The sequence below is a fragment of the Sylvia atricapilla genome, unplaced genomic scaffold (assembly GCF_009819655.1).
Source record: "Sylvia atricapilla isolate bSylAtr1 unplaced genomic scaffold, bSylAtr1.pri scaffold_124_arrow_ctg1, whole genome shotgun sequence".
NCBI lineage: Eukaryota > Metazoa > Chordata > Aves > Passeriformes > Sylviidae > Sylvia > Sylvia atricapilla.
In genome coordinates, this window is record NW_027077052.1 from 1 (window position 1) to 53,019 (window position 53,019).

At 52.8% G+C, this 53,019-nt stretch overlaps 4 protein-coding genes across 4 annotated transcripts; 3 read left to right on the forward strand and 1 right to left on the reverse strand.

Annotated features, from left to right (window-relative positions):
• The first annotated feature begins 17,931 nt into the window (after positions 1 to 17,931).
• On the forward strand, positions 17,932 to 19,386 carry LOC136374762 (zinc finger protein 436-like). The gene has a single exon (XM_066340152.1). It carries the CDS (start codon positions 17,932 to 17,934, stop codon positions 18,853 to 18,855), a length of 924 nt encoding a protein of 307 aa, XP_066196249.1. The 3' UTR covers positions 18,856 to 19,386.
• Positions 19,387 to 31,861: 12,475 nt separating this feature from the next.
• On the reverse strand, positions 31,862 to 33,704 carry LOC136374763 (zinc finger protein 16-like). Its single transcript, XM_066340153.1, is given in 3 exon segments — positions 31,862 to 32,788; positions 32,791 to 32,869; positions 32,871 to 33,704. Coding segments are annotated over 3 exon segments (996 nt in total). The 3' UTR covers positions 31,862 to 32,705.
• A 4,927-nt stretch (positions 33,705 to 38,631) lies between these two features.
• LOC136374764 (uncharacterized) lies at positions 38,632 to 41,273 on the forward strand. The gene is made up of 2 exons (XM_066340154.1): positions 38,632 to 38,966; positions 39,339 to 41,273. The coding sequence occupies exons 1-2, from the start codon at positions 38,952 to 38,954 to the stop codon at positions 41,271 to 41,273; spliced, it is 1,950 nt and encodes a 649-aa protein (XP_066196251.1). The 5' UTR covers positions 38,632 to 38,951.
• Positions 41,274 to 41,933: 660 nt separating this feature from the next.
• Positions 41,934 to 43,158, forward strand: LOC136374765 (uncharacterized). Its single transcript, XM_066340155.1, has 2 exons — positions 41,934 to 42,113; positions 42,415 to 43,158. Exons 1-2 carry the CDS (start codon positions 42,099 to 42,101, stop codon positions 43,027 to 43,029), a joined length of 630 nt encoding a protein of 209 aa, XP_066196252.1. The 5' UTR covers positions 41,934 to 42,098; the 3' UTR covers positions 43,030 to 43,158.
• Positions 43,159 to 53,019: the final 9,861 nt, after the last annotated feature.

The window sequence follows — 53,019 nt, forward strand, 5'->3', positions numbered from 1 at the left end:
TGCTTGGGGAAACGTTTTCCAAGGTGGCAAATCCCTCTTCTTTATAGGGACTGCATCCCCTCTTTTCGGTGGGTTAGAGTTACCTACTAGGTCCTTCACACTCTCCCTGGCTACCGCCACCATAATCCTGGTCTTTGACCTTGTCTTTTCTTCCTCCCTCCTGAGATACACTCTCACAGCCTCTCTCAATAACTCATTCATCCCCCTCTCCTGCCAATCTTCCATTTTTTCGATCTTTCTCCTGATGTCCGGCCAGGCTTTGGTGACAAATTGTAATTTTAACAATACCTGGCCCTCCTGGCTGTCTGGGTCCACACTTGAGTATTGCTGGAAACTTTCTCTAAGCCGGTTTAACCAGGCTGCAGGAGTTTCATCTTTTTCTTGGGCACCATCAAAAGCCAATTTAGTGTTGGTGCTTCTGGGCACGGATTCTTTGATGCCCCTTACTACTAGACTTCTATAGTCCTCCATGTTTCGCCTTCCTTCTGCCCTATTGGGATCCCACCCTGGATCCGCTATAGGCACTTTCTGGTCACCTGGAGGGCCCATCCGATTTTCCCTTTCCCAGATTCGCATCCCTGCCGTCCTGATTAACCGGACTTCCTCCGGGTTGAACAAGATATGTAATATGGAATTTAGTTCTCCCCAGGTGTAAATGTTAGGTCCCAGGAATTGATCCAATTGATTAGCCACCTTAACTGGGTTTTCCACCAGGTTCCCCAGCTCCTTCTTAAAACTCCTAACTTCAGAGGCAGTTAGGGGAGCATTTACGAACCCGATTCCTCCGGCCGCCCCTCCCATAGGGACTTCCCTCAATGGATAGAGCTTGGTTCGTGACCTGGTGCCACAGTAGGGTCCCTCTGGGGTGTCGGTTACTTGCGGGGACTCCACATTTGTTGATGGTTGATTTTGGCCCCAATTAGATGGTGGAGCTGGAACTACGGACGAAGGAGGGGAGGAGACCTGGCCAGTATTAGTAGCCACTGAGGAACAGAAGGGGTTAGTTCCAGAGAAGGTCATCTCACTCTGGGGTGTAGTCACTTTTGATGGTTCCATTAAAGAAGTGGTCGGGGAAGGATTTATTGGAGAGGTCATAGGGTTAGTTGGAATGGGCGTGGAAGTGGGGTATACTGGGGGAGGACTTATGGGAAGGGTTAGGGAGTTAGTGAGAATAGGTGCTGGGGACGGGTCTGCAGGAAAGGTCGGAGGGTTAGTAGAAATGGGTCTGGGGGCTTCAGGATAAACTGGGGGAGGGGGTAAATGGTCTAGGGGGTCCCACCTACGGTGGGTCTCTTCCGGTGTCACTTTCTCTTTACTTTCATTTTGCTCTTTCCCTTGGAGTTTACAAATTTTTGTTGTTCCTGTTTTTGTTAACGACTTCTGCCAACATGCGGCATATAATAGTTGTTCCGCGTCCCCTTGGGTTCTCAGATACTGATCTAACTGCGAGTATATCCAAGGGTCGCTAGTGCCGCACCACGGCCATCTTTCAGGAAGGTCTAGAGTTGGCCAAACCTTCATACAATAATGGATCATCTTTATTTGATCTAAATCTTTTGTCCTCTCATCTACCTCCCACAACCCTAGCATCCGTCCTAACGGGCTGTTCGACGGGATGTTCTTTATCTTTCCCTCTCCTTCCTCACGGGGTCTCTGTTTGCTCATGCATGACCCCATACTTGGGTCAAAAATTGGTGGATTCTTCCTCAAAAATTGATTTTACTCTTAAGAATTAGTTTCTTTCTCAAAAATTGGTTGGCTCTTGCACTCACACTCTCCCTGGGTCAAAATTAAAACTATAAGGTGCTCTTACCCGAACGAAAATCTTAAAACAGAGCAACCCAAATTCAAAACACTCGACCCTTTTCCTTAAACCAAATCAACGGTGCCCCTACTCGAACTTAAATTAAAGACGGGCAACTCAAAGTCCTAACATCATTCACACTGGTACCCCGAAAGTAGCCTGGGCAACCCGCCCCTAGGGTTCCAGCCACTACTCCGGCCTGTACCCACACTCACGTGCCCCGTAGGTAGCCTGGGCAACCCGCCCCTAGGGTTCCAGCCACTACCCCAGCCAGCACCCACTCACTCACTGCACGCGGTAGGCTACCAGCCCGAATACTATCCTGCTCCGTGCAATGCAGGGGTCCCTGTACCAGACTGGATCTTACTCTCCTACCAAACAAACCTCCTGTAGGCGGCCGGTCAACCTGGGCCCAGGGTGCCAGTTACCGTCTTACTTTGCGGTCACCGCCCCAGCCAAGGTCTGCTGCGTACAGCGGCGACTCAATCACTCGCCCTATGTTCAGGCCCCTCGCCTATTGAGGCCCCCTAGAGTGCAGACTACCAGTCCAAATACTATCTAGCCACGTGCTATGCCAGAGTCTCTGTACCAGACTGGATCTTACTCTTCTGCACTCTCCACTCAAGGAAATACAGACTACCAGCCTGTTGTACTACCCTGCCACGTGCAATGCAGGGGTCCCTGTACTCACTGGATCTTACTCTTCTGTATTCCCGTGTGCAGACTACCAACCTAGAATCTCTTGCTCCGCGCAATGCACCAGGCTGGATTTACTCTTCTGCACCAGACTTTCCCACAACCCGGAAAGGAGGCTACCAGTCCTAGGTACTGGACCGGGTTTACTCTCCCCCTATCCGCGGCGTGGTGTGTGCTTCCACTCACACTCGGCCTCCCTGCACACTCGGGATGGCCTACTCTCTCACACGACGGGCCACTCCCACCTAATCCTTTTCCCTCCGCCCGTTCGGAGGGGGGCCCCCTAATGCCCCTGGAGGCGCCTCAGTCACACAGTGGCCACTCGCTTCCCCCTTTTCCCGGCCGGCCCCCTCGCGGGAGTCCGGAAACGCGGTACAATCAGGGGTCCACACTCGCTTGGGGGGTCCGAGCTGCCGGCCCCCCTCTCATTCACACCACACTCGTTCGCCTCCGCTTCCCGCCACCGGAGGATTTTACCAGTGCTCCTCCGAGGTGTCCCACGCTGCTAGGGTGCGCCGCCTTCTGGGTCCGGTTGGCCAGCGGTCCCGGAGGTCCGAGGTCGGGTGGCGCCTTCCCGTCCTGGTGTCCTCTTCTGGGCGTGGCTAATCCCGGACGAGTCCCCAGCTGATAAAAATTGGGCCAGGAGACCAACTCCCTTTAAACGCCTTTATTAAAATTCAGCTCTTTTAAATGGGATGCTCGTGGGTCGCCTGCGCCGCCGCCGCTCCCTAGCCGATGAGTCACCACTGAGGAGGAGGTCGCTCCTGCTGCCGCTCGGGCCGCAGAGGCGGGGATCCAGCCTCACGGGAAACTCCCAAGGGTCCACCTTTGGCTCGAAAAGTCCAGGGGTGTCACTCTGGTCCAGTATCTTTCAAACTACGGCAAGATAGCGAGAATTAGTCACAGTTAGCCAAATACTTTCCCTACCGGATGGCGTTGGTCCGGTGTCCAGATGTTGCTTCGGCTCGTTGTTCTAGGACTTTCTCGATCCGAATCCCACTTCCTCTTTAGTGAAGCATGCTGGGAGCCTGAGTGATTTCCATACAGGGCGGTGTTGGTGAGTGGACAGGCAGGCGGGGAGTTGCGAAGGCGAGGTTGAAACAATGTAACGAACAGGCCGGAGTGACGAGGCGAAGTAAGCGCCTTGACAGACAGGCAGGAACAACAGGGGCTTGGCTTAACAAGAGAACATGGAGGGTTTAGGGGATAGGGGTATGCCATTTAAATTACAAAACTATGGAATTTACAAACCGGGAATATAAGGCGTTGGGGTAGAACTAGGATACAAATATTCTTACATCTTTTCTAAATAACAGGTTTAACATTTTCCAATTCATCCAAAACAACCACTAAACAGGATTTCTTGGGCCTCTATTTCCCTCACCGGCTGATAACGGGGGGGAACAGGACCGAGCCCCGAGGGACCCCCCGGTGCCGGGGACCCCCCTGTGCCCCCCAGTCCCGCTCGGGCCCCCCCAGTCCCGGCGCTGTTCCCGGGGGTGAAACGGGAGGGGCTGAACCCCCGGGATGGGTGGGGGGCCCCACCTCACTTGGCTTTGCTTCGTTCTTCCCAACTCTGCGGGAAAACGACTTTGGGAGTTTTCTGCCACAAATCTCCCCCCGCCTCCGCTCGGCCCGAGGGCGTTGGGGGTTTTCCCTTTCGGGGGAAATCAAAGCCACGCGCTGATGCTCCTAATTCGGGCCAGGAGCACTGACTGCTTTCCTCGGAGCCGGTGGCGGCGAACACGCAGGGCTGGGCCAGGCGGGCCGGGAGCTGCGGAGAACTTTGTTTGTGTTTTCAGCTCAATCCCGACTCGGGCCCGGGCCCGTCCCGGGGCTGTTCCTCATCTCCGGCTTTCCCCTCACACAGCCCGGGGGCGGGGCCTGAGAGCGCGGGGCGGGGCCGGGCCGTGTGCAGAGCCCGCCCCTCGCTGGCCGCCATTGGCCGATTCTGCCGTCAGTGCCGGTGGTGGCTGCGCGCTGATTGGGCAGAGCGGGGCCAAGCCCGGCCCCGGGGCCACCCCCCGGGCGCCCGTGGCTGGTTGGAGGCGCCATTGTGGGAGCGCGTGTGCGACCCCGGGAGCGGCGGCAGCGGCCGGAGCCCGCTGAGGCGGCGGCGGAGCTCGGAGGCGGCCCCAGCGCAGGTGGGAGCCGCGCTCGCTTGTGCCGGGGCTCGGGGCCAGCTGCGGCCGGAGGGGGCGGCAGGTGGCTCTGGCGGCTTCCTTGTGCCGTGTGGGCGCCGTGTTGCCCGTGGCCTGAGGGCGCTGCGGGAGCGGCTGCCCGCGGTCTCCTTCCCGCCGCTGCCTCGGCAGGAGCCGGTGCCGGAGCAGCGCTGGCCCGTCCCGGTTCCCGTGGGTAGGACGGAGGTGGCCGCCCTGTCCCCGGGGCTGTGCGGGAACATTCCCGTCGTCAGAGGTTTGTGTCCCCAGAGGAGACCGAGGAGTCCTGTAAAAGTGACTTTATGGATGACCAAAGGGAGAGGCCGTGCGGCATTTGCCGTGGGCTCTCTCCAGTTGTTGTAGGACGCGGGCTCCTTTTTATCCTGATTTTCCCTTCTGCATCTCCCTGTCCCTTTGCCCAGTGGCGAAGGGACTTGGAAAGTTGCGACTTCCCGATCCGCCTCCGGCATGTCCTCGTTAATATGCACCCCGCTTTTGTATAACATCCGATGTTCATGGCTCTGTTCAGTCTTTGTTCTTCTTCTCCACGGTCAGGAATTTCGCGGGACCTTGGCCGAGCAGCAGTCCGTGTCAGTGCGTAACATTTTCTGGAACTGATGGTTTCTCCTGTTCCTTCCTCATCCCCAAGTCCCTGGCCCTATCTCCAAGCAGATTCACTCCCTGACTCTGTTTTTCCTTGCTGGGTGCCCTTTGGCTTTGGGCTCATAGTCAGTGAGCTCCTTCCCTGTCCTTCTGTAGCCGTGTGTGGCTCAGGAGGCCTGGCTGCCACCTGCATCCCCTTGCTCAGCTGCTGAATGAGCTGCCCTCAGCAAGGTGTCCTGCACGGTCCAAAGATGAGAGTTGCTGCAGCACAACAGAGGAGAAAGAGCATTCATTTAACCCCTGGTGTGCCAGGGAACCACGAAACCGTGTCCCTTTGCCATCCTTTCCACGTTGGGACTGGAACATGAGGTGCTTTCTCATCTCCCTTGTTACCTGTTTCACCACTTTTCTGTTGTCATCTATCTGCCAAAATCATCTTGTGTCATGTGGTTTTCCACCCTGTCCTCCTCCTTCTGGTAATCAATAATCTGATCCCATCCCATGGTGAAATAAATGTTGCATTCTTCATTTGAGTGGATTGGTGGGCCAGACTCAGGAGCTGGATCTGTCTGGTTGGTTTTTATTTCGAGGACATCTTGTAATCTAATTCTGCCATTGAAATGATCAATGAGTTCTCTGGCTCCTGATCTGAATTGGTTCGGGCTCCCAGGGGCTGGTCCCTGGTGTTGTAGGATTTGTTCTGGTGGCCGTTCATCTTTTCCTATTTTTGGGTGCTCCCTCGAGCCAAAACTGCATCAATTGGTGTCTTTTCTCTAATGTAATCATCACATACTTAAATTCCCAACTGATTTCTCTGAACTTGTGCTAGCACAAACCCTCCATTGGTCTAATGCTCCCTGTGTGACACAGACAGTGACAGCACATGTTGGAGTGGGGAGAGGGATGATTCCCCCCTCACTTATTGTAGTGAAGTTTTCACAACATTCTCCATTTGCTGTTTCCCTTTGCAGCTGAAACAATTTGTGCTGCAGAGTCAGAAATCCTCACTGTGGGCTCTGCCTTTGGCTGTGCCAATTCCATCTGTGCAAGCAGGCAGAGCTTGGGCTGAGGGCCAGAGGGAATCAGCCCAATTCCTGCCCCAGGCAAGAAGAGCCTGGTGATTGTCCACACTTTTCCCCAGCAGTGTTCATTTGCATTTCTAAAGTTCCTTTCTGATCTGCCTGGAAAGAAACTTTTCTTCCAGAGCAGCCATTGAATGACTCACATGTTGTCCCCCCACAATCTGCTTTTTTTTTCCTTTTTGTTTTGTTTTTTATGATATTCTATTAATTGCTTAAGCGTTAAAGGGTCTCCCTTAAAGCTCTTCTTGTTTTGCAAAATGCAACAATAAAAAACTCGTGCCAAAATTTTTCCATCACTTTGATCCAAACAAAATCTACACAGAAACATTTTTGACTAGATTTTCCCAAACTTTAAACAGTCTGAACCTATAGAAATCCATTGGTTTAATGTTCATTGCTTCCAGGTTCTTAGTATTTGGTTTCCTATTGGAGCCAAATTCTTTTGCCTCGGATATTAATTAGATTCACACTCCTGGATTTCCTTATCAGCCTTTTCCAGAGCAGGTGTCTCCAACTCTTCCAGGGGCAGTGTCTGGGGAAGATGTTGGTTGCTGTTTGATGCTGGTCATTGTCTTTGTGGGTGTCTTTTGGGCTATTCCCAGTCTGCTGAGATGTTAAACTCATCTCTGTTGGTGGTTTAACCTGCTCAGGGAATAAACTTCAATAAACCTTTAAAATTCCTTTCCCCAAGGCAAAGGCAAAGCAAGCCTGACTAGAGAAATAAGATTTTTTAAAATTTACACTTGGTCTATTTCCCATCAATGTGATCCCATCGAGCCCAGTGTGTGAGTGTGACTGAGAGCAAGAGTGGAATTGTCCCGGTGCCTTCCCCAGCCCCTGTGGCAGTGCAGGCACAGAAAGGCCTGAAGCTCAAGCAGTGGCAGCAAGGCTTGGCCCCCAGTGTGTGGAGATGGCCGAGGAGGTGGCCAGGCAGATGATTCCAGCAGAGGATCTGTGGGCAGGCACAGGGGCTTTCCCCGCTGTGGAGCCCTGGCTGCTGCTCCGGTGCCTTCAGTGCTGCTCAGTCGTGGCCTCTTTAACATTCACAGATAATTCCAGTTCCTTTTCTGACTCTGGGAGAGCCAAGGCTGGGGCATGAATCATTTTGGTATCCATTTTCTCCAGTTTTGTTCTCTTTCTCATGTCCCTACCACAACATTGAGGATGTGTGGGGTTACAAAATCATTCAATGTTCTGGCTGGAACAGAGGATCCTCAGTCCAGGTCCTGCAATTCCCTATTAATCCTCAGAATTGTCGCAGCTCCTTTTAAGTCCTGGGTAATGTTTCTTAAATTAATCCACAAGTGCCAGAGGTTTATGTCCAAAAAGGAGACAGAGGAGTCACTTTATTGGAATCAAGGATGTGGCCTTGGGACATTTCCTCTGGAGTCTCTCAAATTTGCTGGATGCAGCCTCCTATTTATCCTGATTTCCTGGCTGCATTTCCCTCTCTCTTTCCCCATTGGCTGAGGTACTTGAGAGTTACAGACTTCCTGGAGTGCCCAATACCTATGATCTCCCTTTAATGTATAACCCCCCTTCTAATTTTTGATTCTTATGGAATTTATGGGTTTTCCCCCTTGTTTCTGTCATCTTTCAATATCCAGTTTAATTTATCAGCAAACCTACGGTTTGTTTGTAAAGGCAAATATCTTCTTTTCCATTCATCAATCAGTGGAATCCTTCCACTTGTTTCTTTTCTCTCTCATTGCTAGTTTTATCTACCAGCAGACCCAGTGCTTGTTTGTAAGGACAAGTCTGTCATTCCTCTCAATCTCTCCTCTTTTAGTTATTATTAATTGTCTTTACAAGCTTATCTTTGACTTGATTTTCTAATCCTGGGTCTTTTTTGGTTTTGCAATTCTTTGCAGTGACATCAGTTTCTGTCCTTTTGTAGCCATCTCTGGATCAGTAGCCATGGCTACTACCTGCATCCCTGGGATCACATGTTGAATAAGTTGTACTGAGCAAGGGATCATGCATGGTCAAAAGATCAGAGTTGCTACAGCACATAAGAAAAAAGGCCTTTGTTTAACCCACAGTCCACCAGGTAAGCACGAAAACGTGTCCCATTCCCATCCTTTCCATGTTTGGACCGGTACATGAGCTTTTTTATTCCTTTTGGGATTTGTTTCACCACTTTTCCATTGTCATCTATTTGCAAACAGCACTTTGAGTCATTTAATTTCCCACATGCTCCTCCTTCTGCTGATAAATAATCTAATGCCATCCACTGCTGGAGTGTTGCATTCATGTACAACATGTGTCCTATTTTTGGAATTATTTCAGGGGCAGCATAAAAATGAGGGGTAAAAAAGCTCATCCTTCCCCACTGCTTTACAACCTTCAAAATCCTTTTGGTAATTATGGAAGGAACACATTCCCAGGGGGGTGGCAGAGGGGACAAGGAGGTGACAGAGGGACAGCTGCGCCCTCCAGGGATGGGACAAAGGGGACTCCTGGAGGGCACAAGTGCCACGATGTCCCTGCCACCACCCGTGTCCCCTCTGCAGCTGCTGGAGGCGCTGGTGGCCACGGTGGCCACGGTGACTGCGCCGTGCAGGAGCATGTGGCTGTTTGTGTACCCAGGGTCCCTGCACTCAGACCTGAGGAGATTCACCTGGTGCCTCCGGGACACCCTGGGCCAGCGCGGTGTCACCTCCCCGGGTCAGTGTGGTGTCACCTCCCTGGGCCAGGCCCTGGCCGCCCTCAGGGCCACCCCGGGGGCCACCTGGGCCAGTGTGAGAGCCGTGGCCAGCGCCTGGCATGACTCGATGTGCTCACGGAGAGCTGGTTCTGGCTGGTTGATGAGGCCACTGAGCTCTGCAATACCTGGGAGCACGAGGCCACCGCCGAGGCCACCGCCACCAGCCTGGCTGGGGTCCTGTGGGATAGGACCACTGGCCAGGGGACAGCTGGGGACAACCTGGTGGCCCCAGCCTTGGCAGTGCTGCACACGAGGCCTGGATGGTGACAGTCACCTCTTCCAAGGCCACTGAAGAGGCCATGGTGGCCACCAGCCAGGCGGGAGCAGCCACCAGGAGGGGACAACAGGTGGAGGTGGCCCTGGGGCTGCTGGGCCGCTTGGTGGCTGAGTGTGACAGAGGCAGGGTGCTCCCCTTGGAGCTGCTGTGCCAGCTCGGGGACATTGAGTTGTCCCTGGAGGGGACAAAAGAGGCATCCATGGCCCATCATGCAGCTGTGGGAAGGTTGTGTGATATGGGAGGGACTTCACAAATGCAGATTCCCGAGGGGCCATTCTTTGTGGGAATTAATAAGCCAGAAGAGAACTGTGGGGAAGTTACCATAACATAGCATATCAAAAGGGACTTCTCTCTCCCAAAGAACTGATGGAAGACTATTTTATAGGTGCTAAACTGACCAAGGGTTCCAAGTTTTGTCTCTAGATGTTGTCCGTGAGAAGGGAAAGGAATCTTGTGGGGTAGGGGAAGTGTCTTGAAGGTATAATTCTGATTCTTCTTGGCTCTTCTTGAAATGTGTCCCATTGTGTGACTCAGTCCTCTCAGGGGTACCATGCCTCCAAAGAACTTGCTTTTCAAGGCCAGGAATGGTGTTAGGGGCTGTAGCTTGAGGCACAGGGTGGTCTCCTGCCATCCTGTGATGACTTCTGCCATTTTGAGCACACAGCGCTTGCCTTGGTGTGTCTGGGGCAGTGTAATGGAGTCAATCTGCCAGGCCTCCCCATATTTATATATGGACCACTGCCCACCACACCACAGGGGCTCCACCCGCTTGGCCTGCTTGATCACAGCACATGTCTCACAGTCCTGGGTAACCTGAGAAATACTGTCCAAGGTCAGATCCACCCCTCGGTCTCGTGCCCACTTACAGGTGACATCTCTGCCCTGATGACCTGAGCCATCATGGGCCCATTGAGCTAGGAACAGCTCTTCCTTGTGTTACCACTCACAGTCTATCTTTGACCCTGTCTCTTTGCAGCCTGGTCTCCCTCCTCATTGTTTTGGTGGTCCTCATTAGCTCTACTCTTGGGGACATGGGCATCTACATGGGGGACTTTTACAGGAAGTTTCTCTACCCTGGTGGCAATGTCTTTCCACTCTTCAGCATCCCAAATTGATTTTCCTCTAGGTTGCCAGTTAGCCTTTTTCCACTTCCTTAACCATCCCCACAGAGCATTGGCTACCATCCATGAATCAGTGTAGAGAAAGAGCTTTGGCCACTTCTCTCTTTCATCAATGTCCAGCGCTAATTGAACAGCTTTGAGTTCAGCAAGTTGACTCGATCCACCTTCTCCTTCAGTGGCTTGTGTGACCTGTCGTGTGGGGCTCCACACGGCTGCTTTCCACTTGTGGTTCATCCCCACCATGCGACAGGAGCCGTCAGTGAAAAGAACGTAGCGTGTTTCCTCTGCTGGCAGTTGGTTGTGCGGTGGAGCTTCTTCAGCACGTGTCACTTGCTCTAGTTCCTCTTCATCAGTAAGACTAACGTCTTCACCTTCTGGCCAGTTTGTAATTATCCCCAATATCCCAGGGTGATTCAGTTTTCGAATAGGAGCGCTCTGTGTGATGAGAGCAGTCCACTTACTCCATGTGGCATTGGTGGCATTGGTGGCATGGTGGGTATTGGGAAGCTCTGCTTTGAACATCCACCCCAGCACTGAAGAGGGTTTGGCTGAGTGTGGATGTCTGGAGGATTTTTGGGCTGAATTTTGGTGTTTTGGAGTTGTCCTGGTTTGGAATAAATTAGGGAAGAACCTCTAAAGGAGTCCCCTAAACCAAAACCTCCACCACCCCTCCCCCGCAGCCCTGGGTTCGGGAAGGAAAATACCTTGGAGGAAAAGTGGAAAAAAACGGTTTATTGACAATGAAAAGAACACTCCCCAACACCAAAATGGGAAAAGGAACTGCGTTACTGTCGGGAAGGGTACTCAGCTTCTCTTGCAGACCCAGGACTTCTCCAACTTCTCAGGTCAGGTCAGGTCCGGAGCCGGTTCAAACCTTGGCGGGGGGGGGTGGGGGGGTGGGGGGGGAGAGGGGAAAAGGAAGGGAAAAAAACCAAACAGAAGCAGTGAGAGCCAGTGGCAGGGGCAGGCCAGCAAACAGAGAGAGAGAGAAAGGAAGGGAAAAAAAAAGAGAAATAACAGGGATAAAGAAAAAAATAGCAGGCCAAGCAAAAGCAAGCCAAGCAGCAGAGCGCGAGAGCCAGAGCGAGAAGCCAGCAGCAGCAAAGCAAGGAACAGCAGGCCCTGCCAGAGAGGGAGGGGCAGCTGCCAGACACAACAATGTATCCAGGATATGGGACATATGGGATAGGAGGCAGGTCAACCCAGAACATTCCACCCCTTATCCCGTATCGTGGATACACAATTCAAACTTTCATCTCACTTACTCAGACCTTTGACACACATTTCCCTCCGTCTTTACTTGCTCAGACCTTTGACACTTACACGTTTCTTTCTGGTTTATGTCTAACTGATCTAATGCGCAGCCAATGGTAGTAACATTCAGCACATATCAATCTTACCCCATATTCAGATCTCCCTGAGGTACACATCGTATTGTTCCATCTTTCTGCATTATCCACCACGTACAACCCGGTCCTTGAGCAGAGACAACTCCACGGATGGGTTTGCCTGTACTCGAGTCAGGGTTGATCCATACTGTCTTTCCCAACAAACCTCTAACATGGGCCACTGGGACTTTATCTCCATCTTCTATATTAGGGTGCTGGGACTGAGCAGGACCCGCTCGGTTGGTGGAACCTCGAGTGTTAACTAACCAGGTGGCTTTTGCTAAATGCTGCTCCCAGTTTTTTAAGGACCCTCCACCCAATGCTTTCAGGGTGGTTTTTAAAAGCCCATTGTACCTCTCCACTTTACCCGCGGCTGGTGCATGGTAGGGGATATGATATACCCATTCAATACCATGTTCCCTAGCCCAGGTTTTAATAAGATTATTTTTGAAATGAGTCCCATTGTCTGACTCAATTCTCTCGGGAATGCCGTGCCTCCAAAGGACCTGCTTTTCAAGGCCCAGGATGGTGTTGCGGGCTGTAGCATGAGACACAGGATAGGTTTCCAACCATCCTGTGGTGGCTTCTACCATGGTCAGCACATGGCGCTTGCCTTGGCGGGTTTGAGGCAGTGTGATGTAATCAATCTGCCAGGCCTCCCCATACTTGTACTTAGACCACCACCCTCCATACCAGAGAGGCTTCATCTGCTTGGCTTGCTTAATGGCAGCGCACGTCTCACAGTCACTGATAACTTGAGAAATGCTGTCCATGGTTAAATCCACCCCTCGGTCTCGTGCCCACTTATAGGTGGCATCTCCACCTTGGTGACCTGAGGCATCATGGGCCCATCGTGCTAGAAATAACTCTCCCTTGTGCTCCCAGTGAAGATCTATCTTCAACTCCCCTATCTTTGCAGCTTGATCTACCCGCTGATTATTTTGCTGCTCCTCATTAGCTCTACTCTTGGGGACATGGGCATCTACATGGCGAATATTCACAGGTAGGTTTTCTAACCGGGCAGCGATATCTTTCCACTCTTCAGCAGCCCAAATTGGTTTTCCTCTACGCTGCCAGTTCGCCTCTTTCCATTTCTTCAGCCATCCTCACAGAGCATTGGCTGCCATCCAAGAATCAGTGTATAGATAGAGCCTTGGCCACTTCTCTCTCTTTGCAATATCTAGGGCCAGTTGAATGGCTTTGAGTTCAGCAAATTGACTGGATCCACCCTCTCCTTCAGCGACCCCTACGACCTGTCGTGTGGGGCTCCATACAGCTGCCTTCCACCTCCGACCCATCCCTATGACACGGCAGGAACCGTCGGTGAATAAAGCGTAACATATTTCCTCTGCTGGCAACTGGTCGTATGGCGGAACTTCCTCAACCCGGGTCACTGGTTCTTGTTCTTCATCTGCAACACTGAAACTTTCACCTTCGGGCCAGTTTGTAATTACTTCCAAAATTCCAGGGCGATTCAATTTCCCAACTTGAGCGCGTTGTACAATGAGGGCAATCCACTTGCTCCAGGTAGCACTGGTGGTGTGGTGGGTGGAGGGAACCTTTCCTCTAAACATCCACCCTAGCACTGGTAGTCAGGGTACCAGGAGGAGTTGTGCTTCCATACCTATAACCTCTGAGGCGGCCCGAACCCCGTCATAGGCTGCTAGAATTTCCTTTTCTGTTGGAGTATAGCTGGCTTCCAACCCTCGGTAACTTCGACTCCAGAATCCCAGTGGTCGGCCTCGAGTCTCCCCAGGCACTTTCTGCCAAAGGCTCCAGGACAGACCGTGGCTCCCGGCTGCAGAATAGAGCACGTTCTTCACGTCTGGTCCTGTCCTGACTGGGCCAAGGGCTACCGCATGAGCAATCTCCTGTTTGGTCTGAGTAAAAGCGTGTTGCTGCTCAGGGCCCCAGTGGAAAGTGTTTTTCTTGCGAGTTACCAGGTGGAGAGGGCTCACAATCTGACTATACTCTGTAATATGCATTCTCCAAAAACCTATGGCACCTAGGAAAGCTTGTGTCTCCTTCTTGTTGGTTGGTGGAGACATCGCTGTGATCTTATTGATGACATCAGTGGGATTCTGATGCTGTCCATCTTCCCACTTAATTCCCAGGAACTGAATTTCTCTAGCAGGTCCCTTAACTTTATTCTTCTTAATAGCAAAACCAGCTTCCAGGAGAATCTGGATAATCTTCTCTCCTTTTTCAAACACTTCAACTGTAGTGTTCCCCCACACAATGATGTCATTGATGTACTGCAGATGTTCTGGAGCCTCACCCTGTTCCAATACAGTTTGAATCAATCCATGACAAATGGTAGGACTGTGCTTCCACCCCTGGGGCAGTCAGTTCCAAGTGTACTGCACACCTCTCCAGGTGAAAGCAAACTGAGGCCTGCATTCTGCAGCCAGAAGGATGGAGAAAAAGGCATTGGCGATGTCAATAGTGGCATACCACCTTGCTGCCTTGGACTCCAGCTCATACTGGAGTTCCAGCATGTCTGGCACGGCAGCACTCAGCGGTGGAGTCACTTCATTCAATGCCCTGTAGTCCACAGTCAATCTCCATTCTCCGTCCGACTTGCGCACAGGCCAGATGGGGCTCTTGAAGGGTGAGTGGGTTTTACAGACCATCCCTTGGCTCTCCAACTCACGAATCATTTTGTGGATTGGAATCACTGCATCTCGAGTTGTCCTATATTGTCATCGATGCACTATGGAAGTGGCAATTGGCACCTGTTGATCTTCCACCTTCAACAATCCTACAGCAGATGGGTCATCTGATAGTCCAGACAGGGTGTTCAGTTGCTTAACACCCTCTGTCTCTACAGCTGCTATTCCAAATGCCCATCTGAATCCCTTTGGGTCGTTAAAATACCCATTCCGAAGAAAATCTATGCCCGGAATACATGGGGCCTCTGGGCCGGTCACAATCAGGTGTCTCTGCCAGTCCTTTCCAGTCAGGCTCACCTCAGCTTCCAACAAAGTCAACTCTTGTACTCCCCCTGTCACCCCGGCAATGGAAATTGGTTCTGCCCCCACATGTCCCGATGGCACCAAAGTACATTGTGATCCAGTATCAACCAGAGCCTCATGTCTCTGTGGCGCTGATGTGCCAGGCCATCGAATCCACACAGTCCAAAACACACGATTCTCCCCAACCTCTACCTGGCTAGAGGCAGGGCCCCTCTAAGCCTGATTATCTTTCTTTCCTTGGACATATGTCCTCGAGGTTCCCTCCAGGGGATCAGACATATCATCATCATCACCATACCTAACGTCCCGGCTGCAGACAACTGGTGCTGCTCTCTGTTTAGTAGGACTTCCTCTTTGAACCCTACCTTCTTTCAATTTATGCATCCGTTGTGCCAGAGCAGCAGTGGGTTTTCCGTCCCACCTCCTCATGTCCTCCCCAGCTTCATGCAAGAAGACCCACAACTCGGTTTGCGGAGTGCGCCTTCTCTCCCCAACAGAGGTACGCCCGCGTTGAACACCAGGGCCTCTAATTTGAATGGCTGAAATTTGGAGGAAGTCCTCCCTAATCTCTTCCCTGAGCTTTTTGTGATTTTTCTCTAATTTATCTTCCAATTTCTGCAGTCGTGTTTCCACGGCTGCAATCCTGGTGTGAGTTGGGCCATGTACTGCATCAGCATATGCTCGAAGCTTCCTTGCCATATCGAGCACGATTTCGTGTGTCTCCTCCCGCTTCATTATTGCTAGAGCAGAAGCGTATTCAGATGGTCCAAGTCATACAAGTTTTCGTCACATCATGGGTGTACATGGTACCAAGTCTGGGTTCTTAGTGTTTAGGTCATCTGAGAAGATAATCTCTGCCACTGCCATTTCTCTCAAGCGTTGAATCCCTTGTTCTGTGGTCTTCCACTGGTTCTGCTGCATGTAGAGATCGTCTGCACACAGGTATCTTTGTGCCACACTTCCCAGGACTCGTTCCCAGAGACTGCAAGGGGTAGCCACCCTCATCATTCCTTGGTCAATAACTGGATCATGTGACAGGGAGCCCAAATGCCTTGCTTCAGTGCCATCCAGAATTGTAGCTTCGCCTGCAGCATCCCAGAGACAGACTAACCAACTAATTATAGACTCATCTGCTCGTCGAGTGTAATCCTTTCTCAAACCTTGAAGGTCCTTCAGGGAAAAAGAATCAATAGTGGGTCCTGATCTTGTGCCAGCTGGTTGGACATTTGATCTTAGGCCAGTTGGTTCGGCTCCCAATCGGGTCTCAGTTGGTTCAGCTTCTGATTTTATGTCAGTTTGTCCAGCTTCTGATTGGGTGTCCTCGGGAGGCCTTGAGGGCCCTTCACCTTCATCATCATCATCCTCTACTGGTCGATCAGTCTTTTGTGCTCTCTTTGCCCCAGCAACTGCCAGTGTCTTAGACTCCCTGTCTGGTTTAGCTGTTGGCCTGGAGCCCAGGATATTAGCTGCAGCCTGAGTGACTGGGGTGGTAACTAGCTTATCTCCCTGTTCCCTTTCTTCTATCTGCTGTCCTTCAGTATCTAGCAGAGTACGGTAAACATATGCCAGGGCCCAGTTCACTGCAATAATCCTTTCCTCCTTAGTATTACCACGGCATTTCTCTTTCAAATACTTCGCCACCTCAGCTGGGTTCTGAATTTGTTCAGATGAGAAATCCCAAACTATAGGATCAGAAAATTCCTTTAAAATTTGGCCTATATCTTCCCATTTCCCACTCCACTTAAGATTTCTCTTTGTTGGCTTTACCCCTAAATCAGGACTCTCATTAGCCCTTTTAGAAATCTCAGCTTTCATTTTATATAAACTGCAGACAGTATAGAGAAAACTTACTAGATTAAATGCCAGAAAGATGGTTTCTTTAACACTCAGGGGAAACAGAACATTTTCTAATAGAGATGTAAACAATTCAAAGGAGAAGAGGGAAGACAGGGGCTGAAAAAACTCTCTCCCTGCTTCTCCCCTAACAAACTGAATGCACCACCATAACAACGAACTATACACTCCTGGAATAGATTCAAGCATCTTAACAGCCCTCCTATAAAGCATCACAAGCAAGCCCAGCCCAGTGAATATTCTGGTTAGCGCCCCACGGCCCCAAAAGCTACGTATTAGTAGCAATACCAGAGCTTTTTCTAGGTAAGGGAATAACCTTAGGTACCACAGAGGTACTAAGACCTCAAAAACCCCTGAGGACCAGAAATATTGGCAGGCTTTCACCCCGAATGACATTATGAATCCAGAAAAAAACATCCCAATACACCCACTAAACAATTAGAACCACCAATATTATTATTAAGGTTTTTTCCACTTTCTCTAGACTTTCCCGGCCAAAGCACCAAGAAAATGTCCTGGTTTGGAGTAAATTAGGGAAGAACCTCTAAAAGGAGTCGTCCCCTAAACCAAAACCTCCACCACCCCTCCCCCCCCAGCCCTGGGTTCAGGAAGGAAAAATACCTTGGAGGAAAAGTGGAAAAAACTGGTTTATTGACAATGAAAAGAACAACCCCCAACACCAAAGTGGGAAAAGGAACCGTGTTACTGTCGGGAAGGGTACTCAGCTTCTCTTGCAGACCCAGGACTTCTCCAGCTTCTCAGGTCAGGTCAGGTCCGGAGGCAGTTCAAACCTTGGCGGGGGGAAGGAAGGAAAAAAAGCAAACAGAAGCAGCAGAAGCAGGGGCAAGCAGAGAGAGCGAGAAACAGAGAGAGAGAAACAGCAGTAAAAAAAAGCAGAAAGTGAAGCAAAGTAGCCAAGCTAGAAAACGAAACAGAAAAGCCGGCAGCAGCAGCAGAGAGAGAGCAAGCCAGCAGCAAAAAAAAAACCAGCAGGCGTCGCCAGAGAGGGAGGGGCAGCTGCCAGACACAACAATGTATCCAGGATATGGGACATACTGGATAAGAGACAGGCCAACCCAGAACATTGATCTGTCTATATTTGGAGGACTTTTAGCCTCAATCTTGGTGTTTCAGAGGTTTTCACAGACACACGGTGCCCATTGACTTCTAGAGAATAACTTGGGCAAGGAGGAACCCCCAGCCTAAGGTGCTCTCCGTTTGTTTTCTCCCTAAACCAGGGTTTTTGATTCCCAAGGAGTGCCCAGATGGAGGAGGAGAATAAAAAGCCCCGCAGATCCTGCAGGAGGAGGGTCTGCAAACCCAGCCCAGGGAGCTGTGAGGACGAAAGGTCCCTCCTGTGCCAGGAGGGTGGCAAGAGATCCAGCCGGAGCTCAGAGCTGGAGGAGAAGCCTCATGGAGGGGAGAAGCCCCACAAGTGCCTGGAATGTGGAAAGGGTTTCAGCTACAGGTCCCACCTTATCCAGCACCAGGTGATCCACACTGGGGAAAGGCCCTATGAGTGTGGGGAGTGTGGGAAGAGCTTCAAGGACAGCTCCCTCCTGATCCGGCACCAGGTGACGCACACTGGGGAAAAACCCTACAAGTGTGGGGAATGTGGGATTAGCTTCAGCCGGAGATCCAGCCTGGTCCTGCACCAGAGGATCCACAGTGGGGAAAAGCCCTACAAGTGTGCGGAACGTGGGAAGAGCTTCAGAGCAAGCTCGGCCCTGATCCGGCACCAGGTGATCCACACTGGGGAAAGGCCCTACACCTGCTTGGAATGTGGGAAGAGCTTTGGATGGAGCTCCGACCTGAGGAGTCACCAGCGCATCCACACCGGGGAGAGGCCCTACGAGTGTTCTGAGTGTGGGAAGAGGTTGAAGACCACCTCCAGTCTCCTCAAACATCAGCGGATTCACACAGAGGAGAGGCCCTTTCGCTGCCCTGACTGTGGGAAGGGCTTCAAGCGCAACTGGGCCCTCACTGTCCACCGGCGCATCCACACCGGGGAGAGGCCCTACGAGTGTCCGGAGTGTGGGAAGAGCTTCTCCAGGAGCTCTCACTTGACCCAACACCAACAGAAGCACCATAAGGGAATCCCTGTGAGTGCTCCGAGTGCAGGAAGAGCTTTATGTGCTGCTCCAGCTCCATCCCCCATGGGAGGATCGGCATTGGATGATCCCCACTGACTCCCATTGGGCAGAGCCCTGGTGATCCGTGGTCCTGGTGATCCGTGTTGGGAAGACACCTGGCTGTGAGAGATACACATCTCTGTGTCTCCCCGTGGGCACCTGGATGAGTGCAGGGGCAGGGACATCCATTGGGACACAGACCAACGCTGAGAATTTCCTGGGGAGGGCAGACCTGTTGACTTCTGATCCCAGAAATTCTTTTGTGTTCACTCCTGTCTTCTGGTGGCATCAAGGTATACTGGATGGTCTTGGAGATCTTTTCCAACCTCAGGGATTCCACAATTTTGATTTGCTGTTACCCGAGGGCATCTTCTGCAGTCACATGGTGAAGATCTGGGGCAAAGACCAAGATTTTGGAGACAGTGGGGTGGAAACCCCTCCAAAAAAGCTTCTTCCCTCCCACCCAAGCATGTGGGTTCTCAGCCGACATGGACAGGGGAATCCTTTTCTTTTGGCCTTGATTTGCTTTTAATTTCTCTTCATGACTTTAAAAGATCCAGCATTCTGTAAAAATAAGGACATTGAACTGAGCCGTGGTTGGGATGTTGGGGCACATTGACATGGTGGGACAGAGACATTGAGAGTGATATGTGGATGGACACATGGACATGAAGAGGGACGTGGCCTTTCGTGGGCACACGGGCACAGTTGGAGACATGGGGGACAATGACAGGGATGGAAACAGGGTGGGGTGACAGCCAGGGGTGAGGACATGGTGAGACATGGCCAGTGACATGTGATGACATGGCCATGGCTGGTGCCATGGTGGGAACTTGCAGGGGCTGTGGGGGATGCTGGGTTTGAAGGAGTTGAGGGCTCCTGGGATGTACCTGGGGTTTGCTGAGGGCTTTGGGGACCCCAGGCCCAGCAGCTCCAGCTGCGCTGGGAGACCCTGGTGGAGGTTCTGGGGCAGCTGCTCAAGGACCCCCTGACCTGGACCCTCATCTGGGCATTGGGCTCCTGGAAAGGAATGAAGGTCCTTGTCCCCAGGAGGGAAATCCCAGCACTCTCAGGGTGTCTGGGGCAGCTGAGAGGCCACAAGAGGGAGGGGAAGGCCAGATAGAGCTGTCCCACCTGACATCTGCACCCCAAAAATCCCAGAACTCAGGGATTCCTCCCAGGAAAGCGCTGTCAGGAGGTGCCTGAGTTAAGGGAAAGGGGGGATGGGACCCCCAGACTGAGCAAAAGGGGCCTGATACCCCCAAAACCAAGCATGGAGGATGGCAGTAGTGGATTGGAGTGCAGTAGGGAAGTAATGGGTTTCTAAATGTAGAATTGTAGTTCTAACACTTTAGCCACCTTAAGACTTAGATAAATAAGGGCCGTTTGCATTCTTTGTGTAGCCTGTAACTGTAAACTATTTGGTGAACCTATATAACTCGCCTCAGGCTGATAATAAAGGGGAATTCAACATGGAAGCCGAATCGGTTTAGATGTGTCGTCTGTTCTGTCCGATCTCCTAATAGTCACAACCCTTGCTACTGCTGTTGGTATGTTCTGGGCATGATTTGGATCATACTGGGACTAACTGGAATGGTACTGGGAGTGACTGGAACTGCAGTTCTGGTGAAAGGGCGCAGTTGGAAAAATGCAGGGGGCAGCTGGGATCATACTGGGATCGTACTGGGACTGACAAGGTCACACTTGGAGTGACTGGGATCAAACCAGGCTCATACTGGGAGTGTCTGGAAGTTACTTGAGGTGACTGGACTCAGTTTGGACTTATGCTTGGTGCAACTGAGACCATAATGGTGCCAAATGGCATCCTAGAGAGAGTGACTGGGAGTGAGTGGGTTCATACTGGAAATGACTGGAGCCATACTGGACTCCTACTGCAAGAGACTGAGAGTGAATGGAACCATACAGGCATGACTGGGAGGAACTGGGACCATGCTGGGGACAACTGGGACTTTATTGGGAAAGACTGGGAACATAAAAGCTTGAATGGAGTTTCTGTCCTGAGACATTCCTGGGGAGCAGCGGCAGCTCCACATCCGCAGCCTGGGGGCTCGGAGCAGGGAACTTCTGGCAGCATCTCTGGGGCACAGCCGAGGGCTGGGGGCTCCTCCCGCATTTCATTTTCTCTCCCTTATTCAAATTACCCCCTCCCATTCAAATCCCCTCAATTCACATTTTCTCCCCACAATTAGAGCTATCTTGCCCCAGTTACACTTTTCTCCCCAATTAGGCCCTAAGTCCCCATCCCATCCCCAGCTCCTTCTGGCAGGACCTCTATGGGACCTTCTGGAAACAGGAGCAGAATGAGTTTAAAAATCATCATTATTTTCTTGGTTTCTGGAGGATTTTCCCATGGCTTTCCTGCAGAAAGCTTTTCCTTTTGGGGCGATGGCTGAGGGGTCTCCTCGGGCTCCACCCTCTTTCCAGTCCCTTTTTCCAGCTCTTTTCCTCTGCTGACTCAAACCTGTGGATTTTGGGGGGCAGGAGGGGTCGCTCTGCTCGGGGCTCTCGGAGGTGCTGCCAGGGAGGCCCTGAGGCCTCAGCGCAGTTTGCTCCGGCCCCTTGGAGCATTTGGAATCTCCAAGTCTCAGCCATGGCTGTCCATGGGATTCAATCCCCCTGCAGGGTTTTCCCCCAGACCGGGTTTATTTCCAGAGGGTTTTGTGGTTTCCCTTGGAGCCGGGGCCTGACGGCACCGGAGCGGCCGCGGGTGCCGGGGCAGGAAGGGCTGTGGGACGGCTCTTCCACACAAACCTCCTGGAGGGGGACAAGAGCTGAGGGGGAAATAGAGAATAAATATGGGATTATAGAAAAAGAAAAAAAAAAGTAATATATGTATGATATCTTAAACAAAATTTAAAATAACAATGAAAAAATAAAGTAATGGGAGTGCTTCTCCTGGAACTTTGGGCTTCTTGTCCCAGTTTCAAGATGGTTCTGAGCCAGCAACCAGTGGGTGGGAGAGACACTGCTGCAGTAGGGCTTCATATTGCCTAAACTAAAGTGTCCAGTACCAAGTAACACCCTGAGGTTATGGAAATCCCGGAGCCCAAGTTGGATTCCCCCGTTTGAAGCTGAAAGAGGAGCTGCACTTGTGACTCTGCTTCATAACGATGAATATGAAACTTCAAACCAATTCCCGGTTCCCTCCCTCTGTCCAGCGGTGCGGGGTGAAGGGATGGGAGTCACGGTCATTTTGTTCCGCTGCTTCCCCCTTTAGGGGCAGGAACCCTTGCCCTGCTCCGGTGTGGGATCTGTCCATGGGGTCAGACCCTGCCCTGTCCAGAGGGGTCCCTCCCCAGCTGTGCGGTCACTCCTCGGCCCAGCCCTGAGGCGCGGGGCAGTCCCGGGGCAGCCGCGCTGTGGCCCCGTCAGCGGCACTGCCGGTTCGTGCCGGGCAGGAGCGGCAGAAGGAGCCGGGCGGCGGCGAGGGCTCAATCCCGTCTGGAGGAAGAAGAGGAAGAGGAAGGAGCTGGGGCCGCCAGCGGTGTCCGATCCCCGGGGAGCAGCGGGGAGGCCTCGGGGAGCGGTGGGACACGGGGCCCTGTTGGAGCTGCCCCGAGGGGTTTGTGCCACCCCAGGTCCTGAAGGAGTCGCTCAGTGAGATGGGCGAGGTGGGAACAAAAGAGACTAAAATGCAGAGAAGAGACTAAAATGCAAAGAGTTGCACCAATGGCGTCTCTCCTGCCTGCATCTGAAGAAGCTGCACCAAAGCATAGGCTGGGTGTGAATGTAATAAAACACAGAGAAGAGAGTAAAGCTGCACCTGGGAGTCCTCGGCACCCGGTGTCACTGAAGAGCTGCACCGCGGGATAGGCACTGCTGTGTGTGGTCAGAAGGGCAGCGCCGAGGCGGGTGCGAGGTGTGAATAGAATTGAACATAGAGAATAAAATAAAATACAAGAAAAGAACCGCACTGAGGGTTCTGTGCAACCTTTGTCATGGAATAACTGCACCGAGAGCGGCGAGAAGTGGCGGCAGTAGAGACTAGGATAGAAAATAACAAAAAACTTCACTGACAGTGGCCTCTCCCCGACAGTAAAGAGCAGAACCGAGGGCTGGTTAGGGCAGCACTGAGGGGTCTCGGCCACCCCGTGTCACTGAAGGAGCCACAGCGAGGGACAGGTGGGGTATGGCCCCATTGAACCCCTCCAGCTGCACGACGAGCGGTGACCCCACGGGACTGCGCCGGGGCCGGGCGGAGGCGGCAGCTTGAGCCAGGGAAATGGCTTATGAGCGGTGGAGATGAGCAGGGTGTTCCCAACCAGCTCCACTCAGCCCTCGGGAACTTTGGGCGTTCTGGGGGTTGTTCCCATCCAGCTCCACTCAGCTGTTGGGCACTGGGCTGGGGTTGCCTCGGGCCCCGGAGCCCAGAAACCCTGGGAAATTGATCCCAGGCACTAAAAGTCTTTCTCGTGCACCTGGAGCGCCACAGAGGTTCCCTCTGAACTCCCATCCCCTCAGTCCCCCCCTGAGCACTGCGGGGCATTAGTGCAGTTCCCGTGGCTGTTCTGGCACTGGCTGCTGCCGCAGGGCACGGGCTTGCCACACTTGGGTATTAAACAAATTTGAGGAGGACAGCCTTAGAACCCAGGACTTTTCCCTCAGGAACTTGGAGCTGCACGAGAGGGATAAAGGATTTCCCGCACACACCAATGCCCCCAGCAGTGGCTCTGCCCTGCCCCGAACAAGGCTGTGTTTGGGAGAGGTGGGATGGCTGGGATGGGGTCTGCAATGAGACAGCCACATGTTGGGACGAAGAGCTTGGGGCGATCGGGTTACTGAGAAGGTTTGGGGGCACCTTCCAGTCCTGAGAGATGAGTTACTGGGAGTGGGGAGACACCTGCCTCTGACACTGGAGTGGGGCCCGTATTAGGGAAGGATGTGGGGAGCCTGTATGTTGGGGGTAGATCTGAAACTGGAGGATATTGATCCCAGAAATCAGCAGGTATTGATTAAAGGACAGGCACTCAGATGATGTGTATTGCTGCTCTGTGCAGGAAGAGACAGGACGGTGTGCCAGAGCAGCGAGGAGGAATGCAAAGATGCCTGATGAGGGGGGGATGCTGTAAGAGACAATCCAAAGATCCCTCATCTGCCTCATGACCATCGTCACAGACAGAGACTGAAACCCCTAAAAGGGCTCTAAAACCCCAGCACAGGAGTGCTGGCCTGGCTGAGGTGGGACGTTTGCCCACTGTTGCCTGCAGGTGTGTTCAGTGGAGAAACCCAGCAGGCATTTCCATGGGAACATCAGAACCTGAGCAGGAACAATGGGAAATTCACAGTGAATTGGCTGCACCTGCTGACGGCTGTACCTGTTCTGAGTTAACACTACACCTGCTGACTGCTGTGCCTGTTCTGAGTTCTCAAAACAAACACACTGTAATGATCTCCCCACCTTTTGGCCAACTGCCTGTCGCTTTTGAAAGGACTATGAGGAGCCCTGAGTTAACCAAAGACTTTTGAGATCTCCCCACGGAAGAAGATGGATCTATTGGCCAGATCAGGAGGACTTCATCTCTTCGTTGGTGGCCGTTACCCACTTCCTCTTTCTCTTTTCCCTCTGTCCTTTGTTTCCCTTCAAATCCTTCTATGGCATTTGCTGTGGGCACTAATAAAAGTGCATTTGTTTTGATGAATACCGAAATGCCCTCTGTGTTGTTTTCTGCACTCTGAGATCAATTAACGAAGCATCACGATTCCCGCTTGCATTAGCGGATGGTGACAGATGCTGACCAGAACAGGAGACAAGAACACAAGATTACCAGAGGTCCTGAGATGACGAGGGGCCTTGGGCCCCCAGGACCAGACAAACCCGGCCTTAGAGCTCGGACTGTGACCAGAGGATCGCTGGGCAGGCGCAAGGCAGCGGAGTCAGAAGTTCATCTCTGAGGAAGACTATTCCTCTTCATCCCCAAGACCCCCGAGACGCCCCCCAGAGACACCTGCGCAGGCACAGGACTGATGAGACGATCGGCACACGGAGTGGGGAGGGTGGAGCCAGGGAATGAATATGCACAGGGCTATTGGGAGATTTGATGTGTCTGGAACATTCTAGAGGGTAAAAGAGAACAGGAGTGGGCGAGGGGCTGCGCTGGCCTTTGGGAGCTGTCCCACATCGCGCCCGGCGCTGAATAAATCACATTCCTGCTTTAACACTCGCTCTGTCTCTGAGTTTCAGAGTCTTTCTGCGTGTCAGTCTCAGCTGACTTATTACAATACAGGAGGCTCTCAGGTAAAGGTACGGGGGCAGGAATAACAGTCCTTTACGGGGAATATTAAGAATAAAAACGTAGTAGTACAAAACAAGCCAACAAACAAAAACAGGAAACCATAGAAATCCCCCTGGCGTTACGAGGGATGGGTCATGGAAGAGATAAAGAAAACACTTCCCCACCGTGGATTGGTCACAAGCGGTTCTGGGGATGAATCAAGCAAATTCCTGTTTTATTGCTGCTGGTTGGTTCTGTGGGTGAGTTTTAAAAGCTCGGATGTGTTTCGTGTTTGGTTCTGTGGGGACCCGAAAAGCTCGTGTGAGGCGATCGTGGTTTTGGGAGCTGTGGTGTATTTCTGAGGTAATACTGGCATCTTGTGTCCAAAGTCATAATTGCATCAAACTTCCACATATATATATATATATATATATATATATATTCCTTTCTTACCATGTGCACGAGGGAACTCTTTGAACTCTTTGCATTTTTACTTTTCCCTTTTTCTTTTCACTGCCTGTTGTTTTAGGGTTTGTTCAGTGTTGGTTGCCAGGAGTTCTGTTCTTAAGGGATTTTGCGTTTTACTTTGATGGAGCACTTTCTATAGGGATTATTTGTGGTATTGTCTTTAGGGTTGGTTTGATAAAGAGCTGTGGGTTGTTTTACTGCTGTTTGTTTTAATGCTTTTTGTTGTGGTGCTGTCTTTAGGGTTTATTTGATAAATTGCCAAGTATTTTTACTTACTGCTGGGTTTTTTAATGTTTCTGTTGTGAATATTGCCTTTAGGGTTTAGGTGATAAATGCTGTTCTGGGTTATTGCTGTTTGTCTTCATGTTTTTGCCGTGACTGTTGCTTTCGTTGAGTGTGACTCGCCATAGACAGTGCCCTGGTGACAATGGTGACAATTCTAACCACGGCGAGACAACTGGAAGGGGTCCCTCTCCCCAGTGGTTTGGGCTCGACCCTTGAGAGTTTGTGACCCCGAAAGTAATTGTGTGATAAGGGGGGACACCAGCAGGTTTATTTAGAGGGACTACACAGGAGTTCTGCAGGGCATGTGGTTGCGTTAGACTAAAAGCAGCCTGCACCAAAAAGGTCTGAACATCCAGACGAAGAGAAGGAGTGGGACCATCTGTTTCTGCAGGCAAGGGCGCAGCCAGCGTGGGTGTTGGTTAAGTGTGGGTCCTGTGGAGAGCAGTGCTGCTGTTCCCTGAGCAGAAGACACAGTGCTTGTGCCCAGTGTGGGGAACAGGGTGAAGAGGACCCCGAACCAGAGATTTTAGAGTGTTTTTGTGGAAGATCACCTGTAGCTCTGGAGATGTGGAGTGTAAAAGCAAAAGACTGGGAAAAGACTGGATGAAAGTGTGAGAAGAGATTTGGGTGGAAACGAAACAGGAGAGGAAAATAATGGGATGAGAGAGGGAAGGAATTTAGAGGGCTCGTTTGATGAGGCATGGAGGGTTTTCAGGAATCGAGAAGAAAGGTGTAAGCAAGGGATGAGAAAGTTAGTGGCAGTAGTAAAAGAGGGAAGGTTTGGGTAGGTTAGGGAAGGGAAGGGAAGGTTTGGGACGGGAAGGTTAGGGAAGGGAAGGGAAGGGAAGGTTAGGGAAGGGAAGGTTAGGGAAGGTTAGGGAAGGTTAGGGAAGGTTAGGGAAGGTTAGGGAAGGGAAGGGAAGGGAAGGGAAGGGAAGGGAAGGGAAGGGAAGGGAAGGGAAGGGAAGGGAAGGGAAGGGAAGGGAAGGGAAGGGAAGGGAAGGGAAGGGAAGGGAAGGGAAGGGAAGGGAAGGGAAGGGAAGGGAAGGGAAGGGAAGGGAAGGGAAGGGAAGGGAAGGGAAGGGAAGGGAAGGGAAGGGAAGGGAAGGGAAGGGAAGGTTAGGGAAGGGAAGGTTAGGGAAGGGAAGGTTAGGGAAGGTTAGGGAAGGTTAGGGAAGGGAAGGTTAGGGAAGGGAAGGGAAGGGAAGGTTAGGGAAGGGAAGGGAAGGGAAGGGAAGGGAAGGGAAGGGAAGGTTAGGGAAGGGAAGGGAAGGGAAGGGAAGGGAAGGGAAGGGAAGGGAAGGGAAGGGAAGGGAAGGGAAGGAAGGGAAGGGAAGGGAAGGGAAGGGAAGGGAAGGGAAGGGAAGGGAAGGGAAGGGAAGGGAAGGGAAGGGAAGGGAAGGGAAGGGAAGGGAAGGGAAGGGAAGGGAAGGGAAGGGAAGGGAAGGGAAGGGAAGGGAAGGGAAGGGAAGGGAAGGGAAGGGAAGGGAAGGGAAGGGAAGGGAAGGTGTCACCCTGATTTTCAGCCTTCTGATTAGATTGACATTCTTGTACTGGAGATTGTCACGCATGTAACATAAACAGAGTAGATTGTTTTCATTTTTCTCTCTGTGGTGCATTTCTGAGTTGAGCACTGGGGTCAGAGGGGTGTTCCTCTGTTTTACCCTGTCTGTGGAGCAGACTTCGCTGTTCTCTCCCTTGCCCCTTGGCCTCTGGAATGGACTCTCTCTCAAGACAAATTCGTCGCCCTTCGTGAGCTTGGTTCAAGAGCTGTTAAACCAGGATCATCTGGAACCTTCTACCAGTCCCTGGAACACTCCTGTTTCCTGCCTCAAAAAGAAGTCTGGGACATGGAGGTTGTTACAAGACAGAAAGTTAATGCCGTGGTGGACAGCCTGGGGATGTTGCAGGCTGATGTGCCGTCACCCACCAGGCTTCCCACAGATTGGCCAATCCTCATTGTGACTCTGAAAGATTGTTTTTTGTGATTCATTTGCATCCTACAGGTATCACTGGCCGATGGAATGATGAATGGTCCGATCCCTTGCATGTCTCGGACTGGGTCTTCCTGCCCCATCAGCCGCAAAAAACTGCAAACACATTGTTTGAGCTAATTGTTCAATTTCAGTTGCAAAAGGTGGCAGATCACTTGGTTTGAGCTCATTGTTTGATTGATAATTAAATGCAGGCAACAGTGCTTGCAATTGATGGGTGAGGATCTCACAAAATTCATACTCTGGGTGCTGTGGGAGAAATTTGACTGGAGCTTTGCAGGCAGTGTTTCTCTGCCAAATGCTCTGGGAAATTTTTCAGGGCAGGTCGCTTGTCATCTGCCCAGCCATGAGCTGTATCAAGTGGCAAAATTCTTTAAAATCCCTTTGCGCCCAAAAATGGTCAGAAGCAGTGCAAGGACCCACCGTCTCTACAGACAGTTCGGGAAGGACACGACGGGCCATTGTTGTTTGGAAGGATGGATCTGGGGGTCAAGTTTTGGAAGGTCATGAGAATGGAGCAGCCCAACTGGTTGAACTGAGGGCTGCCATCATGGCATTTCCAGCGTTTTCCCTGGAACCTTTCAGTTTAGTCACGGATTCCGTTTCTGTGGCCGACATGGGACAGAGGTTGGGTCATTCAATTTTGAAGGGGGTCAGCAATGTTGCTTTGTTTCATTTGCTGAAGTCCCTGTGTTGTGTCCCTGAGGCCGGGTTCTCCAAAACAAAAACGGGGAATGCAGGGTGAACCCCGCACAATGGATTGGCAAAGGTTTTGTGTGTCATCAGGCACAGTAAGGTGCTGCAGAATTCTAATGACCCTGTCATGTTGAAAGCAAGAAACCATGACCGAAATGAAGGTCAACAACTGGAGGAACCACTGAGTGACGACTCGGACGTTGATGACATGAGTGGTCACTCTGATGGCCCTTCCATGTAAATAAATGGAACATTGTTAATTTTCCCTTTCCTTTTTTCTTTTTTTAACGGTAAAAGGGTGAGATGTCGCCCCAAGTTTGGCTGCTTTACACTGTTTGGATTTTGTTGCCACGCAGCTTCAAGAAAACTATGTGCATTTTTAGAATTTATCTATTTTGTTTACATATTCCTCCTCTGGGAGGAGAAAGATGATTGATGGTGATGTTCACGAACGAGGTCGAAGAGGTGGCTACCTGTGTAGCCAATCTTTGGCCTGCTTATAAAAGTGTATATAAGATAGATATAAAGAGAAATAAAGCGGAGAGAGCTTTCCCTGCTGACCTTTCTGCTGCCTGCTCATTCTTTCGTGTCCCTAACAGTGACAGTGTTTAATACCCAAGTGTGGCAAGCCCGTGCCCTGGGGCAGCAGCTGGTGCTGGGACAGCGGTGCTCGGGGGGAACTGAGGGGATGGGAGTTTATAGGGACCCTCCGCGGTCATCACTGTGCACGAGAAGGGTTTTTAGTGTCTGGGATCGATTTCCCGGGATTTCTGGGCTCCAAGGCCTGAGGCAGCAGCAGCGGGACCCACGGTCAGGGTTGAACTTCACAGTGACCCCAGCCCAGCGCCCGAGGGCTGAGCGGAGCTGGTTGGGAATACCCCAATTATCTCCACCACTCAAAGCCGCTTTCCTGGCTCCAGATGCGGCCTCCACCCGGCCCCGGCACGATCCCGCGGGGTCACTGCTCGTTGCACAGCTAGAGGGGTTTGATGGGACTGTGCCCCACCCGTCCCGTGCTGTGGCTCCTTCAGAGACACGGTGCAGCCGAGACCCCTCAATGCTGCCCCAACCAGCCCTCGGTTCTGCTCTTTAGTGTCAGAGTGGCCACTGCTGGTGCGGGATTTTTGTTATTTTTAATCCTGTTCTCTACTGCCGCCACTTCTCGCTGCTCTCGGTGCAGTTCTTCCATGACAAATGTGGTACAGAACCGTCGGTGCGGTTCTTATCTTGTATTTTATTCTATTCTCTATGTTCAATTCTATTCACACCTCACACCCACCTCGGCGCTGCCCTTCTGGCCACACACAGCAATGCCTATCCCGCGGTGCAGCTCTTCAGTGACACCGGGTGCTGGGGACTCCCTGGTGTTGATTTCTTATTCTATTTTACTCTATTCTCTGTATTTTGTTCTATTCACTCCCCACCCATGCTTTGGTACAGCTGCTTCAGATGCAGGTGGGGGAGACACCCTTGGCTCTTTGATTGCATTTTAGTCTCTTCTCTACATTTGAGTCTCTTCTTTTGTTCCCAACTTGCCCGTCTCTCTGAGCAACCCAGGGCAGCGCAAACCCCTCGGGGCAGCTCCAACAGGGTCCCACCTGCCACCGCTCCCCGAGGCCTCCGCGCTTCTCCCTGGGGATGGGACACCACAGGTGGCCCTGGCTCCTTCCTCTTCTTCTTCTTCCTCCGGACGGGATTGAGAAAAGTTTAACTGGGGCAAGGAAAGTCTAATTGTGGGGAGAAAATGTAAATGAAGAGGATTTGAATGGGAGGGGATGATTTGAATTAGGGAGAGAAAATGAAATGGGGGAGGAGCCCCCAGCCCTCAGCTGTGCCTCAAAGGTGCTGCCAGAGGTTCCCCTGCTCCAACCCCCCAGGCTGTGGATGTGGAGCTGCCGCTGCTGCTCAGGAATGTCTCAGGATAGAAACTCCATTCAAGCTTTTGTGTTCCTAATCATTCCCAATAAGTTCCAAGTTCCCCAACATGGTCCCAGTTCCTCCCAGTCATGCCCTGCATGGATCCATTCACTCTCAATCCCTCCCACTAGGAGTCCAGAATGGCTCCAGTCATTTCAAGTACAAATCCAGTCACTCCCAGTGGCCTTGGGTCCAGCCAGGACCCCCCGCTTCATTCCTGTGATTTGGGGGGATGCTGTGTCCCCCCAACCCCACTGTCACTGTATCCCCATCTGGCTGTTCCCAGTGATCCCAGTAAAGCTTCCTAGTTCACCCCAGTCTCGTTTATTGGGGGGCAGTGGGGAGGGACTTGGGGGGACCCTGTGGGGGGACCGTGATTGGGGGAGGAGAACAGAACAGGCCCCTGGATGGATCAACAGTGAGGACCCCAGCGAGCTCCCCCCGTGTCACCCCACTCTGGGGACTCGTTGGGTGGCACCTGAACCTCAACACAGCACCCAGCGAACCCCAAAAGGTGCCGGGACCCCTCTAAGCCACCGGGTCTTATCAGGAGAATTTGATAAGGGGTCCAATGGGGGGCACCCAGGCTGGACCAAGAGCCCAGTGCTGCCCCAGCCCAACGTGCATGGATCCATTCCAGGGATTAGAAAAAAGGAGTGGGACCCCTCCCAATAAAATTTGGGGGGGTCTCAGACCCTGCAGCACTTTTTCAGCATCCAAGACCCCTCTTTTTCCACACTGTTCCACCACGTCCCCACTGCACCCCAATCCACCACCGCCATCCTCCATGCTTGATTTTGGGGGTATCACGCCCATCTTGCTCAGTCTGGGGGTCCCATCCCCTCTTTCCCGTAACTCACGCACCTCCACACAGCGTTTCCCTGGAGGAATCCCTGAGTTTTGGGATTTTTGGGGTGCAGATGTCAGGGGGGACAGCTCTCTCTGGCCTTCCCCTCCCTCTTATGGCCTCTCAGCTGCCCCAGACACCCTGAGAGTGCTGGGATTTCCCTCCTGGGGACAAGGACCTTCATTCCTTTCCAGGAGCCCAATGCCCGGCTGAGGGTCCAGGTCAGGGGGTCCTTGAGCAGCTGCCCCAGAACCTCCACCAGGGTCTCCCAGCGCAGCTGGAGCTGCTGGGCCTGGCGTCCCCAAAGCCCTCAGCAAACCTCAAGGCTCTCCCAGGAGCCCTCAACTCCTTCAAACCCAGCATCCCCCACAGCCCCTGCAAGTTCCCACCATGGCACCAGCCATGGCCATATCCTCACATGTCACTGGCCATGTCCCACCCTGTCCTCACCCCTGGCTGTCACCGCACCCTGTTTCCATCCCTGTCATTGTCCCCTACGTCTCCATCTGTTCCCGTGTCCCTCCATGTCACCATGAATGGCCAGGGCCATGTCCATGTGTCTCCATGTCACTCTCCATGTCTCTGTCCCACCATGTCAATGTCCCCCCATCATCCAAACCATGTCTTAGGTCAGTGTCTTTATTTTTACCCCTCTGTTGGATTGTTACCTCAAGTTTGCTTGCTCTTCACTGTTTCCATTTGTTCTCACGCAGCTACAAGTAAAATACACATATTTATAGAATTTATCTATTTGTCTACATATTTCTCTCTTGGAGGAGAAAGCTGATTGATGGTGATGTTCACCAGTGACGTTGAAGAGGTGGCTACCTGTGTAGCCAATCTCTGGCCTGCCTCTCAAAGGTATATAAGACGGAGTCAGAGAAAATAAAGTAGGCAGTTTTCCTGCTTGACCTGCTGCTGCCTGCTTTGTTCTTTCATGTCCCTAACAGCAACATCGGATAATTAAAATGGATGAAGAGAAATGAAAAGCAAATCAAGGCCAAAAGCAAAGGATTTCCCTGTCCATAACGACTGACGATCCACATGTTTGGGTAGGAGAGAAGAACCATTTTGGAGGGGTTTCCAACCCACTGTCTCCAAAATCTTGGTCTTTGCCCCAGATCATTCCCATGTGACTGCAGAAGATGCCCTCGGGCAACAGCAACTCAAAATTGTGGAATCCCTGAGGTTGGAAAAGGTCTACAAGACCATCCAGTATTCATTGATGCCACCAGAAGACAGGAGTGAACACAAAAGAATTTCTGGGATAGGAAGTCAACAAATCCGCTCTCTCCAAGGAATTCTCAGTGTTGGTCTGTGTCCCGATGGATGTTCCTGCCCCTGCGTTCATCAAGATGCCCATGGGGAGACAGGAACATGTGGATTCCCCACAGCCAGGGGTCCCCCAAACACGAATCCCCAGGACCACGGATCACCAGGGCTCTGCCCAACGGGGGTCACTGGGGATCATCCAACGCCGATCCTCCCATGGGGGATGGAGCTGGAACAGCGCATGAAGCTCTTCCTGCATTTGGGGCACTCGCAGGGATTCCCTTATGGTGCCTCTGTTGGTGTTGGGACAAGGCTGAGCTCCTGGAGAAACTCTTCCCACACTCAGGACACTCATAGGGGCCTCTCCCTGGTGTGGATGCGCCGGTGGACAGTGAGGACAGAGTTATACTTGAAGCCCTTCCCACAGTCGGGGCAGCGGAAGGGCCTCGCATCCGTGTGAATCCGCTGATGGACGAGGAGTTTGGAGCTGGTCTGAAACATCTTCCCACACTCGGGACACTCGTACGGCCTCTCCCCGGTGTGGATGCGCTGGTGTTTTCTCAGAGCAAAGGTCCATCCAAAGCTCTTCCCACATTCCAAGCAGGTGTAGGGCCTTTTCCCAGTGTGGATCACCCGGTGCCGGATTAGGTCCGAGCTTGCTCTGAAGCTCTTCCCACATTCCCCACACACGTAGGGTTTTTCCCCACTGTGAATCCTCTGGTGCAGGACCAGGTTGGATCTCCGGCTGAAGCTCATCCAACATTCCCCACACTCGTAGGGTTTTTCCCCAGTGTGCATCACCTGGTGCCGGATCAGGTTGGAGCTGTGCTTGAAGCTCTTCCCACACTCCCCACACTCAAAGGGCTGTTCCCCAGTGTGGATTCTCCGGTGCTCCCTGAGGTTGGAGCTGTGCCTGAAGCTCTTCCCACATTCCCCACACTCATAGGGCCGTTCCCCAGTGTGCGTCACCTGGTGCTGGATCAAGTGGTAGTTACGGCGGAAACCCTTCCCACATTCCAGGCACTTGTGAGGCTTCTCCCCTCCATGAGGCTTCTTCTCCAGCTCTGAGCTCCGGCTGGATCTCTGGCCGCCCTCCTGGCACAGGGGGGACCTTTCATCCTCACAGCTCCCTGGGCTGGGTTTGCAGACCCTCCTCCTGCAGGATCTGCGGGGCTTTTTATTCTCCTCCTCCATCTGGGCACTCCCTGGGAATGAAAAATCCTCCTTTGGGGAAAAAACAAATGGAGAGCACCTTAGGCTGGGGGTTCCTCCTTGGCCAAGTTATTCTCTAGAAGTCAATGGGCACTGTGTTTCTGTGAAAACCTCTGAAACACCAAGATTCAGCCTAAAGGTCCTCAAAATATAAAGACAGATCAAAAGCTCGCCATACACTCAGACTCAGCCGAAACCTCTTCTAATATATAAAGATTCATCCCCGTATAAAACCTCTCCCCTCCCACCTCCCCAAATTCCCCTCGCGGGGGGCGCTGGGGCCGAGGGGGGCACAGGTGGGGAACACTGAGAGCTGCGGGTCTGCCTGGCAACTGGTGAGTCATCAGTGCCGCCCTCCCTGATTGGCTGAGCGCTGCCAGAGGGGTGGGGCTGCAGCAAGGGGCGACACCCTGCTCCAGGGCGATGTCCCGCAAACCGGGGACCCCCATGAAAGGAAGAAGAGGAAAATGTCTCTACAAACAGATGCTGACAATCTGCTTGGAGATAGGGCCAAGCACTTGAACATGAGGAAGGGGCAGAAGAAGCCATCAGTTCCACAAAATGTAATTAACTGACCACACAGACTGCTGCTCAGCCAAGGTCCGGCGAAATTCATCAATTTGAACAAGAAGAAAGACTTAACAGAGCTATGAATATCGTTACCCATACAGAAGTGGGATGCAGATTAGGGGGGCATGTGGTAAGTGAATTGAGAAGTCTGCACCTCTCAACTACTTCAGCCAATGGGGAAAGGGAGAGGGAGATGCAGCTGGAAAAATTAGGATGAAAAGGAGGCTGCATACTCCAACAACTGGAAAGACCCCATGGGAAATGTCCCATGGCCTCTCCAGTTTTTTATGAATGAGATTACTCTGATAGGACGACTCTGTCTTCTTTGTGGACACAACTCTCTGGAGATGTCAATTTTTCCATACACCTTGGGGCCTTCTCTGGAATTCCTTCCACTGTCCAGGGCAGTGGGCAGTGAGTGGAGCTGAAGGTGCCTCACCCAGTTTGGGTGATCGGCTCCCTTGGGTGGCGGCGCCACCGGGGATTGACTGGGGACCCGAGAGTGTCCAGGAGACAGACGAGTGACACATCAGGGGCTCTGTGAGGAGTCGGCAGGGAGAGAGCACTGAAAATCTCATCAGTGAGGATACTGGGATCTTCAGGGAGTAAACATGGCACAGCACCCATGGAGGGTGGAAAAGGATGAGGGTGAAGGGGAGCGTGCAGAATTAAAATCAAGGCAAGAGGCAGCAGGACGAATCTACGAGGTAAGAAGGGAGATGATGGAAAAGAGCAGGAAAAGAAAAATACTGAGGACTGGGATGGTTTTCAGCAAAGTCGTAGCCTCAAAATTTCCTAGCTGATGGAGATTCTTTGTGTCCCCAGTTCCCTCTGGCCCTCAGCGCAAGCTCTGCCTGCTTGCACATATGGAATTGGAACAGCCAAAGGCAGAGCCCACAGTGAGGATTTCTGACTCTGCAACACAAATTGCTTCAGCTGCAAAGGGAAACAGCAAATGGAGAATGTTGTGAAAACTTCACTACAATAAGTGAGGGGGGAATCATCCCTCTCCCCACTCCAACATGTGCTGTCACTGTCTGTGTCACACAGGGAGCGTTAGACCAATGGAGGGTTTGTGCTAGCACAAGTTCAGAGAAATCAGTTGGGAATCCAAGTATGTGATGACTTCATTAGACAAAAGAGATCAATTGATGCAGCCCTGGCTTTGAAGGAGCACTCAAAAATGGGGAAAAGATAAACAGACACCAGCACAAATCCTAGAACACCAGGGACCAGCCCCTGGGAACCCGAACCAATTCAGATCAGGAGCCACAGAACCCACTGATCATCTCAATGGCAGAATTAGATTACAAGATGTCCACGAAATAAAAACCAACCAGACAGATCCAGCGCCTGAGTCCGGCTCACCAATCCACTCAAATGAAGAATGCAACATTTATTTCACCATGGGATGGGGTCAGATTATCGATTAGCAGAAGAAGGAGGACACGGTGGAAAATTAAATGACTCAAGATCCTGCTTGCTAATACATGACAACAGGAAAGTGGTGAAACAGAAAACACTTTGGGCCGTGCAGGACACCTTGCTGAGGGCAGCTCATTCAGCAGCTGAGCAAGGGGATGCAGGTGGCAGCCAGGCCTCCTGAGCCACACACGGCTACAGAAGGACAGGGAAGGAGCTCACTGACAATGAGCCCAAAGCCAAAGGGCACCCAGCAAGGAAAAACAGAGTCAGGGAGTGAATCTGCTTGGAGATAGGGCCAGGGACTTGGGGATGAGGAAGGAACGGGAGAAACCATCACTTCCAGAAAATGTTACTCATTGACACGGACTGCTGCTCAGCCAAGGTCCCACAAAATTCCTGACCATGGAGAAGAACAAAGACTGAACAGAGCCATGAACATCGGATGTTATACAAAAGCGGGGTGCATATTAACGAGGACATGCCGGAGGCGGATCGGGAAGTCGCAACTTTCCAAGTCCCTTCGCCACTGGGCAAAGGGACAGGGAGATGCAGAAGGGAAAATCAGGATAAAAAGGAGCCCGCGTCCTACAACAACTGGAGAGAGCCCACGGCAAATGCCGCACGGCCTCTCCCTTTGGTCATCCATAAAGTCACTTTTACAGGACTCCTCGGTCTCCTCTGGGGACACAAACCTCTGGCGACGGGAATGTTCCCGCACAGCCCCGGGGACAGGGCGGCCACCCCCGTCCTACCCACGGGAACCGGGACGGGCCAGCGCTGCTCCGGCACCGGCTCCTGCCGAGGCAGCGGCGGGAAGGAGACCGCGGGCAGCCGCTCCCGCAGCGCCCTCAGGCCACGGGCAACACGGCGCCCACACGGCACAAGGAAGCCGCCAGAGCCCCCTGCCGCCCCCTCCGGCCGCAGCCGGCCCCGAGCCCCGGCACAAGCGAGCGCGGCTCCCACCTGCGCTGGGGCCGCCTCCGAGCTCCGCCGCCGCCTCAGCGGGCTCCGGCCGCTGCCGCCGCTCCCGGGGTCGCACACGCGCTCCCACAATGGCGCCTCCAACCAGCCACGGGCGCCCGGGGGGCGGCCCCGGGGCCGGGCTTGGCCCCGCTCCGCCCAATCAGCGCGCAGCCACCACCGGCACTGACGGCAGAATCGGCCAATGGCGACCAGCGAGGGGCGGGCTCTGCACACGGCCCGGCCCCGCCCCGCGCTCTCAGGCCCCGCCCCCGGGCTGTGTGAGGGGAAAGCCGGAGATGAGGAACAGCCCCGGGACGGGCCCGGGCCCGAGTCGGGATTGAGCTGAAAACACAAACAAAGTTCTCCGCAGCTCCCGGCCCGCCTGGCCCAGCCCTGCGTGTTCGCCGCCACCGGCTCCGAGGAAAGCCGTCGGTTCTCCTGGCCCGAATTAGGAGCATCAGCGCGTGGCTTTGATTTCCCCCGAAAGGGAAAACCCCCAACGCCCTCGGGCTGAGCGGAGGCGGGGGGAGATTTGTGGCAGAAAACTCCCAAAGTCGTTTTCCCGCAGCGTTGGGAAGAACGAACCAAAGCCAAGTGAGGTGGGGCCCCCCACCCATCCCGGGGGTTCGGCCCCTCCCGTTTCACCCCCGGGAACAGCGCCGGGACTGGGGGGGCCCGAGCGGGACTGGGGGGCACAGGGGGGTCCCCGGCACCGGGGGGTCCCTCGGGGCTCGGTCCTGTTTCCCCCCTGTTATCAGCCGGGACCCTCCGTTATCACTAGAGACGCTCCCCAATTTACCGGGGCCCCCAATGCACCGGGACCCGCATTCACTGCCCCCCCCTTCACCGATCCCCCCGATCCATGAGCTCCCCCCAGTGCTCCAGGTCCCCCCACTCACCGCCCCTCCCATACCCATGGGACACCCCTCACCGCGCCCCCCCCACTCAGCAGGACCCCCCCAATCCCTGGGACCCCACCCAGACCCCCCCCGTGCGGTCATGACGGCTGCACCCCCTGAGGCCCCCCGAGGCCCCCCGCTGGGGCCGGGCTGACTCCACCCCCGGGGTCGCCGCTGCGCGGAGCCTTTCATTAACCGCCCATCCGGCTTCTGTCCCCGCCCATAGGGGGCGTGGCAGCGAGGAGTGGCCAATGGTGAGCGGCGGAGCGGGGAGGGGGCAGGGATTAGGAAGGGCGTGGGAAAAAAGGCGGGGTCGCAGGAGCGATGACCAATGAGGAGAGGAGAGGGCGTGGCCTGGCAGAGGCGGCAAGGGAGGGAGGAATTGGGCGTGGCAGGAAGGGGGGCGTGGAAATGGGCGGGGCCTGAACGGAACCGAGAGAATTTACTGGTCTGAGTCAAAACCGGTACGGATATGTATGGACCAGTACAGAGCCGTATGGACCAGTACAGACCAGTATGGAACAGTATGGATCAGTATGGAACAGTATGAACTAGTATAGACTAGTACACACCAGTACAGACCAGTATAAACCAGTACAGAGCAGTTTGGATGAGCTGGGCTCTGGGCCAGGCACGGGCTGGCCGTGGGGCTGATGGTGCTGTGTGCGGCCGTGCGTCAATGAAAACCAGTATGGACCAGTATGGACCAGTATAGAGTGGTATAAACCGGTTCAAACCAGTATAAACCAGTATGCATATATACAGACCAGTATGCATATATACAGACCAGTAGAGACTTCTACCTGCCCTGGCCAGTATAGACCAGTTTAGACCAGTAGGGACAGTGTAAACCAGTATAGACCAGTACGAGCCACTATAGAGCAGTATGGACCAGTACGGACCAGCTGAGAGCAGTAGGGACCAGTTCAGACCAGTATGCATTTGTACAGACCACGATGGAGTTTCCCATGCCCTGATCAGTTATAGAGCAATACAGACCAGTATAGACCAGTATGAACCAGTTCAGATCTTCTGCCGCCCTGGGATGGGGACACTGGGAGAGGACTGGGGACACTGGGCTGATGCCATGGGTGGCACTGGGGACAGTGGGGTGACTCTGGGACTCACTGTGGTGGTGGCACTGGCACAGAGACAATGGGGGTGGGGACACTGGGGTGAGACTGGGGACACCGGGCTGGTGACATTGCTATGGTGACACTGGGGAGTGACGTCACTTCTTCCTGTTTCCTCTTCCTGTTTGCTCCCGGCTGTGCCACAACCCCGCGTGTCTGCGACTGTCACCAGGTCCTGTTTGCCCCCCGGAGTGTCCCCAGAGTGTCCCCAAGGCGTCCCCGCCGTGTTCCCAGCGGCCATGGAGCCCCGCGAGGTGCGGCAATCCCGGCGCGGGGTGGTGGAAGGGGACAGGGGGGACATGGGTGTGGTAGAGGGGACAGGGGACTGCAAAGGGGACAGGAAGGGGTGGGAGGAAGGGAGGAGGTGACAGAGGGGTGAAAGGAAGCAAGGGTGGCGGCGGGGAAGCGACAGCAGGGGGGTGGCAGGGGGCTCCAGGAAGGATAGCAGGAGGTGGCAGAGGGGACAGCACGGGGTGGCAGGGGGGACAAGGGGGTGACAAAAGGACAGAGGGGACAGCTCAGCCCTCCAGGGAGGGGACAAAGGGGACCCCGGGAGGGCACAGAGGCCAATCCAGGAAGCCACAAGTGCCATGAGGACCCCGCCACCTCCCGTGTCCCCTCCCCAGGTGCTGGAGGCTCTGGTGGCCCCAGTTGCCACCCTGGGTGAGCTGGCGGCCACTGTGACTGTGCCACGCAGGCGCGTGTGGCCGCTCCTGTACCCAGAGTCCCTGCACAAAAAACTGAGGGACTTCACCTGCACCCTCCGGGACACCCTGGACCACCCCAGTGTCAATGTCCTGGACCAGCATGGTGTCACCTCCCTGGACCAGGCCGTGGCCGCTCTCGAGGCCACCTCGGGGGTCACCTGGGCTGATGTGAGAGCCACGGTCAGAGCCTGGCAGGGGTCATTGCGCCTGCTCGAGGAGAACTGGTACCTGCTGGAGTGCAAGGCCACTGAGCTCTGCAATACCTGGAAGATCTCGGCCACCGAGGAGGCCACCACCACCAGTCAGGCTGGGGAACTGCAGGATGACACCCCTCCCAGCCAAGGGACAGCTGGGGACAACCAGGTGACCGCAGCCCCACAGCCGTCAGTGGCCCTGCCCTTGGTGGTGGCCACCAAGGCCAGGGAAGAGGCTGTGATGGCCACCAGGAGGGGACAGCGGCAGAAGGAGGCCCTGGAGCTGCTGAAGCACTTGGAGGTCACGTGTTCTAAAGCCAAGGTGCTCCCCTTGGAGCTGCTGCGTGGGCTTGGGCACATTGAGGCTGCCCTGGAGGGGACACAGGAGGTGTCCCGCCATGTCCCCAAGGCCTTGGCGGCCATGGTGGCCAAGGCCAAGCTGCTGTGTGAGGCCAGTGCCCGCCTGGCCAGGCGTCACCTGTTGGTGACACTTGGGGAAATCGACTTCCTCCTCTTGAGTCCCAGTGGCAGCTCTGGTGGCCCTGGTGGCCCCCGTGGCCGTGCGGTGGCCGAGCGCTGCCAAAGAGCCATCGAAGACATCCCCAGGCTGCTGGAGGACAGTCATGACACTGTTGTGACATCATCGGGACAGTGGTGTCACTGGGGAGACTTGAGGACACTAGAGTGTCCCCAGCTCCTCGTGCCACCAAGAGCCCCTCGTGTGTCACCGGGAGCGACCCCGCCCCCGTGCGAGGGTCCGCGGTGTCCCCAGGGTCTTTCTCTGTGTCACACGCCACCCTCGGACACCCACCAGGGACACCCTCGAGCATCGGGACCCAACTGCACCAGGACCAGCCCCTCCCTCAAGCAGCGGGACCCTCACCCATCACCATCCTCATCATCCTCGTGCACTGGGACCCTCCCTGTTCACGAGGACTGGGACTGGACCCCCCCTCGTGTACTGACCCCCCCCGAGCATGAGGCCCGGACCCCCTTTTGTGCCCCCCACCCATCCCAGGGGGTCCGGCCCCTCCCCTTTCACCCCCCGGGAACAGCGCCAGGACTGGGGGGGCCCGAGCGGGACTTGGGGGGCACAGGGGGGTCCCCAGCACTGGCGGGGGTTTCTTGGGCGATGGCCCCCTCCACCCCCCCGTTATCATCAGGGACCCCCCCCAATTTACTGGGGCCCCCAACGCACTGGGACCCCCACATTCACTGCCCCCTCCCTTCACCGACGCCCCCCAAAGCGCTGGGGCCCCTCCGATCCATGAGCCCCCCCCAGTGCGCCAGGACCCCCCACTCACCGCCCCTCCCCCTCCCATGGGACGTCCCGATCACTGACACAACCCCCTCGGAACTCCCCGAGGCCCCCCCATTAATTGAACCCCCCGGAATGCCCCTAGCCCCTCCCCCCTGGGCTCCCCCGAGCCCCCGGCCCGCGTTGGGCCCCGCCGGGGCCGGGCTGGCTCCACCCCCCGGGGCCGCGGCTGCGGCGAGCCGCCCGTCTTCTGGTCACGCCCACAGAGGGGCGGGGCCACACATGGCAGCCAATGGTGAGCGGCGGAGCGGGGAGGAAGTGGGGATTGGGAATGGGAGCGTGGAAAAAAAGGCGGGGCCACAGGAGCGGTGGCCAATGGGGAGAGGAGGGGGCGTCGCCTAGGAGCGGCAGGAAAGGCTCGCTGAAATGGGTGGGGTGAGAAATGGGGGCGTGGAAATGGGAGGGGCCTGAAAGGAAACGAAAGGATCGAATGGCATGAGTCAAAAGTGGTATGGATCCATATGGATCAGTACAAACCAGTATGGAACAGTATAGACCAGTGTGGACGAGTATAAACCAGTATGGATCAGTATGGAGGAGTATGAACCGGTGTAGACCAGTATGGACCAGTATAGGCCAGCATGGACCAGTACAGACCAGGATAGACCAGTACAGAGCAGTTTGGATGAGTTGGGCTCTGGGCTGGGCAAGGGCTGGCCGTGGGGCTGATGGTGCTGCCAGAGGCTGTGTGTGAATAAAAACCAGTATGGACCAGTGTGGACCAGTATAGAGTGGTATAAACCAGTTTAGGCCAGTACAGAGCAGTATGTATATATAGAGACCAGTAGAGACTTCTACCTGCCCTGACCAGTATAGACCAGTATGAACCAGTTCAGACCAGTTCAGATCTTCTGCTGCCCCAGGATGGGCACACTGGGAGGGGACTGGGGACACTGGGCTGATGCCATGGGTGGCACTGGGGACACTGGGGTGACCCTGGGACTCACTGGGGTGGTGGCACTGGCACGGCGGCAATGGGAGTGAAACTGGGGACACCGGGCTGGTGACATTGCTGTGGTGACGCTGTGGCAGTGACGTCACTTCTTCCTGTTTCCTCTTCCTGTTTGCTCCCGGCTGTGCCACAACCCCGTGTGTCTGCGACTGTCACCAGGTCCTGTTCGCCACCCGGAGTGTCCCTGGAGTGTCCCCAGACTGTGTCCAGCAGACATGGACCCACGCAAGGTGCCACAATCTCAGCCCAGGAGGGCGGGAGGGGACAAGGGAGGAGACGGGGGGGTGGCAGGAGGGGACAGGATGGCATGGGAGGAAGGGTGGAGGTGACAGAGGGTGAAGGGCACTGAGAGTGGCAGGAGGGGACAAGAGAGGGTGGCAGGGAAGTGGCAAGAGTGGATGAGGGGGTGACAAAGGGACAGAGGGGACAGCTGAGGTCTCCAGGGAGGAGACAAAGGGGACCCTGGGAGGGCACAGGAGCCACCCCAGGAGGTCACCCAAGAAAGCCACGAGGTCCCTGTCCCCTCCCCAGGATCTGGAGGCGCTGGTGGCCATGGTGGCCATCCTGGGTGAGCTGGCGGCCACTGTGACCGCGCCACACAAGGATGTGTGGCCGCTCCTGTACCCAAAGTCCCTGCACAGAGACCTGTCAAGATTGATCTGGTTCCTGCAGAACACCCTGGACAACGACGCTGTCATCTCCGTGCGCCAGGGCCTGGCCATCCTCAGGGCCACCCCGAGGCCCACCAAGGCCGATGTGACAACCGCAGAGAGAGTCTGGCAGGAGTCAGTGGAAATCCTCCAACACAGCTGGGGCAAGGTGTACGGGGACGCCATGAAGATCTTCAGCACCTTGGAGGGTGAGGACACTGCCGAGGCCACCAACGAGGCCATCAACAAGGCCACCAACAAGGACCCTGCTGAGGCCACTGCCACCGGCCTGGCCAGGGACCTGTGGGACAAGATCCCCCCTAGCCAAGGGACAGCTGGGGACAGCCTGGTGGCCACAGCCCCACAGCCATCAGTGGCCCTGCCCTCGGCAATGGTCGCCCACGATGCCCCTGTGGCGGCGCTACTGAGGGCAGGGAAGAGCCCATGGTGGCCACCAGGCAGGTGGAGGTGGCCACCAGTAGAGGACAGCAGGTGAAGGAGGCCCGGGAGCTGCTGGAGCGCTTCATAGATACGTGTGACGGAGGCACCGGGTTCCCCTGGGACCTGGATTCCTGGCTCGGGGGCCTCGAGGGCAGTGAGGAGTGGACAGAGGAGGAGTCCCCTGATGACCTCGATGCTGCGCTGGTCGAGGCCAAGCGGCTGTGTGGGGCTGACTGGCTGTGGGAGGCCAGCGCCCGCCTGACCAAGGATCACCTGGTGGGGACACTTAGGGAAATCCGTATATGCCTCTGTCTGACCTTTACTGGCTTTAATGTCCGTGATAGCCCCATTGGCCCCATAGTGGCCGAGCGGTGCCAAAAAGCCATGGAGGACATCCCGAGGCTGCTGGGGGTCAGTGAGGTCACCAGTGTGACATCATAGGGTGCCGGTTCTTTCCCATCTATTTCTACAATTCCATCCCTACCTTTCCTGATCAACTCAGCAATCTGCAGCCTATTTTCAGTCATCGGCCACTGCTCAACCCAAACAGGAGTGTCAGACAACCAGGTGATTTTTAAAATGGTTGTTAGGAAAAATGCTGCTCCGTAGTTATTTGGACACCAAGCTGAGATAACACATCTCTGCCCAACAGTCCCTGAAGCTGTGGAGGTAAAGGCATTACATACAAATAAGTTGCAACAACATGTTCGCCTAAGAAGGTGACACGAATAGGGTCTTTACTCATGGAGGGAATTTTCAGTCCATCCACTCCCAGAATGTTGGTATCAGGAGGTTTCAAGGGCCAAGTAGATGGCCAATACTTGCTGTTCAATATCGAAACATCCGATCCAGTGTCAATCAAAAGGCTCAACTGAATGGAATGAAGGCCACGTTGCAACATTACAGGCTCGGTTGGTCATTTCTTTAAGTCCAGGACAAGGAATACGTCATGACCGGTTGATCCAAACCCCTTGTCTCCTCTTTCAATTTCATTTGACTCTTTTGGACGCTGACATTGTGGCAGAAGATTTTCAAATGCTACAATTTGAGCAATCCTGCTACCTTTTGGGATTGTCATGGGTGGCCTCACAGTAAATGCCAAGATATGAATTTGACCTGTGTAATCTGCATTGATAGGTCCTGGAAGCACAATTACACCCTGTTTGCCTGTGGAGGATCTTCCAAGCAAAATAGCACCAATGAAAGTATCAGTACTGTGCATTGGACCATAAAAATTTGTGGGAATTTCAGTGACTTCGTTACCTTTTAGGGTAACTTCTTCTGCTGTGTAAATGTCCACCCCGAGGCTTCCCCGAGTAGCAGGTCTGTTCTTTACTAAGAAGGCATTGTTGGGGTCTCATGGACCGAGGCCTTGATTTATGTCCTGGCACGCTGCCTCAGCGCGCTGTGTTTGAAGTTTCCCGAATTGCGACAAAGTTCGGTCATATGATTGTCCTTATTACATCTTTGGCACCACACAGCCTTTTGACAAGTCTGCCTTGTAGGACCAGATTCACCACATTTGTAATAAGTGATGTTGCTTGGAGGTAGCAATTTGTTATTGCAGTTAGAACGCTTGCTTTCCCCACCGGATCCACCTGACAAGACAGCTGCAATGATGTGACTTTTTCACAGCATCGTGGACGGCTGTTGCAAGTGCTGCAGTCTGACTATTTTGCTCTGCTCGTGTTGCAAGCACTAACATTTCATCCACTGGACTGCCTTGTGGAAGAGTGGCTAAAATGGTCCTTGTACATGCATTGGCATTCTCAAAGGCTAGAGAGCGAAGCAAATGTTCTTGTACCTCTGGTGTCGTATCTGGTGCATCCTTCAGAGCAGCTGACAATCTATCCATGAATTGTCCATATGGTTCCGTGGCACCCTGCTTTATTGTAGAATAGGGTGCTGGTTTTTTCTTATCTGGAACTAAAAGCAATGCCTTGTGGGCTAGCAATTGAGACAGCTGATGAACCTCCAACGGAAAGGTGAGCTGAACATTAGTTGTTGCATAGGGTCTGTTACCTGTTAGCATGTCAGGCTGGATACCATATAAAGGATCTCCCACAGTTTGGTGTTGGTTAGCTTCTTCAATTGCTAACTGTCTCCATTCTTGTTCAAAAATAAGAAGTTGTGATGGAGTCAACAACAGTGAGGCAATGCTGGTAGAATCTGCAGGACAAAGCACATCTGCTGTAAAGATGTATTGAATGATGTTTCTGGCTGCTTCCGATCTAATACCATAATTTGTGACTGTCTGTTTCGCTGACTGCAGAACCTTCCACTCATGAGGCTCCCAGGTAGCGCTTCCATTATTGATGATAACTGGACAAGACAAGGCACCTGCAGTTTCCCAGTCTCCATCTAACATAGCATTCTTCCAAACTGCAGCCCAACGTCTCTCAGTGGGATTGCTTGACATGGCTGGCAGCGATCCTGCTGGGTCAACGGGAGAACTGCCAGTGCAGGAGGTGCTGTTGGCACGACTGAAGGAGGATTGCCTTCCTCCTGTGACTGTGACTGTGTTTGTTTTTCCAACAAGTCTTGTTGAGTGGAGAGTTCAGCAAGCTTAGCTATTATTTGTTGTAAGTCCTTTGCACGCTGTGAAGTTATTTGAGATCGCTGCTCACCATACAAATTGTTATTAAGTCCGTCATTGTCAGAACCAAAGTCTGGATCATGAGGAAGAGGGCAATCTGCGGCAGCTGCGGAAGTTTGCGTCTGAGTTGTTGTGACTCCGTCCGCCATTGTCAGGGGAAACGGAGCCACCCCGCCTTTCACAAGCCCCGCCGCTTCCCGAGTTCCAGGGGAGGGAAGGGGCGGTGACACTGCGCCGCTGTCTCCGCCTTGTGCTCTACCCCCTTGTGTCATGTCTGCGGCCAGCCCCCTCTTGTCACCGACTCCGCCTGCCGTCTCATCTTTCTTTCACCACGTCCCCAGACTCTGGCGGGCGCGCTCCTTCCCGAGCAGGGTCAGTTTACGCCAGAGCGGACGGAGGAACATCCGGTCCCTGGACATCTTGGATCACGTCTTGCAACGTGGGGCTAACTGGAGCCTGTGTTCCTTTCATGGGGCAGGTGTTATAAATACCAAAATATCTCGCCAGAGTTTTCACGTCTCATTATTCTTGATCCCTGCACCGATCTTGGAGGGCTTCTGATCCTCTGCGTTTTCAAACCTGTCACCCTCCAGAGCCTGAATTGCGGCTTCTGCAGCTTTTCTTTCAGCCACAAGCATTTGTAAGGTAACCAAAGTCTTTTTCCACACTGTTCCTAATTCCTGAGCGATCTTTCCTTATTTTCCGCCACCGATCGCACAGTCCCAGAACATTTCCACTATCTCTCACCACTCGGTCTCACTAAAAACAAGCAACGGCTTGTTGAGCTTTCCCCGCTTCCTGGCCCATAGGGCCAACTGTTCTACGTCCGCTTCTTTTAGTTTTTCTTCTCTCTTAGAAATAATATTGACAAGAAGTCACGTAGCTGCCTGCATTTCTTGATCCATGTTTTTTTCCCACTGTCTCTTTGTTCCGCAGTGTACGCAGCTTACCTTCCACCAGGGTGCGTCACTGCAGCCTCATGGATCGCTCTAACCACACACTTTCCGACCCCTCACGCTTTCTGCCTTCGCTTACTTCCCCGGCCAAACTGAGCTGACTCGGTTCTGAAGCAAGCTCTCCTGTGTCCAGGAGACTGCAATTCGTCCACTTCCTGGGGACGAAGCGTGATTCATCCGCGATGAATCCCATGAAATGCTCCACAACCAGCGTGGGTTGGCAATTCCATGTGGCCCACGTCTGAGCCGACTCCCTGAAACCGCTTCCCGGCAGGCTGCTTCTGCGGTGAGGCGTGAGCAGCAAAACAAAGCAGGGAGTCCCACTGAGCCCCTTCTTTCGGCCAGCGGACCGTACCCACCTGCATTCGGGCGAGCACGGCAAACAAAGCAAGCATCCCTGTTCGGGTGCCACTTAAAGTTAGGGTCCCTTTGAGAGGTCAGACCGAGCTACAACACATCCACACTGATGCAGTGATAAATACCGTACTGACGTTTATTGTTTGTGCATCCATATTTATCTTCTTACAACTTTATTGACATTACAAGGCACACAAAGAATGTACACATTTGCTGCCTTAAGGTGGCTACTGTATTAGCACTACACATCTACATGTGAGCACCCGTTAGTACCCGAAATACCTTAAGAAAGAGAAGTGAATTTTTGCTGCGCCACAACCTGAATTTCCACTGTGCCACAAAGGCCCACAGGTCCCGCAGACCCGAGGAGCCCACAGGCCCCACAGGCCAAAGGGTCCAGTCTGGAATTGCTCACACCTCACTCCAAATACAAATCATGTCCTCCATCTCTTAGAAACTCTGCTACAATAGGGGTAGTGACATCATCGGGAAAATCGCTAGTATCACTTGTCCCCTGCCTCTCACCACGTGGGATTTGATACAAATTTTGGGAATTTTCCAGGAATTTTCATTGAGACTGTCCCAAATCCTGATGGGAATTCCTGGGGTGACATCACTGGGAACACTTGGGGACACCAGGGATGCTTAGGGACACTCAGGGACATGCATGGATGCTCAGAGACACTTGGGGACACTCAAGGATGCAAAGGCAGAGGGTGAATGAGCCCCCTCAGTGCCTGTTGGAAAAGCCCCAGACCTGGGTTATAAATGACAATATCAATGACAATATCAATGAAAATACAATATTGGCTTCTGCATTCATGTATCGGCTTTTGCTTGTTGTTATTGATCACAACAGTTTTGATACGGTACAATTTATAATTCCTTTCAGCTGCTTTTTGGTATAACATAATCTATCAGTTTATGTGTGCACTGTACAGCTGACATAAATGGCAGCATAATAAATCGATTTTGTATCCTAGGCCTTAGCGAAATAATAAAATAGAGACTGCACAATGCTGAAATGCTTTTATATTATAACTATTATAACTTATATTAAAACTAACTTTTACTTTATAACTAACTCAGAGAATGGTGTTGCCTTATTTTGAAAGACAGGTGTGTGCCAGGGAAAGCCTGAGCCTCCCTTGGAATGGGGAATTCAAATCCCCTCTGTAGGGACATCCATGAACGGCAGGGAGAAGGAACTCTGCAGCCCTGAGATATTCTAGACACACACGGTTTTATTGTAAGGGCCGTGGGTAAAGAGGGCTTTGCCTTCAGCCACCGGCCTTGGCTGGAGAGAAGCCCCAAAGAGAGAGGGAGAGGGGGAATGAGGTGAGGGAGGTAAAAAGGCTAAGTGGGCTAAGAGAGGTAAGAAGAGTGCTGGGGTCAGGGCAGGAGGAGAGAGGGAGGTAGAAGAAGCAGAGGGAGAGAGCGGGCAAGAGGGAAGTGGAAAAGAGGCAAGAGGAAAAGAGAGCGAGGACCTTGTTACAATACATTTTATCTCCTTTTGTGTTGAATATTCTAATTTACAGTGAGCAACCGGCGCAAGATACAAAACCGACAAACTTTGCATGCAACCTATGAGAATTACTAAATTACCATATCATCCTACATTCTAAACTCTAAAGACGACTTTTCTTATCTACTTTTTCCTTGATGCCTTGGCAGGGTGGAGAGGGGCTGCATTCTTGGGTCCTTTTGCTTTCTGTCCTTCAACCTATCTCCAGCTAATCACCGTCTTCCTGCCTGCCATGCCTCCATCTCAAAGCTGGCCTTCATTTCTCTTTCACTCACAGGTTTTACATCTCCAGTATTTCTTACCAGACAATCATATCCATAAGCCCTTCCTGTCCCATCTTTCCCAACACCTGACCCAGTATCCCTGTCCCAGCATCCCCAGTTGTGTCCCAGTGCCATCAGTCCCATCCCAGTGTCACCAGCCCAGTGTCCCCAGTTCTGTCTCACCGTCACCACCCAAGTGCCACCAGTCCAGTGTTACCAACCCAGTTCCAGCCCAGTGTCCTCAGCCCAGTCCCAGTGCCACCAGCCCAGTGCTCCCTGTGCCAGCCCAGTTCCACCGCCCCATTGTCCCCATACCAGTGTCCCCACCCCATTGTCTTGAGGCTTCATAACCTGGAGCTGTAATTGGATAATTGACCCCAATATGGAAACAGACCAACGGTTACAAAAGTGTGAAACTCGTGACTGGGATCCACCCTGGGTCAATCCTAGATCCATCCTGGGACCATTTTGGGTCTGGTTTGCTGCATCCTGGGCGTATTTTAGATCCATCATGCATCCATTTTCAGTCCATTTTGGGTCCATCCTCGGTCCATTCTAGGTCAGTCCTGGGACCTTGTTGTGTCCATTCCGGGTCCATTCCTGGGTCCCTTCTGGGTCCATTTTGGTCCATCTTGGGATCATTTGGGGTCCATTCTGGGTCCATCCAGGGTCCATTTTGGGAAAATCCTGAGCCCATTTTAGGTCCATCCTGAGTCCATTTTGGGTCCATCCTGAGTCTATCTTGGGTCCATTCTGGGTCCACTTTGTCTCCATGCTGGGTCCATTTTGGGTGCATTTGGGTCTATCCTGGGTGCATTTCTATTCCATTTTGTGTTCTTTTTTGGTCCATCTTGGGACAATTCTGGGTCCATCTTGACACAATTTTCGTCCATCCGAGTTCCATTTTCGATCCATTTGAGAATAATTTTTGCTTCAGTTTGGGTCCATCCTGTGTCCAATTTGTGTCCATTTTGGGTCCATCCTGGGTGTTTTTTGGGGCCATTTTGGTTCCATTTGAATCTCTTTGGGGTCCCATTGCGTCTATCCTGGATCTGTTTTGGGTCCACCCTGAGTCCATTTTGAGTCCACTCTGGGTCCATTTTGGGTCCATCTTTGTCCAATTTCTGTCCATCTTGGGACAATTTTGGTTCCATCCTGGCTCCATCCTGAGTCCCTTTTTGGTTTGTCCTGGGTCCATTGTGGGTCCATCCTGGGTCCATTTTGGTTCCATTTGGGGTCCATATGTGGTTGAAATTTGGGCCCATCCTGAGTCCATTTTGGGTTTATCCTGAGTCCATCCTTGGTGCATTTGGATCCATTTTGGTTCCAATTTGGGTCCATCCATTATGGGTCCATCTTGGGTCCACTGTGTGTCCATCTTGAGACCATTTTGGGTAAATCCCAAATCCATTTCAGGTCCATCCTGGGTCCATTTTGAGTCCATTTTGCATTCAATTTAGTTCAATTTTCAGTGATTTTGATCCATTTTTGGTCCATCCTGGGTCCATTTTGAGTCCAATTTGGGTCCATGTTTGGTCCATCCTGGGTTCACTTTGGGTCCATCCTGGGTTCACTTTGGGTCCATCCTGGGTCCATTTTGGTCCATCCTGGGTCCACTTTGCATCCATCTTGGGTCCATCCTGGGTCCATTTTGGTCCACTGTCGGTCTATCTTGGGTCCACTGTGGGTCCATTTTGGGTAAATCCTGAGTCCATTTTAGGCCCATCATGTGTCCATCGTTGGTCAATTTTGGGCCCATCTTGGGTCCATCTTGGGTTCACTTTAAGTCCAATTTAGGTCCATCTTTGTTCCCTCTTGGATGTATCCTAGGTTCGTCTTGGATCCATTTTTGGTCCATCCTGAGTCCATCTTGGTCAATGATGGGTCCATTTTAGTCTAATTTAGGTTCATCTTGGGTCCATTGTGGGTCCATTTTGGATCCATTTCGATTCCAATTTGGGTCCATCCTGTGTCCATTGTGGGTCTATCTTTGGTCCATTTTTGGTCCATCCTGTGTCCATTGTGGGTCCATCTTTGGTCCATTTTGGGTCCATCTTGGGACAAGTTTGGGTCCATCCTGGGTCTGTCCTGAGTCCATTTTGGGTCCAATTTGGGTCCATCCTGGGTCCATTTTGGGTAAATCTAAATCCATTTTAGGCCCATCCTGGGTCCATTGTGGGGGTATTTGATTCATCCTGGGTTCAATTTAGGTCCATCTTGGGTCCATCCTGGGTCCAATTTTGGTCTATCCTTGTTCTATTTTGAATCTACTTTATGTCCATATTGAATCATCCTGGGAGCATCCTAGGTCCACCCTGATACCATTTTGTGTCCATCCTGGGTCTGTCTTGGGTCAGTCATGGGTCCATACTGGTCCAGATAAGGTTCATCTTGGGTCCATCCAGGTCCATTTTCGTCCATCCAAGGTCCATTTTGGATCCATTTTGGGTCCATTCTTGGTTCATTTTGGGTCCATCTTGTGTTTGTTTTGTGTTCAATTTGCATCCATTTTGGGCCCATCTTGGATCCTGTTTGGGTCCATTCTTGGTTCATTTTGAGTCCATCCTGGGTCTATCTTGAGATAATTTTGGGTCTGTCTTGGGGAAATCATGAGTCCATTTTGGGGCAATCATTGGTCCATTTTGGGTCCATCCTTGGTCCATTTTGGATCCATGTTGTGTCCATTTTTTGGATCATTTTGGGTCCATCTTGAGTCCTCTTTGGGTTTATCCTGGGTCCATCCTTGGTCCATTTTGGATCCATTTTGTTTCTGATTTGGGTTCATCCTGGGTCTGTTGTGGGTCCAATTTGTGTCCAATTTGCGTCCATTTTGGGTCCATCTTGGATCCATTTTGGATCCACTTTTGGTTAATTATGGGTCCATTCTTGGTTCACTTTACATCCTTTTTTGTACATCTTGGGATAATTTTGGGTCCGTCCTGGGTCCATCTTGGGTCCATCTGGGATCCATTTTTATCCATCCAGGATCCATTTTGGGCCAATTTTTGGATCATTTTGGGTCCATCCTTGATCCATTTGGGATCAATTTTGTTTCTGATTTGGGTTCATCCTGGGTCCATTGTGGGTCCATCTTGGGGCCATTGTGGGTCTGTCTTGGGTCCATTTTCAGAAAATGCTGAGTCCATTTTGGGTTCATCCTGGGGCCTATTTGGGTCCAATTTATGTCCATCCTGGTTCCATTTTGGTCCATCCTGGGTGCATTTTGGGCCCATCTAGGGTGCACCCAGGATCCATGCTGAGTCCATATTATGTCCATCCTGGGTGTACTATAGGTCCATTTTGGATCCATTTCAGTTCATTCTGTGGGTCCATTTGGGTTCATTTTGGGCCCCTCCTGGATCCATCTTGGGTCTGTTCCGAGTCTATCTTGGGTCCATTCGGGGTCCAATTTTGGTCCATCTTGGGACAATTTTGGGTCCATTGTGGTTACATCTTGGGTCCATCCTGGGCCCATTTTGGGGCCATCCTGGGCCCATTTTGGGTCCATTCTGGGTTGATCTTGGGTCCATCTTACATTCAGTTTGGTCCAATTTTCAATGCTTTTGATCCAATTTTGGTGCATCTTCGGTCCTTCCTGGGTCCATCCAGGGTCCATCCTGAGTTCACTTTAGGGCCCTCCTGGGTCCACTTTGAGTCCATTTTACGTCCATTGAGGTTCATTTTGGATATAGATATAGGAATATATGTGTATGTATCTGTAAATACATACACATATGTGGATATGTATAAATAATATGTGATTTATAAATAATATGTATATATAAATGTAAGTGTCTATATAAATGTATCTATAAGTCTATGTATAGGTGGATAGATATACTGGTTTTTTACCCATTAAAACCCTACAAAATCAGAAGACAAAAAAAGAAGAGGAAGCCGCTCCTCTCATCCTCTGCTGCTTCCAGCAGAGCTGGGCCATGGACTGTGGGGCTGTGTGGGGCATGTGCCAGGCTCTCTGTCTCTGCCTGCTCTGGCCTCCTGCATGCTTCCTTCCTGCTTCTGCGGTTCTTTTGGCCATTCCAATGGTTCCTGGACCATCAGCACGGCCTTCTTAACCCCCTCAGTCCGGAGGAAGTCACTGTACTCCAGGAATAACGGAGCGTCAGCTGTTTGGCTGTGCCCGGTCTGTCCTGGGCTCTCTGTCCCTCCTGCTGAGGCTGGCATGTCCTGGGCTGTGTCCAGGAGAACCAGGCCATCAGCTCTGGGGCTGGGCAGGACATGGGCAGAGCTCTGCCTCTGCTGCTCGGGCTTTTGCCTCCATCTCTTCATCTCCACTTGGTTTCTGCTCGCAGGGTTCTTCTGGCTCCTCAGAGGGTCTCTGGTTCAT

Coding starts and splice junctions, on each gene's coding strand:
- LOC136374762 (XM_066340152.1), top strand. CDS start 17,932: ATGGAGGAGGAGAATAAAAAGCCCCGCAGATCCTGCAGGAGGAGGGTC.